Here is a 72,089-nt window from a genome sequence, read left to right on the forward strand (position 1 = left end):
AGTCATCAAAAGTATTTGGTACTAGTTAAGAAATAAAGTGGTGGATCAGTGGAACAGGTTAGGTACACAAGACAGAGTACTCAATGACTATAGTCATTTGCTGTTTGATAAACCCAAAGACCCCAGCTTCTGGGATAAGAACTCATTATTTGACAAAAACTGCTGGGAAAACTGTATAGCAAAAACTGGGCATATACCAACATCTTATATCCTATACCAAGATAAAGTCCAAATGGGTACACGATTTAGATATGAAGGCTGATACTATAAGCAAATTAGGAGAGCAAGGAATAGTTTACATGTCAGATTTATGGAGAATGGAGGAATTTATGACTAAGTAAGAGTTAGAGAACATTATGAAATGCAAAATGGCTAATTTCCATTACATTAAATTGAAGAGATTTTTGCACAAACAAAGCCAATGGCAACCAAGATTAGGAGGGAAGCAGAAAATTGGGAAAGAATTTTTACAACCAGTGTCTCTGATAAAGGCCTCATTTCTAAAATATATAGAGAACTGAGTCAAATTTTCAAGAATACAAGTCATTCTCCAATCGATAAATGGTCAAAGGATATGAACAGGCATTTTTCCAAGGAAGAAAGTAAAGCTATCTATGGGCATATGAAAAAATGCTCTAAATCACGATTGATTAGAGAAATGCAAATCAAAACAACTCTGAGGTACCACATCACACCTATCACATTGGCTAACATGACAAGACTGGAAAATGATAAGTGCTGGAGAAGATGTGGGAAAATTGAAACACTAATGAATTGGTGGAGTTGTGAACTGATCCAACCATTCTGGAGAGCAACTTGGAACTATGACCAAAGGGCTATAAAAATGTGCATACCCTTTGACCCAGCAATACCATTTCCAGGGCTGTATCCCAAAGAGATCATAAAATGGGGAAAGTACAGACACGTACAAAAATATTTATAGCAGCTCTTTTTGTGGTAGCCAAGAACTGGAAATTGAGGAGATGTCCATCAATTGGGGAACGGCTGAACAAGATGTGGTGTATGAATGTAATGGAATACTATTGTGCTATAAGAAATGATGAGCAGCAGACTTCAGAAAAACCTGGAAAGACTTATATGAACTGATGCTGAGTGAAGTGAGCAGAACCAGCAGAACATTGTACACAGTAACAGCCACACTGTGCAATGACTGACTTTGATAGACTAAGCTCTTCTCAATGATGCAAGGACCTAAAACAACTCTAAAAGTCTCATGATGGAAAATGTCAACCACAACCAGACAAAGAAATATGGAGTTTGAATGCAGATTGAAGCATACTATTTGTTCTGTTTTTTGTTTTGTTTTGTTTTGTTTTTTCTTTCTCATGGTTCCTCTCATACATTCTAATTCTTCCATACAACATGACTAATGTGAAAATATGTTTAATAAGAATGTATATGTAGAGCCTATGTCTCATTGCATGCCGTCTTGGGGAAGGAGGTAAAGAAAATTTAAAATTTATGGAAGTAAATGTTGGAAGCTAAAAATAAATAAATTTATTTGTAAAGAAAAAAAAATAAAGACATTGGATTTGAAAGCCTCTAAGTTCCTTCTAGCTCAAGTATTTTGTTTCTCAACTCTGACTAGTCTCTGAAATGGATCTGCTCAACTTCACCTCCTAAAATCACTAGCTTCCTTTAAAGTATGATGCAGTTGCCACTTTATATACATGAGGTTTTTCCTTTTCCCTCTCAGAGTTACTTTGTGTATACTTTAAGAGCCAGAGTTGGAGTCAGGAAGGCCTGATTTTAAATCCTACTCCAGACATTTACTTGCTGTGTGACCCTGGGCATGCCACTTAACTGCTCCCAGGTTAGATTTCCTCATCTGTAAAAAGGGGATAATCATAGCATCTACCTCCTCGGGTTGTTTTGAGGATCACATGACATAGTCTATGTAAAACACTTAGAAAACCTTGAAGCATCATATAAACACTAGCAATATTATTCTAGAATGTAAGTTCCTTGGTTTCAGGGACTATTGTATCACCAGTGCCTAGCTCAATGCCTGGCAGAGAGTGGGTGCTTAATAAATATTTGATGAGTTGAATCAAGTTGTTGAATCCCATATGAATGAAGAGAATGAAGACAATCATTCATTCTCCAAGGAGCCGCTTAGAATTAAACTCTGAAATTGGAGAATGGCTTTGATTACTCTGCAGGTCCCAGAAAACCATAAGGTAAGAAATGAGCATGAAAAGCAGCCCTTTGTCCATCCTCTAGGGAGAAAGAGGGCTGAACACAAATGTTCCTTCAGATATTAATGATTTAGGTTAAGAGGTGAAAAGAGTTATTTACCCAGTTGGGTACAAACAATTCTCTGGTTATTTTCCATTTTGTTGTTCCTCTTGTGAGCTGTCCCCTTTCTACTTGGAGCTGAATTTAATTCAGTGTCAAGCTTGTAAGGTAGAATGCTTCTGTATTGCTATGAATGGCTCAGAAATGCAATGGATAGGAGTACAAATTCTAATTCTAGACTTGGAACTGACTTGCCCTGCCATCCAAGATGTCCTCGTCTCCTTTCTTACTTCAATACTTCAGGGATTTATGCTGTGGGTGACATGGGAATCTCTTCCTTTGCTATTAGATTGTGACCCATGGGTAGCTTAGTAAAAGAGCTTCAAAAGTTGCTATGAATGAAAAATTCACCACCCTCTCATCAATGTAGTGATAAGCTTCCTAAAACTTAGTTAGACTAGTCCAGAAGTGGTGAACCTGAGGCCTTGAGGCCACATGTGGCCCTCTAAGCTCTTGGGTGTGGCCTTTTGACTGACTCCAAGTTTTACAGAACAAATTCTTTTATTAAGGGGATTTGTTCTATGAAGTTTGGATTCAGGGCTGCACTTGAGGACCTAGAAGGCCACAAGTGGCCTTGAATCTGCAGGTTCTCCCCCCCCCCCCGGACTAACAAGTCATGCAGCCTCTTACCAGATCCATAATCAAAGACTTTCTGGCTTAATAGTATCCGACAAAGCCCATGTTCTGCTGGCATAAGATTACATTTATAGCATAGTAGGAATATGATTAGAATTCTAGCAGAAGGATGCCAACTTTATGATTTTCAAAAATTAGAGCTAACAACAAAAGGGATTACTTTGAACCTGCTTCTGTCCCATAAGGAGGAACTTGGTTGATTAAGTAAAAAAGCTGTACCATGCCTTGATTAGAATACACCTGCAGTATCTTGTTCAGTTTTGGGAGTCACGTTTTGGGAAGGACCTTGACAAGCTGAAGCACATCCAATGTAGGGCAACAAATATCAGGAGGTAACTGTAGACAATTTTGTATGATGATTGGGTGGATTTAGGGATATTTAACCTGGAGAAGAGAAAGAGGGGAGACACAATAACTGTCTTCAAGTATTTGAAGGGCAGTCATATGGAGGAGGCCCCAGGGACTGACTTGGCCCCAGAGAACAAAAAGAAGAAAAATAGATGGAAGTGGCAGGGGAGTAGATTTCTGTCTCATGCAAAAACAAATCAGAAGCAAAAAAACCACCATTTTTAACAGTTAGAAATATCTAGATGTGAAAAGGGTTGTCTGGGAGAAAGACACCAAAGGTCTTCATTTTGCTCAAGTAAGTTTACTATCAGATGACCTCTATGCTCCGTTCCAGTTCTGAGATTCTGTGATTCTGTGTAGACATGGGTAACAACAGTCATCTAGAGTTAAGCACGGTGTCCCACAAAATTCTCCCCTAATGTTCAGTAATGACCTTTAACTGCAATCTGAAATGGAAAACTAATTCCCAAGGCTACCATCCTAAGGAGAAGAGAAAATAAAGAGGAAGAAGACACCTAAGTAATATGGACGAACCCTTGGAAATTCTCCTCTTATAACATTCCTACAGCAAAATTAACTATGAAGGACTATACCTAGCACATAAATCTAAGTGAGTGCTGATCTGCAAAGTTAGGTGTTGGTTGTGATGGTGCAGTCATTGCTCAACTAATGTTTGGACTCTTCTTGGGAAACTGTCTTACGTGCTATTATATAAGCCACTCAAAAAAAAACTGGTGTTCTTACCTTACAGTCACAGATCATAACATCATATAAGAAGAAGTCAATTAATAGAAAGTCAGGTCAGCCAAAACAGAAATCAATACATTTTGGATAATAGACTTAGAGCCATAAGGGACTATAGAGGTGATGTGGTCCAGGACCTTTATTTTAAAAATAAAGAAGCTGAGGCTTAGAGAATGATTATAATTCACATTCATACAATAGTTTAAGGTGTCAAATCACTTTTCTCAGAGCACTCACTGAGAAAGGTACTACAAGTATTATTATTCCTATTTTACAGATGAAGAAACTGAGGTCCTGAGAGCAGAAGGGATTTGCCCAAAGCTGCTCAACTAATAAGTGGTGGAGCCAGGATATGAAGTCTTCTTCAGGTCTTCTGACTCCAAATCCAGCAGCCTTTTCACTGTATCATGCTGCTGGGCTCATCTTCCAAGAACCCTCTAAAACCTGATTGTTTATCCAAAATATCATTAGGCTAAGGAAAGGAAAGGTTTCTTAAGTTTCTGCGCTTGAGGCTTCCGGTGATTTGTCCTGGTATCCTTTTTGTAACCTGGTAACCTTTGACCACTAACATTTTTGAAGAAGATGACAATGATTCATAATCTACATTTGCCCAGAGTTGCCTATTAGCCATGACTTTAGTTGCCTCTGCTTCCAGAAACAAAAGCAAGTGAGTACTGAAGATTTTCCTCTGATTTTCTAACAGCTCAATTCTAGCGTGAAGTGCTCAATTATCCCTTGCGAGTCTGCTGTGCACATTAGCGGCTTGTTTTATTTTCTCCTCACAGGTTTGGAGGTTGGTGTTATTTCCCAGAAGTTGGAACTTTATCTTGTCCATACCCTGCTATAAAGTAGTTTCCATCTCGTTAGTTTCTTCATTTTTTCCTTCATGAGCCTGTACAGTATTTTTAATGTCAGAAAAAAGAGTGTTAACAAGAAATTAGACTCATTAGAAATTCCAGATTCTCTGAGCAGTCACATTACAGTGTGAGTGTGATCCTTGGAAGGCAAATCAAACCCATTTTGCCTGGGATTCAAAAACCTAGGTTCAAACTCTAGCCGTACTATTTACTGTATCATAACCTCTATGAGCTCCATTTTCCTCATCTTTAAAATTACCAAATTAATATTTGGATAAGCTACCTATTTATCATCCTAGGGAATTTGGAAGGTGAAAATGAGATAATGCATGTTACTAGGGCTGTCCCTCAACATGTAGCATAGAGGTATCTTTGTGTGGCTCAAAGAGAGGCAGAACAGATATCCCTAGTCTCTTCTCCCCTCCCCACTTCTCCAAAGGAAACTTTAATTACTGCCAGGAGGGGAAATAGGAAGTTGGAGCCAGAGGCTGACCAGTCTGCTCTCCTCAGAGACAGGGGTACCAGGCTAGAATTCTATCTGCTACCTTTAAATTCCATTAATCTAAGGAATGTTAAGGTTCAAGTTAACTTCTGATCACTGTTCATTTAATAGAGAGAATGGGGGACCTCAAGCTTTATGTCCAAGGCTTGATTCTCTTCCCTTCAAATGCCAATTCTTGTTACAATGAATACAAATAGCAATTAGCAAAGAAACCCATTTATTCAACTTAATAGCCAACAGAAATCAGAGAAAAGTATACACAGGAGACTATATACCAGACAATATAAAATGAAGGAGCTCTTCAAATAAGAGTGAAACAGTCCCATATCTCACCCAAGGGAAAATTCTTCAAAGTCTCTAGCATAGCAAGCTGAGGTTAGAGACAAGATGGAGACTGCCAGTTCCTCACATGTCAGAGAATTTTCCTTTACCAAGCTGAAGTAGGGCTGATATCTTCCATCTTCTTTCTTGAAACTAGAAGCCCTCTAGAAGATCCCAAAACAACTGCAGAGCCCAAAGAGACTCTAAGAAAGTGCCAAGATTTAAAGACACGGAAGAGCTCTCTCCTCTCCCCAAATCTGCCCTGACTCTCATGCAGGCCCAGAACACTGATCTCTGTCAGTAATGGACTCAGGTTACATATATGAATGTGCTTTGATTAGAAGGCAATCCAAATTTAGGAAAGCATTATTTATTTGTATAGTAATAATAGCACAACTGAATCTTTTTCTCTTCTTCAGGGGTAGCAGTGAGATAAGGTGAAGAAGTCTACCCTTTCTAAAAGCTGCAGTTCTCTTTGCCTCATTACACAGTTTCAAAAATATTCCAGGTACCTGGTGCTCCACTTAAAAGATCAATAGATTACCCCCAAAAGACAGAGAAAATATATGCCAGGAGAATGCCAAAATGACAGGAGAACACACATATCTCATTGGAGGCTTATAATAACACTGTGATGATGAAAGTAGTATAAATATTATAATGCCTATTTTACAGATTGGGAAAATGAGGCTCATAGAGGTTATGACAGAGAAACTTGAGCTCCTAGTGAAAGGAGGAAAGCTTGACCTTACTGAAACTTGGTGGGATAAAATGCATGATTTGGATAAACCCTACATGAGTATGATACTCAGAAGAAATAGCATAGGTTAAATTGGCAGGGTGTAGTACTACATATTAAGAAAGCATATTCACGTGAGAAAATCTAGGAACTGTAGAGAGAAATCATGGTGGAAATATTTGGGTGAAGGTCAATGGACAGAAAAAGAGAAATAACTTTATTATAGATGAAAGAATACACCAAATCAGTAATAATTATAAAAATGCAAATCAGAACAACCCTGAGGTTTCACCTCACATACTTCAATCGGCCAAAATGACCAAAAAATTGCAGTAGTTAATGTTGGAGGGGTTGTGTGAATGGTAGGCACACTAATACATTGTTGGTGGAACTGTGAAATGGTACAGACCTTTTGAAAAGGAATTTGGAATTATACAAATAAAATCACGTAAATGTCTCTATATACTTTGCAATTCTTTTGAGAATTGTCTTTTTTCATATCCTTTGACCATTTATCTATTTTGTTGTTGTTCCGTCATTTTTCAGTTTGTGCCCCATTTGGGATTTTCTTGGCAAAGATACTCAAGTGGTTTGTCATTTCATTCTCCAATTCATTTTACAAATGAGGAAACTGAGACAAACAACATTAAGTGATATGCCCAAGGTTACACAGTTAGTAAGTGTCTGAGGCCAGATTTTAAGTCGGGAAGAGGAAGAAGAATCTTCCTGACTCCAAGCCCAGTACTCTATCCACTGTATCAACTAGCTACTCTAATTTTCCTGTCGAAGAATGGTTTTATATATATGCATATACATATGTATGTATGTGTATATATATACACACATATGTATGTATATATAATATACATTTATATGTATATATTATATATACATATATACAGAGAGAGGCGGGGAGAGGGGGGTTTAGAGAGAGTTTATATGTCTTATATGCCAAATCCTTATTAGAGAAATTTGATACAAAGATATTTTCCCCCATTCAATTATTTCCCTTTCTTATTTTAGGTACATTAATTTTGTCTGTGCAGAAGCTTTTGAGTTTCATGTAGTCAAGGTTATATTTTATCTTTTGTAATTGCCTCTACTACTTGTTTGGTTAAAAAATATTTCTCCTACCTGTAGCTGTGATGAGTTTCTCTTCTTCTTTTTTATAGTATGACTTTTAACATTAACTTGATATTCATACTAAAGACAGACTAGACAATAATACTGGTTTAATGGCCAGACTCAAAGAGTAGTCATTCACAGTTCAATGATAACTTGGCAGGAGATCTTCGATGTAGTCCATTTGCTCTCAATTGTTTAAAAATTTTATTAATGGATTTAATAAAGGAATAGATGTCATGCTTACCAAATCTGCAATTGACAGAAACCTGGGAAGAATAGCTAACAATGAATGGCAGAATCAGGATGCCAAAGGATGTTGACAACCTAGAGCAGGGGTTGACAAAACTATACCCTGAGACATGCACCTGCTGTTTCTGTATGGCCCTCAAGGTAAGAATAATTTTTCAACACTTTATTTACAAATGTAAAACCGATTCTTAACTCTATTCAAAATGAGGCATCAGGATTTGGCTACTGGGCCATAGTTTGCTGACCCTTGACCTAGAACATTGGGCTTTATCTAACAAGATAAAATTCGTTAGGGATAAATGTAAAGTCTTACAATTGGGTGCCAAAAACAATTTACTTCTCAAGCATGAAAGGGAGGTACATGTTTAGACAGTATTTCTCCCCCTCTAAACCCATTCCTCCTCCAGACTTGCTTGTTTTTACTGAGAGTACCATCACTTTTCTCATCACCCAGGTTGGCAGCCCTGAGTCACCCCTCTCCCTCATCCTTACATCTAATCAGCTGCCATGTTTTGTCAATTTTACCTCTATAACATCCCTCGTAATTCTATATCCTTCTCTTTATTCACACAGTTATTACTACATTAATTTAGGCCCTACTGCTTCAATAGTCTTCTAATTTATCTCCTTGTTTCCAATCTCAGACCCTCTCCAAGCCATTCAATTCAATTAAATAACATTTATTTTCCATCTACTGGGAGCATCTAGGTGGTGTTGCAATGGATAGAGTGCCAGGACTGTAATCAGGAAGAGCAAATCCAGCCACAGACACTTACTAGCTGCATAACCCTGGACAAATAATTTAACCCTGTTAGCCTCAGTTTCCTCATCTATAAAAATGTGCTAGAGAAGGAAATGGCAAATCATTCTAGTATCTTTGCCAAGAAAACTCCAAATGGGGTCATGAAGATTCAGACACGACTGAACAACAGAAAAAGCATCTACTATGTACATGGCACTGGAGATAGAAAGAACAAAAAAAAAACTATTTTCAAGATGCTTATTATCTACCAACCTTCACATAGCTGCCAAAATCATATATCTGACCTCATTTTATTCCTCAGTCTTCTCCTCTCCACCTTCCCTGGGGCCTGGACCAGAGAACGTTTCCTGAAGGACATTTCCTTTCATCTCTGGAACTTCTGCTTAGAGAATAGTCCCTGTCCTGGTTGGTGAGTATATCACAGAGCCCACTATTTTAGGCCAGGCCAACTACGACTGTACTTCATTTGATTCTCATACCATGCACCAAACCCCAATAGGCTAGTTTTCATTTTGAAAAGTTATGCAAAGCTCCAACTCAAATGAACTATCTAGGTTACCATGTGAGATTAAATTAAGGTTTTAAAATTTAAGGTATTTTGATTTTAAAATATTATTGGATCCATAGACTACTAGGAGATGTACAAGTAAACAAAATTAGCGAGAGGAAGTGATTAATGTCAACACAGAATTTTAAATGAACTCATAAAATTTTCTTGCATTCTATAATCACAGAATTTTAGAGCTGGAAGGGACATTAGATGTTGTTTAGTCTAACCTCATAATTTTTCAGATTAAAAAAGTCTCCTAAAGGTAGGGAATTATATAAAATTTGATAGCTAATTAAAATTAGAGTTAAGATTAGAACCCAGACAAGCAGTGTGGAGTGCACTGGATTTGTGGCTAAAGTCCCTGGGTTCAAATCTTAGCTCTTCTACCTATGAACTGTGGGAAGCTTAGCAAGGTCACTTCATTTCTCTGGGTCAAAGTTTTCTCCTCTAGAGAGTGAGATTGATGACTTTACATAGCCCTCCCTCACTTAAATCCAATTTGCTTGCCAGTCAAGACATCACCCTCTTGATGTCATTGGTCCCCCTTGAGAAAAAAGGACAAATGACAACCAAAAAAACAACAGTTTTCTCTTCCATAAAATAAAGGAGTTAGACTAAGTGATCTCTAAGGTCCCTTCAAAATCTAAATCCTTCAAACCCAGTTCTAACTCACGCTATTTCCACTAAACCATAGTGCTTCTCTATTGAAAAACTTCAATCTCATTCATGGTCGATGTATATCTGCATATATATTTACCTCACATGAGCTATTCTTATTTGTGAAATTGGTGTGTTAACAAGCTGGTCAGCCATGAGATAAGTAGAATTTACAGGCAAAGAGAGATCCTATTCGGTTGTAACAGAGCTCAATCCTTAAATGTTGTTAGTTTTATTCTAATACAAATATTTAAATTTCAGCATTTACCTGAGTGCTTATAAAATTAATTACCCTCTTTGAATAAAGTTTTATCATTAGTTAATACCCATTTGTTTATTATTGATTATTCCCAGATGGAAAGAAAAACCAGAAGGGAAATAAGTTCTGAAAATGAAATGTTTCCAAATCAATATAATTAATTGCATCTGGGCATTAGTCTATTTCCTTATGTTAAATATTTTTGAAAAATAAATATCAGATCCATTTGCATCTTTTGAGAACTTGCTTTGTTCTAATTAATTAAATATCATAAGTTCCAATGTAGTAACATCTTTCTCACCAACTAAATAAATGTTATTTAGATTGCTTATAAGCAAGTTTCATGAAAGTTCACTAAGGATATAAAAATTTGTCTTAATTTTGTAGGCTATTTCTTTCAAAGAGAGTATGAATAAGAACTGGATCCCATTTTTCCAACACATAAAAATGCCAAAATGATAGCAAAGCTACTAAGCTGAATGACTCAACCTTAGCTTACAACAATTTCCCTATTTTGACATTTAACTATTAATTAGCCATTTAAAAACTCCTCTACCACCTCTCTTCATCCTTGTACCTGCCACCTATTGAAGTCAAAGTCATCTTTCCAACCTTCTCAACTGCTGTGGTACTTGGTTCATGGTGTCCCCTCTCTTCCAGTGAACAAGAGTTACTAAAAAGATACTGGTTGCCTTTATAGAAAAGGGGAATTCTAACCTAGAATCCAGGTAGGATAAGTCTAAACCACAGTATAAGATAAGGCCAGAAAATTCCTGTAGAAGGTGAGACCTAATCTTAGCCACAACATCTTGGGCCAAACAGGAATTTCCCATTTAATCAGGAAGGGAGTGTTGTCTGACCAAATCACAAACCTTCAGTCCATTACCTGAGGCTGGGGATATGAGTAAACAAAATAAAACATCAAGCATAATAAAGAAATATCTTGGTCTGAGAGGAGTGCGAGGTGTAAATGCAGAAGAAGAGATTAACTCCACAAGAAATTCAAGGAGATCCTCAGAGAAGAGAATGCCCTAGCCAGAAGAACTACAAGAGTACCTAAAAGAAATAAAAGAAGAGACATAAAGTGTAATGACAAAGTTCATTCCCCAATTGATATATGGTCAAAAGTTATGAACAGGCAGTTTTGTAATGAAGAAACCAAAACTATATATAGTCATATAAAAATGCTTTAAATCACTATTGATTAGAGAAATGCAAATCAGAACAACTTTGAAATGTTCTCTCAGAACCCTAATGTCACCAAGGGTCAAAGAGAGAGTGAAAAAGGCAGGCAGAATTCTTGGGGTGCTTCTTTTCTATGGTCTTACAAGAAGAATGAAAGGAAAGGAAAAGGGGATGACAGAGTGAGTAGAGGAAATAAGGAGGAAGGGAAGAAATTCTGTATCTCACATAATAAGGGTATAAGAAATGAAGAGTCTGCAATATTAAGAAAGGTGTGGGGGGGAGATGGAATATTATGAAATTCGCATTCATTTAAACTGAACAAAGGAAGGATGAACATACAGAGAGTATAGAAATACAAAAAATTTAACAGCGAAAAAGGAGATAGAAATTTAAGAGAGAAAGCAGTAGAGATGGAGAAGTAGTCATAAGCAAAAACAAATTTCAGCATCTAAGGGTAGATTATGAAGTGGGGGGTGGGGCAGGGAGAGGGAATTAAAAAGAAAGAAAGAGTTAAAACCTGTGATCTGAAGTGGGCAAGGGAAAGAGAAGAGGGGCAAAAGAATAGAAACAAATTCTTTCAATCACATTACACAAGTGTTAGGAAAACTCCTCTTTGACTCATTCTTTGTAAAGAGGGAGGGGCAAAGAAAACAAAAGGTACAAGAGTACAAGACTGAGGGAAACATAAAATTAGTAATCTTAACTGCCAATATGAATGAGATGAAACTATCTGCAAAAGAGGACAGCAGAATGAATTAGACTACAAACTAATAATTTTATTTGATTAGCTAGAATAGACACTATTACATGTCAGATGTATTCAAAAAAGTACGAGTAATAAAGGATTTTAAGCAATACTAAGTAAAAATAGGTATGATAAAAAGAGACAAGCATGGAAACTGCATTATGCTTAAAGGCAACACAGAGAACAAATCAATATCAATACTTAATATAAATGTGCTAAATAGCATAGACTCTAAATGTTTAAATGAAAAGTTCACTGAATTGTAGAAAGATATAGTAAAATTATAATAGTGGGGAACCTAATGTATCACTTTTAGAGTTGAATATGACAAAATAAAACACAAATATAACAAAAAGATAAATAATAAATAAGTCAAGGACCTAATAGAACTTTAGAATAACTAGGACTGATAAATCTTTATCGATTAATGAATGGGAATAGAAAGGAATGTGCATATTTCCCAGATATATATGGCATATTTACAAAATCTGACTATGCATCATAGTATATAAATCACACAAATGCTGAAGAAAAGAAATATTAAAAATGTCTTTATTGACTACAGTGAATTAAAAATTATATTCAATAAAGGGTCATTAAAGAAAAGATTAAATAAATAAATAGTAAAGAACAAGTCATAAAAAAAATTAACAATTTTGTGAAATATAATGACAATAGGACAACACACAAAAATTTGGAGGAGTCAGCCAAAGTAGCCCTTAGAAGAAAATTTATGCCTCTAATACTTATATCAGCAAAAGAATAGATCAATGAAATGCATATATACAACTTAAAAAGCTAGAAAACTAACAAAATTTTAAAACTTCAATCTAACACCAAAGTAGAAATTCTGAAAAGCAGAGATTAACAAAACAAAGGGAAAACACTAGTGAACAAATAAATAAAACTAGGACTCGTTATTTTTAAAGCACAAAATTAGATGAGTCAGCACCCTGATTTGATTTTTTTAAGTGAAAGAAGAATACCAAACCATTAGAGTCAAAAAGGAAAAAAAATCAACAAATGAGGAAGAAAGGAAGAAAGTTATTGGAAATTAGTTTATCCAGTTATATACTGATGAGACAACAACTTAAATGAAATGGGTGTGTATTTACAAAAATGTACAATGCCCATGTTAATATAAGAAGATAAAATTTAAAAAATCCCAATTCAGAAAAAAATAAATTAAACAATCTATAAATGAACTCTCTCAAAAGGACCAGATAGATTTATAAGTAAATTTTATCAAACATTTAAAGAACAGTTAAATCTAATATTATGCATTGTTTCCAAAGATAGGAAAATATGGGATGTTTCTAACTTTCTTCTATAATACAAATATAGTGCTGATACTTAAACCAAGATAAGTCAAAACAAAGAAAACTATACCTCAGTATCTCTAATGAACATTGGCACAATAATTTTAAATGAAATATAAGCAAAATGACCCTAGAAAAATACAGTGTATCCCAAAAGTCTTAGAGTAGTTTAAAGATTAGGAATGCAAGGTTTGTTAAATATTAGGAAAATTATCAACATATAAGATGATATTAATATCAACAACAGGAAAATCATATTATTATATCTGTAGATGCAAAAACAACTTTTGACAAAATACAATATGTATTTTCCTATGAATACTAGAAAAGGGGAATAAATAGATTTTTAAAAATATGATTAAATAGTATCTATTTAAAACCAAGAGCCAGTATAAAACTGTGCATACCCTTTGACCCAGAAGTACTACTTCTAAGTCTAAACACCAAAGAGATCATAAAAATGTGGAAAGGACCCACATATACAAAAATATTTATAGCGATTCTTTTTGTGGTGGCCAAGAATTAGAAATTGAGGGGATGCCCATCAGTTGGGGAACGGCTGAACAATTTGTGGTATATGAATGCAATGGAATACTATTCTTCCATAAGAAATGAGGAGAAGGCAGATTTCAGATAAACCTGGAAAGACTTAAATGAACTGATGCTGAATGAAGTTAGCAGAACCAGGAGAATGTTGTACACAGTAACAGCCACATTGTGCAATGACTAACTTTGATAGACTAAGCTCTTTTCAGCAATGCAAGGATCTAAGAGAACTCCAAAAGACTCATGATGGAAAATGCTACCCACATTCACCAAAAGAACTATGGAGTCTGAATACAGATTAAAGCACACTATTTGCACTCTTTTTTTGTTTCTTCTTTTTTGTGGTTCCTCCCATTGGTACTACTCCTTTTTTACAACATAACAAATGTGAAAATACATTTTTAAAAAATAAAATAAAAAATAAAGCCAAGAGCCAGAATTATACATTATTGGGATAAAGTAGAAGCTTTTCCAACAAGATCAAGATTAAAGAATGTCCAACACCTCCTACTGTTTGATATGGTACTAGAAATGAAGAGCTATATTAGTGAGACAAAAAAAGGGAAATTGTCATTGCATAGGCAAAGGAAAAATAAAAATGTCACTTTTTGCAGATAATATGATGTGCTTAGAGAACTCTAGAGTGTTAAATAAAAAAACATTAAACAAAACAATTAAGAACTTCATCAAAGTTGTAGAAATAAAAGAAATCTAAATAAAATATAGCCTTTCTGTATATTACTAACAACATGCACCTGGAAGAGATACAAGGAGAAATTCCTCAGTCTTATTTTTTTTAAAAGCATTGAATGATGCTCAAATAGTGTCAATGTAAATGTCTTCATTGGAGGTGGGGAAAAGTTAAAAGAAAGTCATCCTAACCCAGATAGGGGTCAGGGTTGGATAGCTTCTTTAGAGAAGGGAAGAGCTATAGGACAAAGTGTTTTATGACATCTTCCTGAAGAACCCTTTTGGCACCCCCTATACAGATCTGGGGGTAGTTAGATAGTGCAGTGGATAGAGCACCAGCCCTGGAATCTGGAAGACTCATTCTCATGAGTTCAATCCAGCCTCAGACACTTACCAGCTGTGTGACCCTGGGCAAGTCACTTCACCCTGTTTGCCTCAGCTCTTATCTGTAAAATGAGCTGGAGTAGAAAGTGGCAAACCACTTCAGTATCTTTGCCAAGAAAACCCCAAATGCGGTCACAAAGAATCAGACACGACTGAAACGAATGAACGACAACAACAAAAAAACAGATCTGAGAGACTGGTAGAAGAAACTGACAAAAATATGTGAAGAACAACTTTCAAGTATGTGACCCAGGAGGTCTCTAAAAGAGATCATTCTAACCAAACATTTACAATAGGCTCCAGACAATTAGCTGGGAAGGAAGGAATTTAAAAGAACACCTTCCTAAATCAGAAGCAATCGAACAAGTGTTGTAGGGCTTCAGGGCACAGCAACAAAGCCATCTAGTTAGCTAGAGGGCCCATAATGGATGCAAGGAAAGATTATTGGTATCTAAGACGGAAGCAACTACTGGACAGAGTGAGGGCTGCAGAGTGGAGGTATGACTGACGGTGGCAGAGGCACGACTGAAGCAGTGACAGCTAGAAGGCAGGGTTGGTTGTGATCAACAGTGGTACAGGTGGAGCCTGGAACTGAGGAAGCAAGAAGCTGCCCAGTTATTCCAGCAGAAATCCTAGACTACCCTGGCTCCAGTTTCTCCAAAGTATGAGCCCTTCTTTCCCACTCCAGGGATTAGTTAATTTTTCTTTACTGGCATAGGATCCTGGGAAGGTGGCAGGGAGTAAGAGGAGGGGGAGGAAAGTGTTTTCCATTAGAATGAGGATTTGAGAACAATTTTATTGCAGAGTTTTTCTGTCATGATTTGTCAATATGGTTCAATTACATTATTTTTAAATTATTATTTAATTTCAATGATTTGCTTGGACTCTGAGAAAAGTCTGCACAGGACAAAGGCTTAAGCCAAGAAGCTATTTTTCTTCTCCCATACTCAACCTAAGTATGGGGGGCGGAGCAGTGGCATGGATTCAGAGAGAAGACAAGGACACAGTCCCATTACATATAATTACAGAGTAGCCTCCTTCAATGAAGCTCAATTGAACAGGGCTACAATCAAGCCCAAATGAGGTAACACTACAAGACTTTATGATATTCCTCCAAACTGTTTTAAGGACATAAGCTCAAGAATAAAAAAGAAATTGATTTTCAACATTTGTGTACTTTCAAATCAGCCCAACATACTCTCGAGTACTGATAATGTCACCATAAATGTGTTCAAGCACTCCCTTAAGCCTTAAGAATTTTGTGCACTGATTTATACAGAATTTTAAAACACAAGGGTTTGAGAAGTCCTTCCATTTCTTTCTACTTCTCAGAAGATTCAACCTTTCTATTTAAAAAAACAGCCTTCTTTCATCAAAGTAAGCTTCAAAGTCATCAAGATTCTATCTCTGACCCTACCACTTGACACTGTATAATAGCAAAGTTAAGTACCATGACTGATCTTCATCAGGAAATTCTGAGAATTGGCAGTGATTCAGGGTCTCGGCCAGAGAACGATTTAGAATCTTGGCATCCTACTCAGGATAGCCTCCAACTTCCTCCTGGTATCCCTGGCACAAGGGACTCAGATGACTCAAGCTCTTCCCCCTCACACACCCTCCCCAAACACACACACACACACACACACACACTAACCAATAGTTATCATTCCACCACTGGTCACTCATGAAATCTGCCCCAGGCCATAATTTGCACTGGACAAATTCCTCATTGCCTACATCTCCCCCTTGCATTCTTTTTCTGAATCATCATCATTTAGAAAAATCACTGCCAACAGTGTATGAATCCCTGTAACATATGCTTATCATGGCCTGGGAAATGACTAATTTCTCATACTCCTTGTTTGTTTCTTCAGAAATGAGCGAGCCCTTTCTTTTGACAGAAAAACTACTCATGCTTCATTTTATTTCCTTCTGTTTTTCTGTCAGGACAGTATGTTGTTGAATTGTTTGTTGTTGTTTTTTCCTTGCTAAGAAAATCTGCACATAGGATTTCAACTTCAAATTTCAGACTTTGGTTGAAATATTTGCCCCTTGAAAGATTGTCAAAAATTTTCTAAATAGTGTGAAATTTTGTACTTTTGTAATGCTGCTCAATGGACAAGCAGGGGATATATACAGGGTGTTCCCAAAGTCTTAGTACATTTTAAAGTTACTAAAGCTTTAAAATGCACTAAGACCTTTGGGACAAGTGTGTGCATACACTTATACGTTTGTATACACTTATATGCCTGTAACCAGAATGGCCTTTGTTTTCTTTGAGTGACTCAATTTATCTCAGTGAGCTTTACTAGGTGCTAAGCCCCAGGCCCAAACCCCATTAGGTGTTAATGTAATCCATGTGGATGTGAACCTCCCAGGGTCCTAAGGGGAGGGGCCAACTCAAGAACCAATCACCAGAGCCTGAGCTCTGGTGATTCAGATGATGTTTGATGTCTGAAGCCCTATAAGAAGGGAGGACAGAGCCATTTGTGTGGGGCTCTGGAGATGGTGTTGATGAGGAGACTCCGGGCAGCTGTAGCTAAGGAGCCCTCCAGCTTGTAAACCCAGATGTTGAAACTTTGTTGAATTCTGGTAACTATATGTTGGGACTTGAATCAGACAAAGTCTGTCGATGTTTGTAATTTGTTTGCATTTTGTTTTGAAGCTCAGGGTGCTGGGTTTTTTTCCCCTGAACTAACTGAATAATATTTGAATTAAAAGTAAGCTTGTCAACCCGTTCACCTTGCTTCCCTTGCTTAAGCAGATCGAAAGAACCTGTGCTGTTGGCAGCTTTCTGGGTGCTGGCTGTGGGTGAATCTTTTACCCCCACAGAAGCTGCTAGCTGGATTGTTAAAACAATGCCATACATATATATACATATATATATATATATATATATATATATATATATATATATATATATATATATACACGTGTGTGTGTGTATTCATATACAACAGATCACTGAGTTCAACTGTATTTATTCATTCGTATCAAAATGGTCCTTCAAATATTCATTTCCCCCATAGTTACAGACAAAGTAAGAGGAAAAAAAGTGATACATACATAAATATTACAGGTCATAGCCAAATTGGATATCGCCAAAAGACTAATACTGTCCCCATTGTGTCAACTAAGTCCAGAATAAAGAAAATTTATGATTAATATCACAGAATATTAAAGCTGGAAGGGATATTACTGATCATCTAGTTCAATCCCCTCATTGTATAAATGAGGAAACTAAGGCACAGAGAGGGCAGCTAGGTGGCACAGTGGATAGAGTGTCGGGCCTAGAATCAAGAAGACCTGAGTTCAAAGCCAGCCTCAGACACTTGTTAGCTGTGTGTTCCTGGGCAAGTCACTGTACCCTGTTTGCCTCAGTTTCCTCAACTGTAAAATGAATTGGAGAAGGAAATAACAAACCATTCTAGTATCTTTGCCAAGAAATCCCCAAATGGGGTCACAAAGAGTCTGACATGACTGAAAAGAATGAACAAGAAGGCACAGAGAGGAGAAGGAACTTGTAAAAGGTCACATTGAAAATTAGTATCAAAGGTAGGATAAGAAACACAGACTTTTGATACCTAATTCAATGGGAAAGATGAAGCAGGTCAAGTCAGTGGAGAATGAGTTTGTTACAGTAGCCAAGGGTTTACTTCAAGGAGAAGTGACAGAAACTAAGAGCTGAAAAAAATAGAGGGAAGAGTTGGGGCTCCAGGATAGGGCCATCTGGCCCAAGCCCAAGAACAGGATACTCAAATTTCAGAAATAAGCTTAGCACTTTCAGCTTACCTTTTGGTCTGTATATTTCCTCCAAGAATTTTCTTTCAAGAACCATAGGTGCTAACAAAAAGAATCCTTCAGCAGAAACACAGACCAAACACACTTGATATCAACAGAGAGGAGGACCATCTGTCAGAAGGCCAAAGGAATTTGAAATCATCAAAGGCTTAATTATAATAAACTGAGGCACCGATACACAACTACACCAAGACTATAACCTTAGAGCAGACCTAGGCACAACTATGCCAATGTACACCAATGAAAATTACGATGGAACATAGTGGGCCATTTTATGAATGACGTTTGGGGAGGGGCAAAGCAGCCATGGCATGGGAGTGTCATGGGCATAGGATATAGAGAGGATGTACCTTAGTGATTGAGAAGTCCTGAACTTATAAAAGAAGTTGAAAATTTTAATTATGTTGTCTGTTGCAGGCTTGCTCTCAACAGCTATTAACTAGAGTTATGTGGGTGAATAAAATATATCTTTTTTGTTCTTTCATGACTTGGGGAAAGCCACAGAGGTAGGGTCAGAGATCAACATACTCACAAATATCAAGTCGAAAACAGACAGGTGGGGGGCACAGTTCCCCTCCCAGTTCGATTTTTTTTTTATTAAAGGGGCCAACCCTTGACTCATTTCTTAAACAGGCCTAAGTACTGAATGAGCATTGCGTCACTCAAAGTGAGAAGTTGAAAAGACTTTAACTTAAAAGGGCCAAGGTCTCCCACTGCATCTTGGGCCATCTCCGGTTATCCTGATCTATATCTGGCCACTGGACCCAGATGACTCTGGAGGAGAAAGTGAGGCTGGTAACCTTGCACAGCCCTTCCTCACTCAAATCCAATTCATTTGCAAGTCATGACATCATCTTCCTGATGTCATGGTCCTCTTCAAGAACAAAGGAGAAATCACAATGCCTCTGGAGGCAAGTTTCTGATCATTTTCTGTCTTCTTACCAGACAATTTTCGTCCTTCCTGGTGCAGCAAGGCACAAATGGATGGAAAATGGGGAAGGAACAACATTCACATGGGAGCCTAGCAGAATGTAAAGTGTCAATAAAAGGAATCCTTTGGATAGAATGACATGGATCCCTGCCTATGCAGCTGGAAGTAAAACGTCAGCAGGGAGGAAAGGAAGATTGTGCCTAAGTGGTTGAACCACTCACTGTTTGATAGCTGGACATCATGAATTATAAAGAAACACTGCAGTTGTTCCAGTCATTTCAGCAAATGACATTTTCTACATAACAGATATTTACTAGGGTTCATTGCACCAATGAAATCACATGTCCAGTCCTTATCACTACTACAGTTTATAGTGTCAAGTTAATACTACAGGATTATTTTGATTCTAAATACTAAGAATTTTCTTTCTCTTATAATGAAGACCACAATATAATGTAGAATACTCACATACTATATGCACAATTTAAAAAAAACCCTTGGGAAAGAGTAATAAGTAAACAGGGACGGTCACAGACAACACTCAAGCACCATAATAAATAGCTGTTATTTAGCTAAAGCAGAGGGAATATCATGGATGTCAAAAGAATTGAAGAAACAGATTTCTCTGACAGTGTAGGCTATGCTAATTTTAAAATCCACAGTATCCACCAGACCTCCCACTGCTAATATTCACATTTTTCTTACCAAGAATAGATATAAATTGTTTTTTAAAAGTTTCTCAGATTAAATACACATGATTAAATTGAAAGTAATGTGATCCCATCTCAACAGTGAAAGGATTTATTTGTATGTTTGATGTGCTCCCCTGTATCTGACAGGATACTAACAGCACCCCGGCAGTAAATTGGCTGTGATGGCCCATTAATGGTACCACTCATGTCTTTGAATGTCATGTAAACAAAAAGAGCTGTACCTCTCCATTACTTTCAATACCCTTTTCAAATGAAAGAATATGGGCATGAAAGCTCAGCTTCCTTCCTTCCCATTAGTGCCAACAACTGCCCTCCTCTCCTTTCAGACTTACCTCTTCGGAATTCGAGCTGTAAGAAGTTTTTTGGGCACCCAACATTTTTACTGTTACAAAAAGCTGTGATTTGAGCACAAGTGCAACCTTAGAGCTGAGTTTAATGTAGTTAGTTGGGAGGTCACAGAGAATGGCTTAATATCCCTAAGTATTCTGTGAAAATCACAGCTTTGGGGCAATAATTAGGAGTTTTAAAGAGAGTCTCTTTATGTCTCTTCATAGACTTCATAGACTTCAAAGACTGTCTCTTCATGGGCCAGCTTTTACAGTGTGGGCTATTTTAAAGTTGGAGGAGAATATTCAAAAGGAGAGTCTATGAAAAGTAGAATGTGATCATAAAGAATAAATAGAATCTCCTTCCAATTCTAATACATGAGCAATTCTCATGCATTAAAGCAGGGAAAGCTGGAGAGCCCCAAACTTACTTCAATACCTCAACAATTTCAGGATTTCATTAAAGAAGGTGCTTTTTCCTTGATGCCGATCACTACCCTGTTATACCTTAGTAGACAGCCTTAATGAGATGCTGAGGCCAAGAAAATGACAGAATCATAGAAGGTGAGAGCTGGAAAACACTGCAGTGGCCATCTAGGTCAATCTATATACTAAAGGAATTCCCTCCACACTAAACTCAACATCAGGTTGTGGCCATCCCTCTGATGAGAAGCCTCTGAATTTAGCTACATTGGTCCTTGTGTTTGACAGAGAATTCTGAAGACTACATTTACATAGAGACGGACTGAACAAAATATCTCAGTTTCAGACAGGTAGTGATCCAGAATTCCTTTACTTGCCCCTATGTGTTGTATAAGGCCCAAGTGTTAATCCATGGGTGACACCTCTTTATAAGACCCAGTGGCCAAACTGGTTCCCAAAGAATTCCATTTCATATAAAAAGTACTTCTCCAATCTAGATTAGTAAAGATTCTACCCAGATCAAAGCCATGAGGCTGAAAGGTACCCATCCTGTGTCCCACCCCAAAGAAATATTATCTGGCCCTCCCTCTTTCGTGAGAAATCTAAGCTAATTCTCTTATCTTTTCTATCACTCTAATAAAATTCTTTTTGCTAGTACACTATAGCTCTTGTTGCCATGGTGTTTCCCATGGTCCCAGAATTAGGCCTTTTGCAGTTTACAGTCTTTGGATGACTACCAGGCTCATGGGGGGAAGGCTTTCCAGATTGAAAGGACCTACAATTGTTAGTGCTCTGCAGACACAACCTTCAAGAAGCTGGGGTCATTTCCACCCCACAATGAGGCATCAAAGGAGTAGTGTAGTAAAAGAGACACATCATCCTTGACAGATACAGAAAAAATATTGCCTTAATATAGAGTTGCCATGGCAGCCCCAAGGCCACAGGCTTGAAAAAACATAAAGAAAAAAGGCATAGGGTTTTCCTACCTCCTATCTGTTCCAGGCCAACCTTGAACATAACCATATGGACATTTCCAGGTAAACGGGTGGAGAACATTGGACACATGATGATAAACTTCCAAACTTGTCAAGTCAGATGATCAATCTATGATAATAAAGGAGAACCAAAACAATGGATAGCTTTTAGGAAATCAAGAAATTAAAAACTAACTCACAATTAGCATAAGCAATTAGACTAACATGGATAATGAATCAATAAGCATTTAATAAGCACTTACTGTGTACCATACTAAGTGCCAAGAATACAAAGACAAAAGTGAGATTGTTTCTGCCCTTAAGAACTTTATAAAAGAGAAGACAACATGTACGTACTTAAGAATGTACATGATACATACACAAAGGGTAAACTGAATTGATCTATAGGGCCATCCCAGGGAGCATGCCTCTGAAAGTCCTCTAGAAACTTCCAGAAATTCCAAGGAAATGTGTGATTCAGCATTTCATCACATCCAAGATGATAAACCTCTTGGCTGCCTCTGGACATGTTCTAACACAGCACCAAAAAGATCTGGCATTTGAGTAGGAGGTGGCAAACTTTGAGTTGGCCCTTGGTCCTTCCTCTGCCCATGACAGAAACAGGAGGGAGGGCTATATCAATTAAAGACGATAACAGCTTCCAGCTAGTCCTTTCTTATTTTGGATCTCCAGAAGGGTGGGATCACATAACTCCAAAACTTCCAATGAGCGGAATGAAAGGGATGGTTTATACCCAGTTCCCTGGATGCCTTTTCCATATTGTGTTTGTTCTTTTCTGATCTTAGGTGAATGAGTCTCTTATCTTGAGATGGATGTGCCCAGACTCAGAGGTGACCCTGTCAGCTTGAAAATTCTATAGGTCCTGGATCCACCAAGTAAAGCTGACTGGTATCAAGGGACGTTTCGTAATCAAAGAAGATGGTCACCAACAAAAGAAGACTGACCCCAAACTGGCCGTTTTGCCAGAAGAGTACTTAGAATTGTTTGGATGGTGCAGCACCAAGGTAAAATGTAGAATGCCTACTTAGCAACTCTGTAAACTACCTTATGTTCTGATGAAGTTTAAGCAGCAGTATGCCAGCTATAACCAGATTATAAAAAGCCAATTGTTAAATTTTCAATGTGAGCACTGAAATTGCCATTCAGTACAAATTTTGTTGATTGACTAGACTTAAAAAGTGTTAGCAATGCATATTAAACTTAAAAGTATGTGCATACTGCCATAACTGACATTTAAATAGTAGCTATATTAGTAAGTGCTTTAAGGTTTGCAAAGTGCTTTATGTCTATTATCTCATTTGAGCCACATGACACCCCTAGGTTTAAGTACCAGCCCCCTAGGAGATTGTAGCAATAGTTATAAGTTACTGAATACTGTTTTTAAGTTGTTCTGTTAATGTGTGCTGTTAGTCTTTTACATTTAGCATTCTTTTTTCTGTAGGAGATAAATACCTCTCCCATATCTGGTTCATATTGTACATTGAGTACCTTCCTATTCCGCCATTTTTGGAAGTCCTACTACTTTCCTTTGATGGATTTCATTCATCCCCTGACCCTCAACTGTACTGTACCCCAGGGCAATGTCCTGGGCACTCGTCTCTTTACATTCTCTTTCAATGACATCATCACCTCCCATGAGTTCAATTATAATTTATACAGACGACTCTCCGCTCCAGCCCTGGTCTCTTTCTTGAACCCCAGTCCTATCACACTAACTACATGTCCGGTAAGACATCTCAAATTTAATATTTACAAAACAGAACTTATTAACATCTCCCCCTCCTCAAAAGAAAATTTACCCCTATTTGTAACTTCCCTATTTTTATCAAAAATCTATAATCCTTCCATTTCCCTGGGTTCTCAACTTTGGTGTCACTAGTTTGTTGAATATAAGAAAAGTTGCAAAACATATAATCTTTTTCTTTGCTACTTTTTATACAGAAATATTCTCTCCTTTTAGGTATTCATTAAATGCAAAATGGAAAAAACAATTAAAAGAAACATTGCTAAATATAACATCCAAAATATGTATCATCAAAAAAGGAGGTGGAACAGTCATATAACAAGAGTAAGAGAGAACAAATGGACATTCCCACATGCTGAACTGATTCCCATGGACCATTAAAATACCTAAAAGAAGCCCTCTAGCAGGTTAGGTAGATGAAGGATTTGGGAAGGAACATAGACAAGAATCACACACAGGGGAAGAAGGTATGGAAGACTGTGATCTGCACTGATGGAGGGAGTACCCACTTGAATGAAATATCAGACAAAAGGAACAAAGCACTTGGGGGTCAAAATACAGAATCAGAAGTGGTCCTCTTGTCATCCAAAAAATCACTGTATTCCTACTGTAAGAAACTTGACACATATATGTACATTTCTTTCATTTACTTTATTAGCATTAGCAGATCCCTATCTACTTTCTCTTTTCCTTTCAGTAGTTTAATGGGGAACTTCACACACATTCATGTCACTCCAATTTTGTTACTTGACACATAAAAGGCTTTTACAGAAAGGCAAAGGATACATGACAATATTAGAACATTTCTGAATTACAGGTTATGTAAAAGTCAGGTTGCCATTTTAGAAACACAAACTTTAGAACCAAAGAGAATAGAAGAAACAGGAAGAGGAGAGAACTGTAAAAATAATTTTCTTTCCTCTATTTTTTGTAAGTGAATGCTTTTTTTAACCAAAATATACTGGAGTGCCACAAAACATTGTACCTGGAAGGACTGTCATGCCATGGATCCTTGGGATCATAGAATGATAGTGCTGGAAAGGACCTCAGAGGTCATCAAGCTCCACAGAGGTGAAATGACTTGGCCATAGTCATGGTAGCCACTTGAAGAGCAAACATTGAAACCCAGGTCCTCAGACTCCAAATCCAACGCTCTTTGTATAACATTAGGAATAAAACTCACTTAGATGCAAATGTGATGAGAGGTTGTATTTATCAGTTTTTCCCACATGAACATGTGAGGTTTTGTTTTCAAAGGTGAGAGCTTTACTTTATAACTTGACCCATCCAAAACAGAAATTTGCTATTAGACAGGTATGTATCACAATAACATTTAATGTTTCTGATATAATCCTACCAGAGACGGATTTTTTCCATCTTTTATCATCTTTGCCAATTTTATGGGTGTAAGGTGATATGTTAGAGTTGTTTTAAGTTTCATGTTTCTGATAAATAACAATTTTGAACACTTTTTCAGACAGTTGCTGTTAGTTTATGTTTATGCTTCAGAAAACTGACTTCATATACTTTGAGGATTTATCTATTGGGGAATGGCTCTTACTATCATGTTTTTTTTTTCAATTTCCTAAAGATTTTAGATGTTAGACTTTTAATGCAAAGAATCTTTTTGGTGAGGAGTTTTTATTTATTTGTCCTTTAATGTAGAATCTGAATTTCAGAGCTAAAAAAGCCCTAAGAGATCAGGACATTTTAGAGACATACAAACTAAGGCCCAGGGAGGAGGAGTCAGATACCCTAAAATATACAGGTAATAAATAGCAGAGACCTTCCTTCAAATCCAGGAATTTCCACTCTATCCTGCTATATTAGGACAAGAGAGTAGCCTGTATAGCACTCAATGGTCCACCATCCATGGACTTTAGGAGGGTACCACTTTGCGGAAGTTGCTAACTTTTAGTAATGAGTCCATTTATTTGAAATAAAAGGAAGAAGGAGAAGCTACAAAAACAGAACAGAGGAAATACTAGAATGCCAAGCTCTTTGTTCCAGGATTGAAGATTTTTTTAAACTTATCTTCTCAGATAGAAGCAGTGTGGTACTGTGGTTAGCATACTGAGCAAGACTCAGGTTCAAATCTCACTTCTGATACCTACTAGTTGTCTGACTAAGCAAGTTACTTAACCTCTATATCTATCAGGACTGATCTACTAAGGGATTTTCTATGTCTGGAGTTCCCAACTCAGAAAATTACAAATCCTATATCGGCATAGCTTATGTTTGTCCCAGACCATATCCAAATTGTATCTTCTCCTATCTGTTCCTTATCTCAAACATCAGTTGTATTAGTTTGAACAGATACAACTAGGTGAAGCAGTGGATAGAGCTCTGGACCTTGGAATCGGGAAGACCAGTGTTCAAATGTGACCTTAGATGCTTACTAGTTCTATAACTCTGAACAAGTTATTAACTTCTCTCTGTCTCAGATTCCTCATATGTAAAATGGAATAATAAAAGCACCTACCTGCCCAGGTTGTTGTAGGGCTCAAATTAAATAATATTTGTAAAAAATTCAGCACAGTGCCTGGTACAGAGTAGGCACCTAATAAATACTTGTTTCCTTCCTTTCTTCCTTCCTTTGAACATGGATCTTACCAGCCTGATTCAGAGAATAATCTCATAAGGCAGGAGCCATCTCTGGGAGTTGGAGAATACTATTACTCAGTCTTTTAATCATTTTGCGGCTCGTTTTTTATTTTCTTAAGCATTTATTTCCATATTTCTTTTCCTCTTCAACTGGTTAGTTCAGTTGGTTAAAATGATACCACCTAAAGTTTATCTAGAGCTTAAAGGCAAGTAGGTGGCACAGTAGATAGAGTATTTGGATCTGGAATCAGAAAGAACCGAGTTCATATGTGGGCTCAGATACTTTCTAGCTATGTGACCCTGGATAAGTCACTTAACCTCTCTTTGCCTGATTTTGCCCATGAACAAAATGAAGATAATAATGCTATCTATATCCCAGGTAATTATAAGAATCAAAATGAGATATTTGTAAAGCATTTTGCAAAATGTAAAGTACTTTATAAATACTAGCTCTTGCTTTTTACCTATAAAGTATGTTTGTATCCGTTGTTTCATTTGATACTCATAACAATCTTACATGATCTATTTGCATCAGTTTAGAGTCCTTACAGTGATATATCAGAGTGCTAGCCTTGTCAATACATTTTTCATATTTTTTTCATTTCTTTTTCTAGTGAGTATGATATCTTAAGGTTGCCTGGATGTGAATTGTTGTGATTATTGTCACCATCTTTCCATGTGGTCTTGCTACTCCCTCTATAGAACATTTCACTTCCCCATCACCATACTTTGCACAGGTTGTGCACGTTCCAGGCTGGAAGGCCTTCTTCCTCACAGCAGAGGTATCACCTTCTAGGGAAAGCCTTTCCTGATGCTTCCAGCATCCCCAATGCTACTCTGTACTTACTTTACATACATCTGATATTTACTTATATATATATATATATTGTTGTTTCTGCCAAGAGAATATAAGCTCCCTGAAAGCAGGGAATGCTTTGGTTCTGTCTCTGGATGCTCAGTATCTAGAACAGTGCTGGGCACAGAGTAGGTACTTCATAATGCTTACTGAATACCAAGAGCAGATGAATGCCATTGATCTGTCACTTTCTACCGACTGATCTATAGCTTAGAGCTTTAAGAGAGTTTCCTAAGGCTCAGAAAGCTTACGTAATTTGTCCCTGGTTATATACCTAGTAAGTGTTAGAGGTGGAAATGGAAACCAAGTCTTCCTCCTCAAAGTCCAGCACGAGGTCCACACTATATTATAATCAGCAGAGAAGTTATTAACCCATTTTTACTAATGAAGAAGTTGAAACTAATATAGAGCAAGCAACAAAGCAAAGGTCCACAGTGGTATGGGAAACTGCAGCTAAACCCAGGTCTTAACTCTCTATATTACGTGCTTCTAGAGTCTTTCAGAATCCAATCTATGCACTGACCACTGGTATTCTACAGGTTGATCTTTGTAATTATGAAAACATCCATACTGTTGTTTCTGTCATGAAAAAATAATGACTATGATTTTCAATACCAACCAAGCTACTTCATTAATGTCCCATTCAAAATAATCACAATATTTCCATTCAGTTTCATGAGGTGTTTTGACAGAAGGGAGAAGGGCAGTACAATTGGGAGCAGGTGCTCCTGACATATTAAGTACTTAAGAAACATCCACTGAAGTGGAATCCTTAGTACTGATGAAGTATGGTAGGTTATAACCTGGTATGGATGAAGAAGACACCATGCTACATATGTCTAGAGTCTCTCTTCTCTGGCTCCAAATTAGAGCCCAACTTCAGGCAGCTTGCTCAGAAACACTGGTCACTGAAAATTCATTTTCAATCCAGGAAAAACATCTCAAACAGCATATTAGAGAGGTGTAAACTAAGGCTCAGAGAGGAGGAATCAGTTGCCCTAAAACATAAAGGTAATAACTAGCAAAGGCCTTCCTTCAAATACAAGGCTCTCTCCACTCCATCCTGCTATATTAGGACAAGAGTAGCCTGTACAGCACCCATTGGCCTACCATCCATGGACTCTAGGAGGGGCCACTCTGTGGAAGCTGCTAACTTTTAGTAATGAGCCATCCTCCTGGTGCTAGATCAATAATTGTTATATTCATATATGAAGGCCAAAACATATAAGATTTCAATATATGGCTGTCACTTCTATGGAAATATGAAAGACTGGGAGAGATATTCACATCATAATCACCCATCTGTAGAAAATGAATATCCTATGGGCAAAAATCACACATCGTGAAAAGACAGAGTAACTCCTGCAAGGTTAACCTGACCTATTTGGAGTCACTCACTTTAGCAGGCAATTACATCCACACCCAGAGCCATGTGGCTCAGTCTTATCCATCCTTAGGGAAATGCCTCATGCAGCCTATGGATAAAGGACACTGGTCTGTATGTAAAGGTCAGTTTTCTCATTGGTGACTGGTTAATCACAAAGGGAATTGCTACTGAAAAATGGTTAAAACTGCATAGCTGAATTTCATTTCATCTAGGAAAAATGTTTGTTCTCAAAGTTAGTTAATAGTAAGTGTGGTGAATAATTTAAGTAATAATTAAGGTGAATAATTTAAGTAAAAAGCAATGTTACTACTCACCTGCTCTAGGAAATGCCTCCAGTTAGCTCAATGAAAATTCCTATAACTGGAAGAGAATGGAAGTTATCAGGAATGGGGCAGCAGAAGTGACAAAAACAAAACAGACACACAAGAAGTCAGATGAAATTGCTAGAACCACACAAAAACAACAGGCCAGCTGGGAGGCCCAACATTCCTTGGGATAAATCAGGAAAATGGAAAAGTTACAGTGACTCTTTTGGATCAGCCTCAGGGTAGCAGCTGCCACATTACTCATGCCAGGTCATGGAGGCAGAATGGTATCATTGTACCATAAGTGAAAGAGTCCTACATTTGGAGGCAATAGAACAAGGTTCAAGCTGTGGCTGTGGTACCTGTGTGGCCTTAGGTAAATTCTTTCCCCTCTACGGTGTTGGGTTTCCTCTTCTGTAAAATGACCAGATTAGACTAGATCGTAGAATTGCAGAATGTAAAGGGACCTCAGAGGCCACCGATCTAGTCCAGCTCACACTTGAACAAGAATCTCTTCTCCAATATCACTTATAAGTGGGCATCCAGCGTCTGCTTGAAGCCCTCCAGAGTAGAGGGACCAACACCTCCCAAAGGCAGCCCATTCTATTCAGGGACAGTTTTAGTCATTAAGAAGGCTTCTGCTTTATTTCAAATCTAAATCTGTCTCTTTGCAATTATTAAGCATTGTTCCTAGGCCTTCCCTTTAGAGCCAAATAGACTCATCAATCAGGCAAGCAATCTGATTCCTATTCCATATGACAGCTTTTTAAATGTTTGAATACACCTATCATTCCACCCCCCTAAGTCTTCTCTTCTCCAAACTAAACATCCTCAGTTCCTTCATTCAATCCTGCTCAAATATTGGCTCAAGGCTCTTGACTACTCTCATTGTCCCTATATACACACTCTCCACCTTATAAAAAAACACTGACACATGTATAGTCTTTTCAAGTTGGCAAAGCATTTTACATACATATTAAGAATAATGCAGCTAATATCTCCATTTTACAGAAGAGGAAACTGAGTCCCATAAAGGTCTATTAACATGTCAGAGGCAAGATTAGGATCCAGGTTTTCCTGACTTAAAGTTCAGGACTTTATCTACCACATCATTCTTTCCACTATAGTGCCCTTTCTAAAATATAGCACCCAAATTGCAAGGGACTTACTAAAGGTGAACTGTTTTGTTGACATTCCTACATGGAAAGATGATGTGTATGATTCATGAGACCTCAGTATTAGGGTAGCTGAAGGGAATATGCATACATATATGTTTATGTATATATATGGGTGAATGTGTATGTATGTATATATCTATGTGTGTGTGTATATATATATATTATATATATATATATATATTTATATATGTATATACAGAGAGAGAGAGAGAGAGAGAGAGGACACAGGGTGAGTTGAAGATGAAGGGAAGATATCTAAAAGAAATAAAATCAAATTAAGGGATGAGAGAGGAACATACTGAGAGAGGGAGATAAGGAGAGATAGAATGGGATGGATTATCTCCCATAAAGGTGGCAAGAGGAAGCAGTTCTGTGGGAGGAGGGGAGAGGGCAGGTGAGGGGGGAATGAGTGAACATTGCTCTCATCAGATTTGGCCTAAGGAGGGAATACCATACATACCCAATTGGGAATCTTACCCCACAGGAAAGAAGAGGGAAAAAGATAAAAAAAATGGGGGGGATGATGGAGGGGAGGGCAGATGGGGGTGGAGGTAGTCAAAAACAAACACTTTCGAAAGGGGACAGGTCAAGGGAGAAAATTCAATAAAGGGGGATGGGTTGGGAAGGAGCAAAATATAGTTAGTCTTTCACAACACGAGTATTGTGGAAGGGTTATACATAATGACACACATGTGGCCTATGTTGAATTGCTTGACTTCTTAGGGAGGGTGGGTGGGAAGGGAAGAGGGGAGAGAATTTGGAACTCAAAGTTTTAAAAACAGAGGTTCAAAAACAAACAAAAATGTTTTTGCATGCAACAAGAAAATAAGATACACAGGCAATGGGGTGTAAAAATTTATCTTGCCCTACAAGAAAGGAAGGGAAAAGGGGATGGGAGGGGAGTGGGGTGACAGAGGGGAGCGCTGACTGGGGAACAGGGCAACCAGAATATATGCCATCTTGGAGTGGGGGGGAGGGTAGAAATGGGGAGAAAATTTGTAATCCAAACTCTTGTGAAAATCAATGCTGAAAACTAAATATGTTAAATAAATTAAAAAAAAATAAAATATAGCACCCAGAAATGAATACAGTACTCCAGGTGTGGGCAAAGCAGGGCAGAGTACAGCAGTACTATCACTTCCCTAGTGCTATGCTCCAAGCCTCTCTAAATGTAGGTTAAGGTGGTGGTGGTGGTGGTGGTGGTGGTGGTTGTGGTGGTGGTTAGCATATCACATCGCTTACTCATATTAAGCTTGTAACTCACTAAAACCCTCAGATTGTTTTTAGAGCTATTGTCTAGCCATACCACCTCCATCTCATAAATGTGCAGCTGATTTTTGAAAGCAAAGAGTAAGGCTAGAAATTTGAAAAGAATAAATATAAATGTATTAGGTTCAGCCTGGTGTTCCAGCCTGTCAAAACCTTTTTTGGATTGTGACTTTATCTGGTGTGTTAGCTGTCCCTCCCAGGTTTTTGTCATCTGCAATTTTGATAAGCATATCATTTATGTCTTTATCCAAATAACTGATAAAAGTTTTTAAAGAGCCAAGCACAGAATCCTGGAGCACTCTACTGGAGACCTTCTTCCAAGCTAACACTGAAACATTAATAAGTACATTTTTAGCATGGTTATTCAATCAGTTCTGAATTCCTCTAACTGTATTATATTGTCTAGCCTCCATCTCTCCATCTTTTTGCCAGAATAACATGAGGAACTTTAATAAACGTTTTACAAAATTAAAGGAAACAGTATGTCCAACATTCCCCTTACTAAACAGTTTAGCAAAGGAGAAACAGTAAGATTTTTTTTAATGAAATCGTTTTAACTACTTTCACCTCTGTCCATGAATTTTTCTTGTATGGCTTCTAGAACTATGATTCTAGATACTGACCTTGTACACAGTCCTACAACCAAAACAGCATTATAATTATAATTAAAATTACAGAGAGTGCTAGGTAGTTGCCAATGTGCATGTATAAGGGACAGAGTAAGGATTAGTGAGTCTATCAGTGTGGCAACTCCCTTTACCAATGTAGATCACAACCTATCTATAACTTGGGAGAGCTACATTTGTGTGTGTGTTTATTAACTTTATGTTTGTACTGTATACATTATATATGTTTATATCTGTTAACTTGTTTATACGTACTTGTTTATCTTGCACGTGTACTTGTTGATTTGCTGACAGGACTCACGATGGAAAGAGCTATCTACATGCAGAGAAAGAACTATGAAGCCTGAATTCAGACTGAGGCAAACTATTTGCTCTCCTTTTTTTTCTCTTTTTTTGGTTTGGTTTTTTCTTTCTCCTGATTCATTCCATTGGTCATAATTCTTCTTTACAACTTGACTATTGTGTAAATAAGTTTAATGCGAAGCTATATGTAGAAGACATATCGGATTCCATGCCATCTTGAGGGGAGGGGGAAGGGGAAGGAGGAGAAGAAAATCTGGAACTCAAAAACATGCAGAACTGAGTGTTGTAAACTAAAAATAAAAAAAATCTTAATTAATAAAATAAAATAAACCAAAAAATGTATTTTTACTTATTTTGTTAAATTTTTCACAATTACATGCAAAATTTTTAACATTCTTTTTTTATTAAGTTTTGAGTTCCAAATTCTCTTCCTCCCTCCCTCCCCTCCCCACCCCTTGAGAAGGCAATCAATATGATATCAATCATATATATGAAGTCATGAAAAGCATATTTCCATAGTATGTTGCTGGACTTTAGAGGTCAGTGTATTTGAATGAACATGTACATATATGTTGAAGTCTCCAGGTATGAGGACAAGGGTTGGATAAGAAAGGAAGACTCAGATATTGAACTTGAAGCAGCAAAGATAACATTGTTAAATCGTTTCGTTCATATCCAAAACTCTCTGCGACCCAATTTGGGGTTTTCTTGGCAAAGATACTGGAGGGCTTTGCAATTTCCTTCTCTAGCTCATTTTACAGATGAGGAAACTGAGATGAACAGGGTCAAGTGACTTGCCCAGAATCACACAGCTAGTAAGTGTCTGAGGCTGAACTTGAATTCAGGCCTTCCTGACTCCAGGCCCAGAATTCTATCCATTTTGCCACCTAGCCACTACAATCAAGACCTGGAATGGGTGATAAAGATGGATGAAGTAAACATCAAAGGAGGGGAGGTTGCTGAGTGATGGTGGCAAAGAAACGGTCTGGAAAGCAGTAGTGAAGGGAAAGGAGTATCTGTCCCCTCCAGGTCCACTGTGTCAAGGTGGAAATGGATGAGAAAACAAGCACCAAGGCCTGAGGTATTGTATTAATCAGAGATGCTGTGTCTTCTGGGGAAAGCTAGATAACCTGTGAGTATAAGAAGTTGCAAAATGTGAGCTGAACTGTAGTGAAAAGTTTATGAACAATAGAATAGAGGTTCTGAGTAGGCACAACGAAGCAGGAGGGCAGAGGAGGTCATAGGATATGAAGACGGGGGTAAGAGTACGAGGAGAAATAGCCATGGAAAGGATTTTTGCCCCAAGTAGATGGTGGCTTTCAATCATAGGTATAAGCAGAAAAAGAGGTAGGAGGTTATCAGCCTTTGGATGAGGGAAGATTGGGGTCCCTACCCTTCAGGATCCTGTGATAACTGAGCCTGACATCAGGTCAAGGGCAGTAGCATCGACTTCGACAGGTGGTCACTCCAAACACTGGGAATCTGGGAGCAGAAGTGGTAGGGGGAGTCAGGAGGGAGTTCTATTCAGATATCTTAGGCAGCTAATACCTGATATTTGGGTCCTCTGGCCCTATAGCCTCAGTCCAAGAAAGCAAAGGATGTAGTACATGAAGAAGATATCCCAAAGAAGAAGCAAGTACTCGGCTCCTAGTTCCTAAAGCATGATTATTAGCAGTAACAAAATCTACCAAACATGATACCGTCCTTAAGGAACGTCCTTTAAAAGGTTAGTCATTCATGATTGATCTCCATTTCTCAAATCAGTATGATTTAGTGAACAGAGAGTACTGAACTTGGAATCAAGGAGACGTGGGTTCACTTCTCCCTCAGACACTAGCTCTGTGACAATGGGCAAATCACTTAGTCTCTCTGAGCTTCAGGCAACTCTAAGCATTATCTACTAAATTTCACTAGTGGAATCACAGCTTCTTGAGGTAAATGCTCTCTCATTTCACTGAAACCTACCCCCGAAAATACATTAATGATATTCCTGAGGCTTCTAGCATTGTATGTATTTGTCTTCATATAACAAAAAAGCAAAGAGCCATATACAGTGTGGATCAGATACTTCATCTTAGTGAGTTACCAGCATTTGGAAGAGATAACTTTCCATATATTTTGATAAAAGTTTAAATTTATTCAAGACTATGGATACACTAGTTTTATTTTACAGCAGTAGAATTGTTCTGTTTTAACAAAATTTCAACCATATGACCCACAAGATTTATGATTCATTTAGACCTTCCCCATATTCTGAATGACCCATGTTGATAAGTTTCATTTCTAAATGTCTGGCATATTGCCCAAATAGAGGCCAGAAATCACAACCACCCCCACCACTCCCAATGCTTTGTATTTTCTTTTGGAGAAGAAATGTAATACATTGATTTGGAAATTTTGCTCAAATTCAATTAGAGCAATCATTGAAGGTAAAAGAATTAAGAAAGGTCACTTTGTGTATTGATTATAGCGAGTCTAATTTGGTCAGATTCAAATACTAAGGCCTTACTTAATAACACCATCCCAAATGAATGGCTACATTTAATCAATTCTGATAAGAAAAAACCACAAGAGTGTTCTTGGTAAATTAATTTTTAATGAAGAAATCTTGTCACCTCTTATGACTATCAAAGAAAACTTCAAGCCTGGAAAAACTAACAGTTGCAAATCAAAAAGATATTAAGATATCAATCACTTCGATATAATTTTTTTCTTAATTCAGGATGATCATGGATCAAACCAAAGGCACTATGTTACAATAGCACTATTAAATAAACCCCTACCTATTTGTCATAATAGAAGGGAAAGAATTTTTTTGCAAACATTAAATTCTTACCTTGTTTTTAATTACAATACTACATATTTCTCTAAAGCAATTATACAAGAGAGAACTAAGAGTAACATAATTCCAGAAGCCACTCTGCAAATGAGACCATTATTGGATTGCTCATGAGTATTTTGACCTATGCAGCATACAAATGTTACTGGCTAAGCTGCAGGAAAATGTATTGGTCTTTCTGCATCTGGAATATCTGGAGTTGTATTTAATTAAGTCTCACATGGCATGAGGATCAGGTCTTGTGGAGAGAGACAGCAAGACCAGGTACTACCAGGACTAGACTTGGGGATGAAAGTATTTGAACCAGTCTGAGCTAACACACTTAAAAGGGAAGAAGCAGAGTGGCAGATTAAATATAAAGTTAATTATTGATCATTTAAGGTCTTTAAAACATTCAATCTAATTTTACAACTTGTGTGCTTTTCTATTCTTTTCCAAGGATCTCAGAAATGATGGCCGTTTTATATGGTAGTGAAGTCACTTTTTCCTAAACAAATTTCATGTTTGGAGCTACCTCCTCATGAAAATATGACCTGTAATTATTTATGCTCTTTCGCTGGACGTACTTCACATACCCTCACGGAGTTTAGACGGTATTTCTAAATCACATATGGCCTCCTTTTGTAGGCTTATCTGTGCTTGACCTAACTTTATTGACTTTTATCTCTATTCGCTCAATTTCGCGACATACTGGGTGGGCAGGGAACCCAGGCAATTTAGCTCAGAAATCTTAGGAGGGCGCTTCCAGCGCCAGGGGCTTACATCCCTGTGCCCATTCCACGCCGAGCCGCACCCCAGTGAGAATGAGCACCATCTTTTCGAAGCAGATCGCCTGAGAACGAGAGACTAATGGGAGAAGCTGTCAAGTCAACCAAGGCGTTTACTGAGCGCCCGCTGTGACTATGGCAGGGTAGCAGATCCCGTTGGGCACTCGCGGGGCCGGTGAAGAAACAAAAGGAAGCGAGCCCGGCCTTCCAAGGCCCGACAGCACCCCAAAGCCACTGCTTTTTAGTCAATTACTACCTTAATTACTACTTTAGTCAATTACTACCCGGTACACTACAGGCCCTTTAAAAAAAAATGCTTATTGACTGACGGAAGTGCGCGGGGGAGGGGGGGAGGGAGGGGCGACCGGAAGTCGATGAAAGCAAGGCGTAACCTAGCAACGTCTATGACGCTAACAAACAGCACCCGTTGCCCCCAGAGTCTTAGAGGTCCAACGGTCAAGGGGCCGAAAGCGGGCTGGGGTGGGGGGTGGGGGGGTCCCGGGAGCCCAAACGGGCCCTTCAAAATGCCTAAAATGGTGAACAAACCCAAATGGCGTAGAGGGGAATTCAGAAGGATGCGGACAGAGTTGCTCAAGGCAGCCTTCGTGGAGACATGTCTTCAAATGGCCGAAAAAAAAAGGCAAGATTGGGAGATGAGACGGACCATCGTCCTGTGGAAGAAGCCCCTCCTCACTCTGCGCTACCTTTTACTGGAAAGTCTCATCACCATGAAGGGGTGGTTTGTCAAGCTGTGGTGGTGGCGAAGCTTGGTGGCCTTAGCTTTACTTCTGTTCATCATGCTTGGCGCTGCCTATCACATCGAAGGAGCTCACCAAGAGTATGTGCACTATGTGGAGAAAAAGCTGCTGTGGTGTGGCTACTGGCTTGGCTTAGGGATTCTCTCCTCTCTTGGCTTCGGAACAGGTCTCCATACTTTTCTGCTCTATCTGGCCCCTCACATCGCCTCCGTTACCCTGGCTGCTTATGAGTGTGGCAGTGTTAACTTCCCAGAGCCACCCTATCCTGATAGGATTATTTGCCCAGATGGACAAAGCATTGAAGGATCTGTCTCTTTGTGGACCATTCTCTCAAAGGTTAGGCTTGAAGCCTGCATGTGGGGTGTTGGCACAGCTATCGGAGAACTTCCCCCTTATTTCATGGCCAGGGCAGCCCGACTGTCAGAACCTGAAGCTGATGATGAAGACTTTGAGAAGTTTGTAAAAATGCTGGAAGAAGATGAATCTCCTCAAAATGTTGCTTCCTGGACTAAGCAAGCTGTACAGAATATAATCAAGAAGGCTGGGTTTTTTGGAATACTGGCCTGTGCTTCAGTTCCAAATCCTCTATTCGATCTGGCAGGGATAGCATGTGGACACTTCCTGGTTCCTTTTTGGACCTTCTTTGGTGCAATCCTCATCGGAAAAGCCTTAGTGAAGGTGCACATCCAGAAACTCTTTGTTGTTATGACCTTCAGCAAACACATCGTGGAACAGATGGTCACTTTCATTGGTTCCATCCCCAGATTAGGGCCTTTTCTGCAGAAACCATTCCAAGAGTACTTAGAGGCACAGAGGCTGAACCTTCACAACAAAACTCAAATAAAAAGTTTGCCAGAGGCAAAAAGCTGGATGTCCTGGATTTTTGAGAAGCTGCTTATCGTGATGGTGTTCTACTTTGTGTTGTCTATTATTAATTCCATGGCACAAAGGTATGCCAAACGAATCCAAGAGCAAATGAACTCAGAGGAAAAACTGAATTAAGGCAAAGTTTAACATGTGCATTCACATCAACACAATTAATGGAATCAACTTGAATTAGACTGTTCTATAAAGAAAAGAAGAAAATCCTTTTTTCCACACTAATGAATTTTTCCTTATGGGGGATAAACAAAAACATTGGTTTTGAAGGCCATTATTCCATCCTTTTCATTGAGAGAACTGTATGTAAAAGGTATGCATTCTATTTCATTCTGAGTTGGGTTTTCTTACAGTTGGTATATGGATTTAAAGTTCCTTTCCAGGTGAATGCACAGTTGTCAAATCAATTCAGCCACCTCTGTCCAAAAACACAATCTTTCAATAAATTTTGTCTTGGCATTAGTGGACATTTTGTTTTCTAATCCATAAAATATGCATATAATAACTGAAATATAGTATTGTTGGGCTTACAAATCATTCTAATACTATACCCTTTGATAGATAAATCTAATTACAATCATCCTCATACTATAATTTTTCATAGATAAATCTAACATGTCTATCATGAAATATAATGCTCTATCCTTCCTCACCCACCAAAGATAACATTCATTGCATTGGAGAGGAACTGGCCTTTTACCCTGACACAGCATAAGCAAAATCTGGTTGATGCCTCACTGTTTAAGTCTATGCCGTTTTGTTGTTCTGTATATTTAAGATGAAATCTAAAAAACTTTCTAAACTCATGTTTGAATATTTTTTAATAAGTTTGAGTGGAGGAGGCAAGAAATCAGGTACTTAACACAGTTCATTTTTATTAGCAAAGAATAATAAGACTGTTAGAGCAAGAAGTGGTCTTGGAGATCATTTATTCAACACCCTTATCTAACTGAGCCCAGAGAGGAAAAGGACTTGCCCAAAGCCACACCAGTAGTAAATGCCAGAACCAGATCCAGAACCCAGGTCTCTTGATTCCCAGAATTTTCTTTCCACTACCTCTCCACAAAGTATTTAGTAACACCTCATTCTGAATTAATACCCTTGTATGGTAGAAACATCAGATGGAGTTTTTCAGATTTGCATACTATATAGAATTATGTATATTGTTAATATGCTCATAGGATGTTGAAGTATAAGGAAGCTTACTGATCAACTAGTCCTACCTCATTTCATCTAATTATTTTAACTTTTATATTATTTAATTTCTCTATTGGTTTCTCTTCAGATTTAAATAATCAGACCTTGCAATCAAAAAGAAACATTCTAAATTTCATATTCTTTAGGGAGGGGTAATGAATAGAATAAAAAATGCCCTTGCCCCAGAAGTAATTTTTCCCATCCTAAGTAAACAAATATTAAAATTTCCATAGTAAGAATCAGTGACATTTTCAGCTATTCTAAACATTTTTTAGTTGATAGAAGCTTCTGAGTTGATTGGCAACATGAAGTCTAAGCCTTATTAGGATATTTTATTTATTTTGAAATAAATTTATTTTGAATTGGATTTATTTTGAAATAAATAAATGAATATCTCACCAACAGAAAGCTCTCCATCATTTAAGATCAGAGATACCAGAGTCACAGAATTTTAGAGCTAGAAGGGGTTGCAGAGGCTATTTAACCCAACCCAAATCTGACCAAGAATCTCCTCTATGTCACAGGACTGGATGAACGCCTAAAGTTTCTTCCAGCTTGAAATTCTATAATCCTATGATTGGTCATGTATAGCCCAGAGTTAATGAATACACTTGCTATTAATTTCCCCGGTGGGTGATGTTGTACAGTTTTCAAAGACTATCCCATTGCTACAAACTAGGTTCCAGGGTGGTCTTTATTGTATTTATTTTCTTCCTGCCACCTCCTTTCAGCTCTTCACAGAACCATTCTTTGGCATTCTGATATCATCCATTTTCCTTCCATTACTGCTTCTCCAAATTAAATGTCCAAAGTCTATGGCTTCATTATCAGAAGATGCCCTGTGCTCCAGGTCCTTTGTAACTGCTACAGCTTCTGCACTTAATAAGCTAGTTGTAAATTACCCTTGCAAAGAACAGGTGATCATTTCATATGTGAGAGGGCTACTTACATGATATCTTCCTGAAACTGCTACTGGAAACAATACAGCTTTCCTAAACAGCCATGTACATTGATGGATAGCTGTCACTTCTGTAACATTTTAGGACTCATGATGTGCCTTCCTCAACAACCCTATGACATTGACAAGAAGAGACTGACTGACTAATCAGGTCTTTTGTAGATAGAACTCCTGTTCAAGTACAGGATTGACTAGATCTAGAATCCAAAGGTCCTTTCTAATTCTTAAATTCTGCCATTTCACGACTCCTGGTTGCCTGTTCAGTACTCGTCTCATAACCCATGACACCATCCTTGAGGATATAAGTATCTTGGGACCTAGGGACACAGTGGGGGGGGGGGGAGGGGGAGAGAGAGGGAGAGAGAGAGAATAGATGAGAAAACATTTATTAAGTGCTTATGATATGCCAGGACCTGTGCTAAGAGCTGGAGATAAAAATACAAGCAAGCAAGATAATCCCAGCCCTTAAAGAGCATAGTCTAATGGAAAGACAACACACAAAGGGGGAATGAAAAGGATGAGAGGGAGAAGTACTCTTGGGTGCCATCATCTGGAGAGGGCTAGGAAGTGAGATAAAGGTCTGGATCTAGGCAAGACAGGGTAAAAGCCCACCTAGCTGCAAGGGCAGAATACTTTGTATATTTTCTATCGATCGCTTACCACATTGGAGGGGCTTAGTAAAAAAATAAATTTAAAACATCATAACAAGCAACAAAAGGCAGATAAGAACACCTCACTCTTTTTTCCTGGCCTGCATCTGTCAAAAAATAATATAGAAAGCTCTGTCCAACCGAAGTCATTTCTACTGTGGTCTCTTTCTTTACAAGCAGAAGGATTTAGATTTATAACCTATAAACAGTATCAGAAGGGACAGAACAACAAAATGAAAAAGGATTACTTGAGTCCAGCTGTAAACTAACAAATATAATGATCAATGAGATGTTGACCTTAAAATACTCTTAGGAATGAATCTCAAAGGCAAATGCAGCATTTTTAGGAATTGGACTGGATTATTAGACCTACCTAATGGCTTCTGTGCATTTGTTAATTACTTTCAAGTATTTCAAATTTATTACTCCTACACAACAGACAGTTGGTACATGGTTCTTGAAGGGAAATGAACCATATTCATAGCATCACAAAATCTCTGAGTTGGAAGGCACCTTAGAAGCCATTTACTTCAACCCATACCCCCATCACATCCCTGACAGGTAGTTAGTAAGCTTTTGCTTGAACCCATCCAATGAGGAGGAGCCCATCACCTCCAAGGCAACCTGTTCTATTTTGGATTAGTTCTAAGCCCAAACCTGCCTTCTGCTCCTAGTAACTCCCATAAGGTCAAGTGGAAGAAATCTAATTATGTGTCCATGTGACAGCCCTTTATACACTTCAAAATAAAAGTTAAAAAAACTCACTCCTTTAGGACCTGTTATGTTCAAGGCACTGTGCTAGGCACTAAGGTATGAAAAGACACAAATGAAAACCACTCATGTAAACACAGGCAGGGAAAGAGTGCTGTATCTGGAGTCAGAGGAATTATATCCAAGTCTTGGTTTTGCTACTACTTCACTGCATAGCACTAGGCAAGTTACTTAACCCCTCTGGGCCTCAGTTTCTTCATCTGTAAAATAAAAGACTTAGGCTAAAAAATTTCTAAAGTCCCTTTCAGTTCTAAATCTATGATCCTTTAAAGAGCTTACATCCTATGAGGAAACAATACTCAAAAATAGCTGTCATATTCCTTCAAGTCTTATCTTTTCCAGGATGAACTTATCCAGTTCCTCCAACCAATCCTTATGTTGCTTGCAGATGAGGCCCTTCATTATCCCTGGTCACTTTCCAGATGTCAATATCCTTCCTAAAATGTGGCATCTGGAACTGACCATAGTACTGCAGATGTAGTCTGACCAGGGCAGAGGACAATGGGACTGTCACAGCCTCATCCTAGACACTCTGCCTCTCTTAATATAGCCTAAGATCACATTCACTTTTTTGCTGCAACATCACCCTATTAATAACTCCACTTTAGCTTGTAGTCCACTAAAGTCACCAAATTAAACTATCATCCAGTCACACCTCCCCCATCTTTTACTTATAGCCATGATGTGGACCATTAGAAGGTGAGCCAAAATGCCCAAAGTACTTCTGTAATTATTATGAGTTTGGTCTAAGGCAGTTAATTTATTCTAATAAAAATGTATAAATTGCGATGAAATAGGGGAGGTCGAGTTGTTTTATTATGTACTGATCATGAAGGGATTACTATTATGTACAGAATCACAAATCACCACAATAATTAAGCTCCTTGAGGGCAGGGACTATTTCATTTTCCTTTGGATCTTGGGCACCTAGCACAGTGCCTGGGAAACAAGCCCATAAGAGGTGCTTATTAAATATTTGTTGACTGGTTGTTTTATTAGTAATAGGATTATTAATAAGAAGAATGCAGGTAAATTTAATCTTACACTCCCTCATACTGGTGTTTAAATTTTCATATGTGTACATATATCTCATCCTCCAAAGAGATTGCAAGCTTATCGAGGGCAGGGATCATGTCATATTTAATTTTTCTCTTTAACACCCAACATAGGGCAATGATAACAAGTAAAAATGACAACAATAATTTACTTTTATAAAGGCCTTACAATTTACATACATTATTTCATTTGAAACTCATGACAACCTTACTGGGTTGTGGACACTCAACAGAACCAAAGTATCACAAAAGTCACCTGTTCCCGCACCTCCCAGAAGCAGTAGTCAACATTCCCAACAAGGAGATTCAGCTTCTACTTGATCCCACCAAGGACTGGAAATTTACTGCCTCCAGAAGGAGTCCATTCCATTGTTGGATGGCTTAAACTTTTTGGAAATAGTTCCCTCTATTAAGCCTGCATGAATTAAAATACTAAATAAAATCTTATTGCTAAAGACACTTAACTAAGACAAATATAGTTTTTTAATAAATAAACTACAGTTCTTCCCAATCCATTTCTGCGATGCAAGGGAAAAATAAAGCAGAATTATTATCAAAAATGGAGGCTTTCTAGAAATCGGGGTTGTTGAAAACAAGAATTTGCTAGACACTGCAGTGCAGTATAGACTGGATGTGTTTTCTTAAATTCAAACTGACATTTAAGGATATGAGAGTTAATCAAAGGTGAAAGTGGTGACAAGGTGAGATGCTCCCAGCCTTTGTGATGAGTATAAAGTTGGCGACCAATCTATAATTAAAAGTCAAGTCAGCGGACAAAACCTGTTTACTTAAACAATAGAGCAGGTAATGCTGTCTCAGAAGTAAGTTGTTTGTGACTCGGGGACCAAAATCCATTTATAAAATTGATAAGACTAAGATAGCAAAGGCAAAATGTACATAGAACTCCAAAAAGATAGCACTTTATTTATAGCTCAATCATGATAGAAACAAACCTAATGCCAAAGAAATGAGCTGATTTGTAGCCATGTCAGCCATATTAGCTATAAATATTATAAGTGTGTGTATATGTAAAAGCAGCTTTTTTCCTATTCTGTTTTGTGGAGAAAACACTGATCACTGAAACATAACTTCTCTTTGTGTGTGATTTAGCAATTATTCATTCCTATATATTCAGCTCCTGAATTGTTTTTTAAATCGAGGGTTCCACATTCCTTCCCCCTTGAACTCAATAATCTTCAAGAAATTTAGCTTAATCGAATTGTTTAGAAGCAGATCGTTTTTACAGCTGAAAGGGAAGTTAATTAGAGCATATAAAACGACAAAGGGGTTGGAGAGGGGAAGTATGGACTGGGTCATCATATTATAAATATTAGAAATCAGAGACTCATAGACTCAGTGAAGGCCAGAGCTTGAAGACACCTTAGAGAAGATCAAGTTCAACCACATTCTACAGATGAGAAAACCGAGGCCCAGAGAGGATATCCTTTGCCCAAAGTCACACAGCTAGCAACTGACAGAACCAATACTGAAATGCAGACCTTCACAACTCCAAGGCTCTTTCCACTATAGCAATGGTTCATCCCTATAGTTAGTGCTCTAATGAAATTAAATGGTTCATCTAAATCCTAGCAACCATCTTTGGTGGTTTCTTCCAGCTGCCTGGCTCTATGCAACTCTGTTCTACGACTTTCTCTAAATCGTCCAAAAAGTTCAGTCCATACCTTAGAGGTCTTCCACTGCTTCTTTTAATATGTTAGGGATATACTACTACTGTTGCTGTTCAGTCATTTCAATTGTGTCTGACTCTTTGTGACTCCGTTTGGGGTTTTCTTGGCAAAGATACTGAAGTGGTTTGCCATTTCCTTCTCCAGCTCATTCTACAGATGAGGAAACTGAGGCAAACAGGGTGAAGTGACTTGCCCAGGGTCATACATCTAGTAATTGTCTGAGGCCACATTTGAACTCAGGTCTTCCTGACTCCAGGCCTAGCACTATGTCCACTGTGCCATCGAGCTGCCAGGGGTTCGGGGAGCAGGGAAGAGAGGATGTGCAATTGCTTCCTAGCAAGTGACAAATATAAACAATTCAAAGAAACATGAGAAGACTTGTATGAACCAATACAGAGAACAGAACCAGGAAAGCAATATTTGCAATTACTACAATGATATAAATGAAATTGATGCTCACAAGCAGTAAAACTCAGACTATATAATTGCAATAACTCCTCGTAGTCCTAGAGAATAAATGTTGAAACACACCTCCTCTTTGTAGCCAGGTGGGAGGTGAGGAGCACTATAGAAGTAGAATGTCCCATAAGTGGACAGTCATTCTGTCAATCAGTTTTGTGGAACTGCTTTTATTTGCCATAAGAGCTTTCAGTGGGGATGGGATATTGTTAAATATGATTATGGTATGAAAAACAAAAGGCATCAACAAAACTTTTTAAAATGTGTTGGAGATCCCCATATAGAACTGGGGCTATCCATCTTTCATTCTTGCCACTTGATCAGCTCACCTCCATTTTGAGCCAGACAACTCCTCAAATGCAAGAAAATGCAAGAAAAGGATTAATACTATCTACGTGTGAAGCTTTGGTGCAATCTGCAAGTCTTTGGCCATTCATTCTTCTTGAACCATTTTCCCATATTTCTTCCCATCCTCACTTCACCTCACCACCTTTTACACTGAAATCACCAAGTATTAGAGTGATTTATTGATATATTGATTTACTATGGAGGGTATGACTAAGTTCTTTACAAATTATCTCTACCACTTCATCTTCAACCACTAGTGCTGGCACATAAGCTACAACTTTTTCCATGACGGTCTTTTTGCGGATATTTATCATTTAACTTCAACTTCCTTATTTCTTCTGATTTCATTTACAACAGCAAGAATGCTAGGAGTGATAAGATTCAGCTCCTCCATCAATATGTTCACCAATTGGTCATTGGACAGAGATCTCACAATTAGAGTACCAATAGCCAAATTAAAGATTGTTAATCATTTTAAAACTCTGTTATTCTTTGTACCCTCTGCCTCCTTTCATACCACTATACCACCATCACTGAAGAACTAGAGCAGTGTTGCATAGAACCAAGGGATATTTCTTTTTGTTTTTCTTTATTTCCTGGGCTGTAGTGTCCAAAAAAAATTTAACACCAAGTGGACAGCCTACTAGTGATATTGGTCCTCACAAAACAGATACAGTCTGAAATCAAAAGCCCACTTTACCAAAGAACAGAATTCTATGCAATAATTTCCAAAGTCTGAGTCCAACGTTTTCTTTCATCTTTCAAAAGTACTCATGTAAAAAATACCATAAAAACCTCATATAGAAATACATCAAAAATGTCAAAGGAAGATCACCACCATGCAGATCACATTTTGTTAAGAGAAGGTTTTCCATTCAATTACAGTCTTCTTTTCCAAAGTTTTAGTATATCAGAAAGTTTATTTGGAAATGTTTGGTATGAGTTAGAATTTCATCATAGTTGAGACACCATATGGACACAGTATAGTCTGACTCATAATCAGAGACAAAAGGCAACAGATGCCAGAGTTCCATAAGTCCTTAGATCATAAAACAAATGGCTTGTGAAGCCCAAGGCCTCAGCATGATGATAAGTTCTCCATAGTGGTTTAGATAAGTAATTCAGAATAGCATCTGACATATCTGTATATCATACAGAGAATACAGATATATCATCTGTATATCATACAGAGAATACCTTCACCAAGAAACATAATCAACAGGCCCCTACAAAAGCTTCCAGTGATTATAGGAAAAAGGAAATGAGATTCATCTAGGGTGTTACTTCATCTAGAGTTATTTGGCAAATGACAAACATAGAGAGGTTTAAAAGGAGCTGTAACTAGGATGGATTTACCAGGGGGTTTTCCTCTAAGGTGCCGATGTTAAAATTACCATGGCAAGGTATTCACAGATTTTTGCTGTTGTTCTGATCCTGTCCCATATTAGTGGTCAGTTCCTTTTCTGCATGACTTGTTTCATGTCGAATTTGTCTGTCGTTAGAAGGAAAATGTGCCTACATCTATATTTGGGGTATAAGTTGCAAAGTGGTAAAATCGGACTTGATTTCAGGAAAAATCTAACAGCTATATTTACCAATAGATGGAATGAGCTGCCCTAGGAGATTATGGGCTCCCCCTCATTGAGGGTCTTCAAACAGCTGAAGTTGGATGATTACTCATTAGGTATGTTGTAGTGGGATATGGATTGGAATATTGGATTATAGGCCTGCTGAGATTCTTTCCAACTCTAAATTCTGTGATTCTGTGATTGTTCCCAAGGAGATAACAAACAATTTAAAATGTAGAGTTGTAAGGCTTCTTAAAAGGTCAGCAGAATCTCCAGCCCAATAAGGAAATTCTCTTTATAGCATCTCTGACAGTCATCCAACATCTGCTGAAGTACTTCAAGTGGCAGAGAACTACCTTATGAAGGATCAACCCCCAACCCATGTATGGTTTCCATAACATGTGGGATGGAAGAAAACAAGCGGATTCTTTCTTCTGTTTATCATGATTGCTTTAGTTCACTTTGGATATAAGAGAATGATCATGAAATTATTTTTCAACAAGATTCATTGTTCAAGTATTAATGCAGAAGCATTGATATCCTACAATTAAGAAATAGATGACTGGCTCCAAATAGAAACCATATTTTATGAGAAAACTGCATCCACAAAATAATATCAAAATAGAAGTCAAATCCCAGCTGGGTCACTGAGTATAGAAAAGCAGTAAAGTGGATGGAAAGAGAATGAGTAAATCCAAAACCATGAATTTACATATGTATTAAATCCAGCTAAACTTGGACGAGTTACATAGCTATAATTACCAGGATAATTATGCCTCAGAAGTGACTAGTTCTCCATTGATTACCTCTACTCTCTCTATTTTGTAATCTTACCATATTCTATTTTAAAAGTTTTCCATTGGTTATAATGCTTTGGTTTGTTATTTTCTTTTAAATATCAGTGAAAACGCTTTGCATTCTCCATTTTTTTCATTTAACAAAATAAATACATCATAAATGGCAGCAAGGTTTTCCCAATAAAGAGCTCTCTTGGATGGTAATGCCCATTATTACCTGTTATGGGAAATGGGTAATGCCCATTATTACCTGCACAGAGGAACTAAGGGTGGGCGGGGGGGGGTGCAGCCTGAAGACTACAGGTGGATATAAGAAATCAAGCCAGGAAGTTACACTTTGGATGGTCTTAAATCTTAATTTCATTTCCTCTCATGTCATGTCCCATTTTCAATTATGAAGAAATAAATATTTAAACCAAATCTGATCCTTGAAAAGCCAATTGTTTAAAATAATCTCTTCTCAAGGATATACCTGATTTTTAATGTCATCTCTTCAGTGCTCCTGTTTGAGAGTAATAAGTGGTGACAGCCATAGCTGGTTTATAGTATTTCACTAAGATAACAGAGTTAAGCCCTGGATCTCCCTAATTTACTGTGAATTCTATTTATAGGATACATATAGGCATCTTGCTTTAAGAAAAACAGGAATATAAAAGGCCAAACTTAAAAAACCAATAAATTATCTTTGGCTTGCAATGTTCTCATTACAAGAAGATTCTTGCCTTACAAAAGGATTTCCCATAGAATTATTTTTTGTGAGGAACTCCCCATGTGCATTTACAAATAGATTCACAGGTTATTCACTATTAGACAGAGGGGTTTAGAGGCTAAGAAAATTTACCAGTCTTAAGAACTACTGTCCATTAAAGATCACTCAGAAATGAGGAGAAAGCATCTTTGAAATGATCATGTTTGTCAAGAAGAAAATGAGAACTGGATTTGCACAATTTAGATTTAGAACTTTTTGGAACTGTATCTATTTCCATAAAGTAATAAAAAGCATCACTCAAGTTGTAAACTTCACAGATTCTGATTATGAATAAGTATCATGGTTCTAAGCAATGCCCAGAAACAGAAGGATGGATGGATGGCCCATAGGGAAAGAACAGGAATGGGCATTTGAAAAATAATAACAGCTGAAATTAATACAGGGTCTTGGGGTTTATAAAGCCGTTCATACATGTTATCTCATTTATGATCAGTGTTATTTATTCAATACCACAGAGTTTGGAGAAATGAAGCCTGCTGATGGGAACGGGATTAAGGAGATGGCCTAGAAGGTATCATTTAGATGATCTTATGTGGCAATTTAATTTCCTCCTATTTTAAAACAATTCAGGTGGTAGCATTAGGAATGAGAGTACTTGATTAAAAATCGCTGGCTCTTCCTACTACCTGGGTGACTTTGGGTCAGTCTCTTTCCCTCTCTGAGCCTGTCTATAACATCTCCTCTGTAAAATGAGAGGGTAAGACTGGATGATCTCTAAGGGCCATTCCAACTCTACATCAGTGATGCTACGATGGATTTGCCACTTGCAGTGGCACTTACAGTCTAGCTATTTCCAGCACCTTAATGATGAAGTAGGATTTACTTTTCAGCAATCAAACCACCCGTTCAATGCTTTTCAAATAGACATGGCCTCCCTGAGTCATTTGTTATTCTAAAACATTGCTAGTTACTAAAACACAGCTTTATAACTTTATGAGCTATGCAAACTTTTCTCTTCTCTAATGTATGCCAAATAGGGATAGGCCGAAAAAACTGAGGATGTTTAGCCTAGAAAAGAGGAGTCTTGTTGGGACGAATAGCATGGTAGCTATCCTTAAGTATTTGAAGGGTTGTCATGTGGAAGAGAGCTTCACAGAACAACCTTATTCTGTTTAACCCCAAAAGGCAGAACTAGAACAAAGGGTGAAAGTTTCAAGAAGAGAAATCTGGGCTGGGACTTCCCAGTTCTCAGAGAGGTTTAGTGACTATTCAGGGCCACACAGCTAGTATGTGTGGAGGCAAGATTGGGACTCAGGTTTTCCTGAGGCCAATTCCATTCATTACACTCTGTTGCCTCCTCTGCTATATACAGTGTGTCCAGGAAAGGGGTTCCAGAATGAAGCTTAACAGGTCTTCTTGCTACAGAGATAGTATATATCTATATTACTTCTTTTCAGAAGAGCAATTTTCTCCCTACCAATAAATCCATGGGGGAGAAATATGACTCGTCACTAAAATGCATTGCCACAGCAGATTCTCGATTACTGTGGTGTCTTTATGTTTATGACAGCACTGCACAGAAAATGTGGTTTGTAAAATAAGCAGGAGCTTTGCAGGTACTCCATCATGTTAAATATATTCTTCATAATGTGTGTGATAACGTCCCTCCTTTGAAGCCCATTGATAGAATTGTTCTTCACTGACCCTGGAGCCCATGAAAATGGACCAAAGACAGCTAGCTACCCAGTTGACAAAGAGGCTCATGTGACCCCTCCACACCCCCACTTCTCACTCTTTTCTTTGCCATGGGTCTATAGGGACAGCCCAAGTGCTATTTCCTAAAGAATCATACCTTCTCCCCATCAGAATATCAGCTTGGATATACAGCAATGCCCTGTAGGAATGTACACACAGACCATGACTTGGTTTTGCCAAAGAAATGACAATGCTTCAATTTCTGTGAAAATATTGCATTCAACAAAATTAAAAGAGCTGTTTTACCTTAAAGCCACTTTGAGCATGTCCTGAAATTTTAGTATGTTAACACTCCCTTAATGTCAACATATGCAATCTACCTCCAGATGGAATTCAAAAGTGACTCTCCTTGGACTCTCCTGAAAATTTGCAGTTGTCAACCCTCTTTGGAATACTGGAATGGCTAATTGAGATGCCCTAGGGATGCACTTCTAGGAGAGTTAGCTAAGAGGCACTATCTAGTTGAGGCTACATGGGCTGATGTCCTACAACAATCTCCATTTTTGCCTGATATTAAAGGTACCTTCTGTGAGAGAAGCCTGACTTTTCAATGGTGGGTAGAATCAGGCCCTTCAATTCTTTCATTCATTCATTGGCCCATCACTCCCTAGGGTCTAGGGCCTTCCCTCTGCTAATTATTTCTAATTTGTCCTATATACAGCTTGTTTGTACATAGTTGTTTGCATGTTGTCTCCCCATTAGATTCTGAGCTCCTTGAGGGCAGGTATTGTCTTTTACCTTTCTTCGTATTTCCAGTGCTTAACACAGTGCCCAGCACATAGTAGTTACCTAATTAATGTTTATTGACCTAGAGAAAGTTGCTAATTAAAATAATGTTGCTTCTACCTCTAGTCTATGGTTTCTCCAAAGGAAGGTATATAGTTCTGGTTTTTTTAAGGTACCCAGTGTGCAAACATGAATAGGATATGGAAGTTTATTACCACAAAGAAAAGGGAATGTTAAACAGTAAAGATCATAGAAGGATTAGAACAGAATCCGCCAACTCACCACTAATAGTACAGTCATTGGGAAGTACGATCATTCAAGCCTTGTTTGGACAAACAGTTTTGCAAGGCTACTAATTAACTAATTTACATTTCACCTCTATGGTGTGAGCAAACGCTAAGTGATTCAAGCATGATCATCCTTTCTGGTGACTTCTTGCTCTCTAATGCCAGCTCATTTGCTGGTGCCAGCTCACGTCTGCAGCTGCTGCCACTGTAAGCACAATTAACCATTCTAGTGAACACTATAGCCATTGTCTTACTGACCTCATAGAAGCTTTTGACATACACAAAGCCCGTGCTAGAGGAAAGGAAACACAAAAGGTGAGGTAAGGCAGCCATGGGCATCTTGTACTAGTTTGGCTAGTTGAGTCCATGCTCCATTTGGCAGTGGGGGGTGAGGCAGTGGGGGGTGAGGCAGTGGGTGTGAGACTGGCATCAGAGAGAGCCCTGGCTCCACTATTACTCTAGTGTAGGGAAGGACCCTTCCTTCATTTGCCATGGGGGCAGGGGGAGAGTCATATTTTATCCTCTCAAGAGCTTCCTCCAAAAAAGCAGTAGCCAGAAACGGCCTCTCCTCCCAGGTGTGGAATTCTGTGTCATCAGCTTTTCTCTCTCAGTAACCAGTCAGGGTCAACTCAATCCAGCAATGAGTTACACATAGCTGGAAGCAAGCAATCATATCTGTGCATTCTACAAGGGGCAGTAGGCAGGGAACTGCTAGACAATGTTCCACTTAGAAGCAGAATATTAAGTGCTGAGTTCTTTTAGTATTTGGTAATACATATATCTTCTGGGTTTCAAAAAAACCCAAAACCACTCATTAATATCTTCTATAAACATTTAATAATACTAAACACCCAAAGAGACACCGAATATAGTAATGGAAAGGGCTAGGCTTCGAAGTTAGAGAGATCTGGCCCAGATCTCACCTTTAACATTAGTTAGGGCAAGTCACTTTAACATCTGTGTGACCCAGGCAACTCTCTAGGTCTCTGGGTCTTATCACTAAGCCCCACACTTGTGATTTAGTGGAAGGAATTCCCGTAGCTTGCCTTGTAAAGGCAAGGCGACTCCCCATATCTGGAATGCACTTCCACCTCACCTCACCCTCACAGAACCCCTAGCTCCCCTCAAAACACAGCTCAGATGGGCCACCTGAAGGCCACCTGGTTCCCCAAGAAGACTTTTCTCATCCTCCCAGCTATTTGCCCAATTTCTTCCCTTGAAATTACTTTGCATACTCTGTATACACTTTGTATTCACTTACTTGTGGACACACTGCATTCTCCCCCAGTAGAATGTAAGCCTCTCAAGGGCAAGGATAGTCTCATTTTTGTCTTTGTTACCCAGAATCCAACACAGCAGGGCTTGGCACACAGTAGATGTTTAATCAATGTCTAACTGGATTCCCCATACTGATGAGATCTATCAAGTATGGAACCTTCCAAAGCTAACCTTATACTACTAGAAATACTCCATAGTAGAGTCAACTAAATATGGCAACACTCCATTCATTTCCTGGGATCTCAGTGATGAATAAACCTCTGCAAAAGATATTTTCCACAGTAGTAGATTTTCTGGCTGGATTGTTATTTTGACTTTCAAAATCGTTTCATCCCTTCACATGTTCATATTAAAATACGAAAACTGCATTTTATATATAATATACTTATTATTTAATCAACCATGTGATCTTAATAGATCTATATTCTATCATTTTTGAGAAGGAAGCTGTTCAGAGCTATAGCTGAAAGATCTTGCTCCAATTCCACTTAAAATTTTTCTAGAGTAAAAACAAATGTATGATATTCAATTAATCTGAAGAATTTTTTTTGTTTAGAATATTTTCATAGCGCATCCTATAAAGGAAATAAATTATGCCATTTCCAGTTGGTTTGCATAGTCTACAATCAGCTTTCAAATAGTGAGAAGGATTAGGGGGTAGCAATGAAATGATGAACACAAAGACGCAGCTCCATAAATCTACCTCTCTATTCCTATCAGTGAAGCTCTTGAAAGTACTATGTTTTAAAACTTGGGATCATTCAGAGGGCATCTAGGAAGTTTTGCTCTGCATAGTTTTCTATAATGAATAAAAGTTTATAAGATTATAGTTTTAGAGCTAGAAGGAACCTTTAAAATCATATGTGTATACATCAGGCTTTGGTCTCCCTTTCTCAACTCCCACTGGCCTAGTAGGTTAGGTACACGTAAATAGTTAGCTATCTCTCCTCTCAAAGTTCTGGGGAAACCATGAAAGGCTGGGGTGTTTCTGCTACTATAGCTCACGAGCTCCTATCCAGTATGTTCTCCATTGATTATTAGTTGGTATCAATTAACCAACCCAAATTAATTAGCTTTTAGAGCTGTGGACTTTCTAAGGTGGTATAATAAGGAGATTTGGCATAGAACATCTCTCCATATCAGGGGTACACTGTTCCAGAAGTATGTCAGGCTAAAAATTTAAGGGCTTGTGTAGTAAAGGAGTAAAATCTCACCTCCCGAATATTGATAACCCTTTTCTCTCCTTCACAGGGAATTCATGAAGTTCTTAGGCATAACCTAACTTCCACTGAGCTCCTTGTAGATTCCAAGAGCTGTGTTTGCTCAGGGTGTCTAGTTTGTCTTCAATGTGTCTCTCAGCTGCTGATAGAATATCCCAATATTGCCATTAGACAATGCTGTTCCAGGGACACTTCTAGGATTACAGATTGAAATTCCCAAATTTACCAGCCTTTCACAGGGGACCATGTCGCAGGAGGTCAGAATGCTACAGGCCTGACCCAAAACAATTGTTTGGAATACTGTGAGTACTGGGGCTGGTTGCCTTGCTATGGCCATTCCCCAGAAATGAAACTTATGCTCTAGATGTGATCTGATCACAACAGAGGAAAGCAGGATTACCACACTTCCCTGCCCTGAAAATACTCCTCTTTAACATAGCCCAAGATTTAATTGGCTTTTTTAACTCCTACAACATGGTTTTGACTCCTGTTAAACTCTCAGCCCCAGTTTATTTTCACATGAAGGGCTGCCGTACCCCTCCCATATCATACTTGTTAAGTTGAGAATCAAGGAATTATGTATGCTCACAAATATTAGACAGTAAAGTTGAAATCACACTCAAATTCTAAACACAAAGACAAGAAGTGTCATCACTGGGACACAGAGGTGATAGAAGAGAGTGAATAAAAGGGCCCTTGCTCACTCAATAATTTTGTTAGCTGTGAAGAATAATATCTACCAAATACCTATTTATTTTATGCCTTATGCTCAAAGAATATTATGCAAAGAGATATGCATTTGACTAGAAAAGCCTTTCATCTTTCAAAAATTTTCTGCCTCTAGAGCAAAGGGAAAAGTCTATGTCGCTTGAAGAGATATTCCCAAGTATGATACCATCATCACATTGGTACACACAAAGAGCCAATAACAGGTCACAAAAATGGTCTCGTCTCCATAGATATTAGTGTAAAATGAGAGCCAACCTGAGAAAATCTAGAGAAAGCCAAATCTCATTTGAAATGAACTTTTGGATATGAATCTCCAAAGTGGCATTAGTAAAAGAACTAAATAAAGTTATTTTTAAGATCGTCATTGGTTTTCATGTCTGCCTCTTTAACAAGATACACACCTAAATGTCTGGATCCTGCTCCTCTGAGGAGTTAGTGATCAGTGGTACAGAAATGCCAGCAGGCCAAGATACTATAATATTGCAAGTGGAGCATGTAGACATGTCAGTATATCTCCCCTGGTCTCATAATGCCACTCTTCATGAGTTAGTTTCCTTTCTCTCTGTTTCTATACAAGTTGTTTTTATTATTCAGTCTACGGTAACTGCTGACATGATAGCAAACCACAGAACTCAGGTCTTTATTAAAGCAGACATTAAGTTCTTTGAGAGAGGGGGGACTGTTCCTTTCTCTAGGTGCACGGTGCAAGCACTGTGGTCCACATCTTACATATGAGGCTCAGAGAGGCCGAGGTCACACTGCTTATAAGTCACAGGGCCAAGACTTAAACTAAGATCTTCCAACTTTAAGTCCGGTACTCTTCCTTTTATGCCATACTACTTGATTTACCACTAATTCATGACATAGCACCCTAACACATCCCAGCTATCCGGCATTCTGTCTAGGCAAGCCAGCCTGGGTGAAGCAGCAAGGCACCCTGAGTGAGAAACAGGAAGCAGTTAAACTACTGTCACTGTCACTACCTCAACCATCACTTCTTCTCTGACCCTGAGGGTGATGGCCCAGGCCTTTAAACCAAAAGCCTTGGGAACAGCAGTCCCTCCCCCTCCCCTGACCATTAGTCCTGTTTCCAGGCCCCACAGCTATCAACAAGGGAAGCAATCACTGTGGAGAAGGGGCCTACCTTCATTACCACCACTAACATACATTGTTCACCAACTGCCATGCGAGGCAGGCAAGCCCAAGAATCCAATGAGTAATAGCAATACCTAGTTAATCGGTCCTGATTCTAGCCCAGCCCCTATAGCCAGCATCACAGGAAGAAATTCTTATAGAGAAAAGAAAAGCCATTCCAACTTGGAGCTGAAGCATTCCCTAAGAGTTATCTCCCTCATTAGAATGTGAGCTTTTTGAGATCAGGGACTCTCTGACTTTTCTTATTTATATTCCCAACATTTAGTACAGTGCTTTGTACATAATAAGTACTTAATAAACACTATTCATTCATTTATCATCAATCAGAGAGGTGAGGAGGTACTTGCTTCATTGGCTCCATCTGGGGGCTTATCATCATTCCAGTCTTTGGAATGGGCACAAAATGGTATGTGATTTCACATGTGGCCAAAACAGTTCTGGTGAAATGTTTCTTTGTACTGGTAATAGAGAAAATAACCATCATTTCCACACCAAAGGGATGAAACCTTGGCCTTGTTGAGGATCTTCACAATCTTCAACAGCACAGACAATGACTCAGAGGCCAGGGCACTCTGGGAGTCAAATCCAAGTGTTCCCTGAGCTCATCTCTAGGTCCTGTTCCAGCACTCAGTACAATGTTTAGCACATAGTAGGTGCTTAATAAATGTTTATTTGTTGACTGCTCCTCCTCTTCTCTCAATTTGTCCTTTAAAATTCAACAAAACTTTCCTTTAAATGCCTGATTTTCAGGTCAGAAGGTTGTTAAGGATTGATAGGAAAAGTCAAACTATCTACTTTTCAAATCCTTGTCCCCAGAAAGGCAATTCTCCCTTGGATTCTATTAAGTTGCTCTGGTTGGATATTTATCGGGCCACACAACCATTTCCTTGGGTGGTTCTCATCCTTTAGTTTTGTTGTACAAAGGTATTACCTTTTTGTGTCATTATTATCCCCATTATGATGATCTACAGTCATATGCCTCTCAATGTGTAATAAATTGTGGTTAAAAGGAAAATTCATGATTCACCATCAGTGCCTTCTTTTATAGGGTGATAATTCTCCCAAATAGTTTCTGGCCGGACAGACAATTAGATGGTGTACACATGGCTTTTATTAGCATTGGAACTACCACATACCTGCTCTAATGAATATGATGCATTGGCCCTGAAAGCATTCAGCACAGTCATTTCTAAAGGTTGCTAATGCTATAAGGAGAATAGATTTCCCTGCCCCAGACCGCATTGGTTGACAAGGAGAACATCAACATTATGAGTTTCTCTCACTGATGTGAGATAGGCACCATGTAATAAGATTTGACCTGCCACATGATCTGATTCAATCCAATGTATCAAAAACCTACTATGTGCTAGACACTGGAGATAGAAAGACCAAAGTGAAACAGTAGCTGCTTTGAAAAAGTTTGCATTGAGGGGGGAGGAACAAAATGTATACTCATAAGTAAATACAAAATATATACTAATTGAATGCAAAGTAATTTGAGGGGGGCACTAACAATATGGGGGGAGGGGTCAGACAAGGCCTCTTGTGGAAAGCACCACTTGTGCTGAGCCTTGACTGGAGCCGGGGACACCAAGAGGCAGAGGTGAAGGACAGCCTTTCATACATGAGACACAGCCTAGGCAAAGACACACAGGTAGGAAATGGAATGTATGAGGAAGAGCAAATACCTCAATCTGGCTAGAACATAGAAAGTTTAAGGGAGAATAATTTGCAATCAGTTTGGGAAAATATGATCACTGACTTAGAGCTGGAAGAGACTTTAGAAGTCATCTTGTCCACCCTTGTAATTTTACAGAAACAAAGAGGAAACAAGCCCAGGGATGTCAAGTGAGCTTTGCAAGGTCACTGGATCACAGGACCATGGATCCAAAGTTGGAAGGCTTCCCAAGGGCCACATACTCCAACCCCCTCATTTTGATAGATGAGAGAACTGAAGCCCAGAGAGGTGAGGCGATGCCCAAAGTAACACAGGCAGAAGTTGCAGAGGTAGTAATGCACAAGTGTCAATTAGCTCTTTTAATTTCATCTTTATACTCAGGCAGTCAAAATAAGAGTTGAATCATTCTAAAGTTGAAGTTGTATTCGTGAGTGGCTGTGATTCTACATTCAGCCTTCTTTCCAGGGTACCATTCTGCCTCCTCCTGATCTTTCTCAAGACAAAAAAGTACAAGTCAACAGGCAGAGTGGAACATGCAAATTAGCCCTCATGGTCCCAAAGTGGAAAGAAGAAAGAAGGACAAGAGCCCCTGGCTAAGTAAGAACTGAAGCCTTTCTAGGCAGAAACCACTCAGTTTGATTGTACTCAATGACTTTTTTCCTTTTCACCTTCATGCTAACCTAGATACACTACTGCATCTCTAACAGTTTCAAATGCAGTTAAATGGGATTTTAGCTGATTTCAGCTTTCACTGTCTCTTAGGAAGCTCATGTGCCATAACATCTATCCTGGAGAGTTGTACTCATGGAAAAGGTGAGTAGCAAAAATAAAACCATAATCATAAAATTCACAATGAAATCTAAGAATAAAATAATCCTTTTCTTCAGACCAATCTTAGGCAATGACTCTTTTATAGGCATTTGTTGTGCCTCTGCTAATATCAAATGGATGAAAATATAAGATAGGTCTCAAAATCCATAACTGTAATGTAACAAGTTTCCAATTAAATGATGACAATCTTCTAGGAGTTTTGCACAGTAGTGTATTGTTCTTTTTTGAACGTGGATTTTCCTTTCCCTAGCTAGACTCACCTGAAAATGTTCAAGGTCAGTGGCTAGTGTAATGCATGTGGGGGAATGGGTATTATATAATTAGGAGAGCAGCCTAGAGTAGCCTATTGTTTAACAAACAAAAGTGGGACATTCAGCAGCCCACATAATTATGGGTCCCTCTTCACAAAGGGACCTTGGTTTGAGCCCCATCGCTTCCTGTCAGATCAGAATTATGGTCTGTGAAATTGAAAGTAAGTTCATGAATTTCAATGTCCTGACCACGTGGCGCTGGTCCTCTCTAGAGCTGCATGCCCTGAGGAAGAACGAAGTGCTCTGTGGGGGTTGATGTTGGCAATCAGTCAAGGAAATCAAGGCTGAAATTCAAAATGTGTCCACACTCACACATTGAGTTGATTTTGTTTTGTAATGGTTCAATTAAGTTGAAAAGCTGGGGGGCTTTTTGTTTGTTTGTTTGTTTAAATAACCAGTCCCCTCTGGCTGAGTAAATTCTCAACTGGCAGTTTTCCACTTGGTTTGCCCGTAGATGCAACCTGGACCGAGAATCTGTGGCATGAACTGGGACTTCATCAGTGTAGCGAACTCCCTCCACCATCAGTAATCTCTAACTTAGTAGATAAATTCAAGGGAGTTTGCTGGGGGTACCTAGAGGCTGACAGCAACTTGCTCCTGGTCACACAGCTAGTAAGTGTTGGAGCCAAGATTTGAACCCAGGTTCTCCTAACTCGAAGAGCAGTGCTCTATTCACTTTGATGTGTTTGTGTTGGTGATTGTCAAATCTATTTATTCTCCGCTGATGTCTGGTCTTGAATCTCTAATTTTTGATTTGACACCTTTAACCAGTTGTCTTGTAGACTTCTTAAACTTAACACATTCAAAGCCAGACTCATTATCTTTGCCCTCAAAACCTTCCCCATCCCAAACTTCCCTGTTACTGTTGAGGGCACTGCCATCCACTTAGCCAGGATCACAATCTAGATGCCATCCTCGACTCCTCATTCTCCCACATGCCCCAATCTGTTGCCAAGGCTTGTCGATTGTTTTTATTGAAGCAATATCTTTTGAAGAAAAAAAAACACACCTCTTCTCTCCTCTGATACTGCCCCTTTCCTAGTTCAGACCCTCATCACCCCACATAGCATGCTGGTTTGTCTGCCTGCCACAAGCAGTATGTCTGAGTTAGTATCTCGGACAGACTGTCTGGGCTTATTATCTACAATAAGCCAAGCAGTCTAGATCTGAGAAGAAAAAAGGAGAAGTCACCATTAATATTTCTACTCCTATTAATAATCAGCAAGCACATCAAGTGCATCTTAGCCTGAAGTACCCTCAACACAAGAGCCTCTAGCTTGTTCCTAAGGAAATTTGAATAGATCAGCACATTAAAAACCCTGGAATGTGTATGCAGTATCTATTACCCTGAAGCAGTGCATAATTTTGTAAACCCAGAGAACAAAACTCATATCCATATGATAGTCATGCCCCTGCAGATAGTCCCCAGGAGATGCGGTACACTCAGAGCAAGTTTGAAAACTTGCTCTAAAGATTTCCTCCTCAGGCTGTAGTATGGGCCAAGCTATCTACCTTACAGTTGAGGTTCAGAACTCCCCTATGCCCAGTAAGGTAGAGGGGATGTAATTTTTCAGTCTTACCAAAAGCACACAAATGCATTGTCCCATCTCTGCTTTGTTATTACATAGCACTTCACATTATTATCTCCACTTTGCAGATAAGAAAACAGTCATTTAACTCAAGATATAAAATGCTATCTACCTCCAGAGAGAGAACTGATAGACTCTGAGTGCACACTGAAGCATTTTTCCTCTCTGTTTTCCTTGCTTTTTTTTCACAACATGACTAAGGTGGAAATACGTTTTGCATGACTTCATATGTATGATGGGTATTGTATGTCTTGTCTTCTCACTGGGTGGGGAAGGGGTTAGAGGGAGGGAGAGAATTTTGAACTCAAAATAATTTTTTAAATGTTAAAAAAGGAAAGTTGCCATTTAAAGAGGGAAAGTGATTTACCCAAAGTCATGTAGACTGGAATCCAGATCTTTCAACTCCAAGTCCACAGCTCTTTGTTTACTACCTCACTGCCTACCCATAGTTCTCTTCCCTACTTGCTACTCATGAGATTTGAAATCCCTATTCAGACCACTTTTTTGGACTAAGCACCATATTAGCCCATTAGGACCCACTGGAGCACCGGCAGCAGTTAGTTAGTCTCTCAGCTTATCTAGGTACTACCTTAAAGAGCAGATAGCAAGGGGACAGAGACTGTTCTGTGCATTTGGCTGTTCCCCTGATGGTAGCATAGTGTCTTTTACAAATGAGGTGCTTGAAGTGAGAGAGGAATATATTGAGAGAGGGAGAAAGGGAGAGATAGAATGTGGTTGAAATGAGTAGGAACAGAAGAAAGGAGCAAGAGGAATAGATGGCATGAGGACAGGTCCAAGTGTGAAGAACAACAATGAGGGCCTGAATAATCAGTATAAGCATAGGGCACAAAAATTATCAGCCATTCACACTTTTTAAAAAATTCCTATAATGCTTTACAATTTATAAAGTATTGTCACATCTATGGTTTTATTTGAGTCGCAACATAACCACAAAAAGTTGGCAGTGGAAGTATTATTACCCCTATTTTACAGATGAGACAACTGAGGCACACAGAGCATTGCTTCCTGTATTGATTTATTCCTGATTGATTAATTATAGTTAGCTATTAGGGAACAAGTTGTATATTCTTGAAAACATTTTCAATGGTGGCAAATCTTTCTTCTCTTATGGTAAATATGATTTTGGAAATGGACTAAAATCATTTGGAGCCAAGTCATAGCCCTTATAATTATTTTCTGTTTTGTTACTCATTTGCCTGTGTTTCCCCCCCACCCACCCAGAATACAAGCCCCTTGAGGGCAATGATTGTTTCATTTCTTTTTCTGTATACCCATTTTCCAGTGCCCATGGGATTAAACATGTTTGTTGAACTGAATATAATTGGAGGAGGGTATGGTAACATTTTGGTCAAAAACAAGTTGCGACTCCAAAGGGATGAGACAGACTTTCTCATATGTTTCTTTAGCTGGCTCTGAAGGGAATTCTCAAAAGGAAGTATAGAAATGTTGGCAGCCAAACTATGCATGGCCCCTAGAGGCAACAACACAAGCCTAGATATAGAAGCTCTGGTATGCTAGTTATAATAACAGCTTCCATATTTAATATTCACACCTCTCAAATCCTTGCCATATCTCACTTGAGAAAATGAATATTAACCTTATTTTATTCCATAGGGCAAATAGAAGGCTCAATGAACTAGGTGTGTCCTGGCAAATGTTTAACAGCTGGCTGGCGGGGGGGGGGGAGGTATACACATGGCATACTTTTAAATTTCATATGCATTATTAACATTTTCTTCATCCCTTTCTTTTCTATTTTTTAAATCTCTTCTCTAGGGCTAAACTTGATTATTACAATTACATAATTTTATTTTTTATGTTGAATTCCATACTTTATTATTTAATATTTTTTAGTTTTCAGCATTGATTTCCAAAAGATTTTGAGTTACAAATTTTCTCCCCATTTCTACCCTCCCCCAACTCCAAGATAGCATATATTCTGATTGCCCCATTTCCCAGTCAGTCCTCCCTTCTGTCACCCCACTCCCCCTCCCCCCATCCCTTTTCCCCTTACTTTCTTGTAGGGCAAGATAGATTTCTATGCCCCATTGCCTGTATATCTTGTTTCCCAGCTGCATGCAAAAACAACTTTTTTTGAGCATCTGCTTTTAAAATTTTGAGTTCCAAATTCTCTTCCCTCTTCCCTCCCCACCCTCTCTCCCTAAGAAGGCAAGCAATTCAACATAGGCCACATGTGTATCATTATGCAAAACAATCCCATAAACAGTCATGTTGTGAAAGCCTAACCATATTTCCCTCCATCCTATCCTCTCCCCCTTTATTCAGTTTTCTCCCTTGACCCTGTCCCTTTTCAAATATGTTTGCTTTTGATTACTTCTTCCCCCATCTGCCCTTCCTTCTATCATCCTCCTTTCTCATCCCCTTCCCCCTACTTTCATGTGGGGTAAGATACCCAATTCAGTGTGCATGTTATTCCCTCCTCAAGTCAAATCCAATGAAAGCAAGATTCACTCATTCCCTCTCACCTGCCCCCTCTTCCCTTAAAATGAACTGCTTTTTCTTGACACTTTTATGTGAGTTAATTTACCCCATTCTATCTCCCTCTCTCAATATATTCCTCTCTCATCCCTTAATTTTATTTTATTTTTTTAGATATCATCCCTTCACATTCAACTCATACTGTGCCCTCTGTCTATGTGTATGTGTATATATACATACATATATATATATATATATGTATGTATGTATGTATGTATGTATGTATATTCCCTTCAACTACCCTAACATTGAGAAAGGTCTCATGAGTTACACACATCATCTTTCCATGTAGGAATGTAAGCAAAACAGTTCCACTTTAGTAAGTCCCTTGTGATTTCTCTTTCTTGTTTACCTTTTCATGCTTCTCTTGATTCTTGGGTTTGAAAATCAAATTTTCTATTCAGATCTGGTCTTTTCACTGAGAAAGCTTGAAAGTCCTCTATTTTATTGAAAATCCATATTTTGCCTTGGAGCATGATACTCAGTTTTGTTGGGTAGGTGATTCTTGGTTTTAATCCTAACTCCTTTGACCTCTGGAATATCAAATTCCAATCCTTTCAATCCCTTAATGTAGAAGCTGCTAGATCTTGTGTTATCCTGATTATGTTTCCACAATACTCAAATTGTTTCTTTCTGGCTGCTTGCAGTATTTTCTCCTTGACCTGGAAACTCTGGAATTTGGCAACAATATTCCTAGGAGTTTTCTTTTGGGGATCTTTTTCAAGAGGTGATTGGTGATCTTTCAATTTCTATTTTACCCTCTGGCTCTAGAATATCAGGGCAATTTTCCTTGCTAATTTCTTGAAAGATGAGATCTAGGCTCTTTTTTTGATCATGGCTTTCAGGTAGTCCAATAATTTTTAAATTATCTCTCCTGGATCTATTTTCCATGTCAGTGGTTTTTCCAATGAGATATTTCACGTTGTGTTCCATTTTTTCATTCCTTTGGTTCTGTTTCATAATATCTTGATTTCTCATAAATTCACTAGCTTCCACTTGCTCCAATCTAATTTTTAAGGTGGTATTTTATTCAGTGGTCTTTTGGACCTCCTTTTCCATTTGGCTAATTCTGCCTTTCAAAGCATTCTTCTCCTCATTTGGCTTTTTGGAGTTCTTTTGCCATTTGAGTTAGTCTATTTTTAAGGTGTTATTTTCTTCAGTATTTTTGGGTCTCCTTTAGCAAGTCATTGACCTGTTTTTCATGATTTTCTTTTTTTTCTTTTTTTCTTTTTTTCTTTTTTATTTTTCATGATTTTCTTGCATCATTCTCATTTCTCTTACCAATTTTTCTTCTACTTCTCTTACTTGCTTTTCCAAATCCTTTTTGAGCTGTTCCATGACGTGAGACCAATTCATAGTTTTCTCGGAGGCTTTTGATGTAGGCTCTTTGACTTTGTTGACTTCTTCTGGCTGTATGTTTTGATCTACTTTGTCACCAAAGAAAGATTCCAAAGTCTGAGTCCGAATCTGAGAGCATTTTCACTTCCTGTTCATGTTCCCAGCCAACTACTTGACCCTTGAGCTTTTTGTCAGGATATGATTGCTTGTAGAGTAGAGAGTACTTTGTCCCAAGTTTTAGGGGCTGTGCTGCTGTTTTCAGAGCTACTTCTACACAGCAAACTCTGCCACACTCCTCCTCCCCCAAGAAGCGCCAACCCAGACCACAACCCAGATCCAAGCAGGCTCTGTGCTCCCTCTCTGATCTGCCACTTGATTCCTCCTACCAGGTGGGCCTGGGGCCAGAAGCAACTGCAGCTGTAGCTCTGGAAGGAGACCCAGAGCTGCACCACTTCTGCGACTCAGGGGCTAGGGCCAACCACACACACCACTCACTCTGGTCCAGCAGTTTTTCCACTAACCTTCTCCATTGTCCTTGGTGTTTGTAGGTTGAGAAGTCTGGTAACTTCCACAGCTCAATGATTCAGGGCCCTACCACCTGTTCCGCCTGGCTTCGGGTCTGGTTGGTCTTGGTGCAGCCCATGCTGGGCTGTGTTCCACTCTGCTCCCAGCTCCATGCAATAGACCCTTCCCAGCAACCATCCAGGCTTTCCTGAGCTGGAGCCCTGATTCCCTCTGCTATTTCTTGGGTTCTGCAGATCTAGAATTTGTTCAGAGCCATTTTTACAGGTATTTGGAGGGACCTGGGGGAGAGCTTAAGTAAGTCCCTGCTTTCCAGCTGCCATCTTGGCTCCACCCCACCTCTCCATCCTTTTCTTAAGTCTAACAAATCAAGCCTTAATTTGTCTTGTTTGCCTATTTCTGAAATGTAACTGCTTGCACTGCAAATTTAACAACAGGCTCTCTAGAGTTTGTATGAGCTGGCTGCAGAGAAGTCATCTTTGGCCACCCCATTCTCTCTGAGTATAAATTTCCTCATCTGTGAGAGTATTTCTAAGCTCTTCTGCAAATGTGTTATTTGGAGATTTCAGTATTATACTAAAAGGAAAACTAGAATAAGAAAGAAAAGTGATTAGCACAAAGACAAAATGCAGCTGGATGTGAATATTTCACATCAATACTTCCTCAAATAGAGGCAGTGTAGTGTATGTAGTGCAGGAAGAGATGGCAGCCTTGGAGTCAGTGAGACCCGCTCTCAAGTTCAGCCTCCAATCCATACTATCCATGTGACCATGGACAAATCATCTAACCTCTAAGTGCTCATGACAAGTCTCTAAGACTCTAAGATAGAGAGAAGGAGCTGATCTGCATCTGCAGAGGGAGTTTCTACATTCGAAATTCCCTACACAGTAAAATCTGAGATCCAGACCAAACGTCATCAAATGCTGAGTTTATTTTTGGTTGATAACATTTTAGAAGTAATCCAACCACACTTCAAGTTTCAAAAATAGTTTTCAAGGAGAAGAAGGATGAAGGTTTTTCCAGCCCTGGATGCAAAAGTCTCATTTCACCTAGTTACCTCCATGACATAGCATAGTAGAAATGCTCCCTGTGGGATCTATGTCACTTTTTACCCTGAGCAAACAGCATCAGACCGAACCAAATTAACATATCATTGAGAAATGTTGAACAAAATAAATAAAATAAATAAAACATAGATAACATAATATTTTAAATCTAAGTCAATATGTGGCTCACAAGGATCCTTCTGTATGGACTAGTGGTGCTCTGATGAAGATTCCCTCAAAGTTTTCTTCCAGATCACAGTCATAATACTGGGAACATTTCTCCAAAGAGGTCCAACCAGCTCAGCATTAAAAAGAGAAAAGTCTGAAAGAAAGATGACCAAAGTGGACAAAAGGGGAAATTAAGAGAGAGAAAAAAATTAGCCAATGGCTTGATAGGAGAGATAAGGAAATGGGAAGAGAATAAAGATTTATATAGTGCCTACTATGTGCCAAGCACTATGCTAAAACCTTTACAAATAGTATCTCATTTGATCCTCACAATATGCTACTATTATCCCCACTTTACAGTTGAGAAAACTGAGGCAAAAAGAAGTTAAGTGACTTGCCCTGCACAAAACTAGGAAGTATCTGAGGTTGGATTTGAACACAGGTGTTCCTGACAGCAGGCCCAGGGCTCTATCCACTGGACCACCTAGTTGCTCCAGGTTATCAGGATAACTGTTCTTGATTTTTAAAAAATACACACATAATATATACAAATATATTATATATGTATACACACATAGGAATCATATTAGCCATGGATTTCAGGGCGTTTTTAATTTACCATGACTTTCCAATGATGATAGGGTTTTTAAACCAAAATTAAGATGGTAACTGGTTTTTGCTGCCATTTCACATTTTAATTTAGGAGAGTGAATCAAAAGTATACCCATCATGACCTTTATTAACTTGTCATTATCTCTTCCTCCACATTGTCTAATTATCTTTTTTCTAATATCATTTTTGTTCAAGTCCATTGAGTTTCATAATAATATATTCAGAAACAAAGTTGCTGTTTTACCAGAATCATTTTATAAATTAAGTTAAATACAGGCGAAATTTATGGATTAATTCACCTTCAGACTCTAATTTTGTTTTCTGAAATGACTCAATCAAGAATGCATTTTTGTCATAATTTACTAGTAGTGACACAGGTATAGATTAATTATAGATAGAGTTATAGAATAATCAGCAAAACTTGGGGATATGGCCTGGGAGAGAACCAAGGGATTTTCACAGGGGTAGGGAATCTGCAGCCTTGAGGCCACATGTGGCCTTCTAGGTCCTTGGGTACAGCCCTTTGACTGGGTCCAAGTTTTATAGAACAAATCCTTTTATTCAGGGGATTTTTTCTGTGAAGTTTGGATTCAGTCAAAAGGCTGCACTTGAGGACGTAGAGGGCCACACAAGTTCCACCCCTGGCATTAAGGGATTTTAAGTCAGAGTACAGACAAAAAAAAGGGTTTAATAAAGGAAAATAGAGGGAGAGGAGGTAAGTCAATAGATTATGATGAGATAAGTGAGAAAAAGAGGTGAGGCGACCCTTGTAGATGACTTCTTTACTACTTTGCATTAAACAACAAGCTCTTTTTAAGCAAGAGAGCTGGCCTTGGTACCATGAAGACCTGTTCCACCTCTAGCAAGTACTGGTCATGACTCTAAGCAAGTCACTTTATTTCTCACTGTACTCTAAACAGCTCTCTAAGACCACTGAGGCACAGAGAATGCCAACATGCAGTGGAAGAGAGAGTTTCTTCCTCTGTGAGTTCCATATCACAATGAAATCACAGGTCTGGTCTCTATCTTTAGGTGCAAGGCATTGTACACTGAGGATACCTAGGCATAAACAAAACAGCTTCTGCCCTCAAGGAGATGAAATTTTACTAGGAGAAATCATACACATAGAAAATTAAATAGAAAATATGTACAAGACATACGCAGAGTAATTTGAACAGGTGGGAGGGGTGGGGGAAGTTAACTGCAGGGCTCAGGAAAAGCCTTGGAAGGGTCTAGGATTTCTTTGTAAAAGTTACAGTCATTGGCCCATTTTTCTTACTTTTATTAACTGATAAATAAAAAATATATAAACCTCTATAATAAAAGTGGGGACCATGAAGTCTTTGAATGCCTGTGGTGGTGGGGAGGGGTCAACAGAACTCAGAAGGAGAAGCCTGGAAGCCAAGGCTAAACTTGGTCAACTTTATCATTGTCAACAGGGCCTGCTAAGATGAGATACAAGATACAAAACAGGCATATGATTGATGTCTCCTCCATTCCCAAGGGCCAGTTGAATTTGGGGCTGAACCCAATGGAGTAGATTTACTTTTGAGAGAAAGCGAACCCAAAGAGCCAGTAGTCTGCACAAGGGATAACTTGGAACCAGTATAGACCTCTCCAGGGCTACCAAGTCAAAACATCTAAAATTTGTCTGGAATGGAGTCTGTTCTCAGGTGGAGACTTGATTCATTGTTGGCCCTTGTCATTTGAAAAGTTGATAATATTGTCTTTGGAGACATGAGAAAGGAGGCCTATCCAGGCATGGGGGTCAGCCTGTGCAAAGGCACAGGGACAAGAGATAGAATACAGTGAATGGGGAACAATAAATGGGTTGATTTGACAGGAATATTGAGTGTGTGAGGAGAAGTAATGTGAAATGATTCTGGAAAGATGGGATTGAGCCAGATTGAGAAGGGCTTTAAATTACAAGTTGAGGAGTTTGTATTTTATCATAGAGGCAAAGGAAAGCCAATGAAAATTCTCTAATAGGAGATTCCAATGGGCAAACCTGTACTTTTGCAATATCAGTTTGGCAGCTATGTGGCTAAGAAATTGGAGTAGGAAGAGGCTGCAGGCAGAGATACCTATTAGCAGGCTATTGCAGTAGTCTAGGCAAGGTGTGACATGACCTTGACCTAAGATCTTGGCTGCAAAGTGAATAAGAGTACAATACAAAAGTTGGAGAGGTGGAATGGATGAAATTTGACAATTAACTGGATATTGATAGTGAGGGGCACAGTCATGTGATCAATTTATGTGATCCAATTAGTTATTTATTAGACTTGGTAGACTGAAAAATATTCTGAGCTCCTAAAAAACTCATTGGTGACCACCTCCTCGTTATTTCTCAACTTTCCAGAACACTTGCTGTGAGCTAATGTGCTGTTAATACGGAAGAAGAGAGAGAAAACCCTTTTAATAACAGCTCCTAGTTTCTTTTTGGATTATCTCCTGCGAAAGGCTGATTTACTGTGTGTTTCTTCCATCTGGCAGGAAGCTAATCTAAATATGAATCAATCTATGCAAAAAATAACTCCAGAAAATTTTAGACATTCATGACTTCTCAAAGGTCTCCCCCCCCTCCAACAATAGCATTTTTTGTCATTCTCTGCAGTTGGGTAAAGTTTCGCAATTGAAATAAATTCAGGCTATTTAAGGAATTGTGCAGCCTGGTACATAATGCCTTTTTTCCTGCTACTGATCCAAAGTAACTCATATTCTCCACATTAGCACATACATTAGTAATTTTGTTATCTGAAATGGTTTTAGTTATTTAAAAACTTGCATTAATGTCATATTCATAACTTGATAAAAGATGACAAAAATTCATTTTCAAAGATCTGATTTTTATTTTGTTGAAGCATGTTTTTTATATTGTCTTTTATTCTAGTGCTACCAGAACCAACTACCTTTATCAACTCATATGTGTGTGTATGTATGTATGTGTATATGTGCTTGGGTTTTCAGCAAGGAACTCCAGGCTATAGTGGATATACCACTGTTACTCACTGGTAAAAAATTCAGAAAAGTGAGTCATTCACTCTGCCCAAGGCAGTAGAAAGAATGCTGTATTTGGAGTTAGAGGACCTGGATTATATTCTGTAATAGCAATTTAGATTTGAAGATTTTTCCCACCATTAATAGGCCATGTGACTGCTTACATCACAGGAAGCTTAAATCACATGTGGTGGGAGGAGCTTACTGAGAGGAAAAGGAATTTGTGTCACAGGAAATGCAGAGACAGCTGTTATGGCTATTAATGACCATCATATTAGTTAGAGCTGAGGTAAAGACAGTTGGCCTGTGATAGCTGTACTGCCAGTTTTTGGGAAGGCCACAGCAGGGGATGGGAGAGGTTTGGGGATGGCGAGGCTGCATGTTGTGATATTGTGTTTTAAGTTCCTTGCTATTATGATAAAGTGGGCTGACTGGTTGTGGGAGCAGATTGCCTGGTTATGGGATATGGTTCTCTAGTGTCTGAATAAATGTTTTACTTCTTCTACTTTCCATATGGAGAGTCTTTCATACTTTGCAATACCGAACTACATAGGCATATTCACAATTATCGTTGATTTTGTGTTTATTGCCTTGCTGTTACACATTCCAATCTCATTGTTTACTCCCTGCGTGACTTTAGGCAAGTCATTCAACACCTCTGAGCCTCACTTTCCTTATCTGTAAAATGAAGGGATCAGATTAGGCTACTTGTTGTTGAGTCATTTCAGCCGTATCCAACTCTCCTTCATCCCCTTTGAAGTTTTCTTGGCAGAGATACTGAAGTAGTTTGCCCATTTCTTCCTCTAGCTCATTTTACAGATGAGAAACTGAAGCAAACAGGGTTAAACAACTTGCCCAGGGTCACAAATCTAGCAAGTGTCTGAGGCCAGATTTGAACCCATGAAGATGAGTCTTCCTGATTCCAAGTCCAGTGCCCCATCCACTGTGCCACTTAGCTGCCCTGACTAGGGCACCGCTAGCTCTAAATCTATGATTCTTTGTCATAGGAAAAAATGAGCTTCAAAGGCCTGAAATGCCCTAAAAGCATACTCCATAGCAGCTTACTACAGCTGTGGATCCCAAGCAGGAAGTGAAGCCATTTATGGATCATCATACTGATAAAAATAACCAAATTCCTATCAGGTCTTGGTTTTGTTTTGTGCTGCCAAGTTATTCATAATTCAACACTTTGGTTTAAATGCATTTAGAGTATAGTAGAAATCTGCCTCATGCATCCATAGAGATATTGCCATAGAAAACATATTTTTTTCTTGAAGTGTCTTTCATTGTACAATTTAAATTAAATCCTAAGGCTTCACTGGCACAAACTAGGTGCCTAAGCAGCATCTACTACTAAGAAAAAGTCCCTGAAAGACCAATGTAATATGGGAATATCACTGGATATCCCATGGTACAGTAGAATGTGTCCTGAGTTCAGAGTCTGGGGACCTAGATTCAAATCCTCACTTCGATATATACAACTTTTGGGAAACTTGGGGAAATCACTTAATCTTCCTGAGTTTCCGTTTCCTCATTTGTAAAATGTAAAGGTAGGAATAGATGCCCTCAAAGGTCACTGCTAGCTCTACATAGGAGTCTATTTTTTTTTAAATTGGATACATTTTGCTTTAATAAGTAAGTGCATTTATATAGCATTTTAAACTTTGTATTACACTTTACATCTATTACTTGCTGAGCCTTGCAACCCTGTGAGGTCAGTATTACTCAGATTATTACCGTCATTTCACACATGGAGAAACACATAAAGATGCCTACGGAAGTTGAATGACTTTCAGCTAGTGTTAGAGACAGTCAGTCAAGCAATAAATGTTTATTAAATGCCTTCTATGTGTCAGGCACTGGGCTAAACCTGTGGGATACAAAAAGAGGCAAAAGACAGTTGCTTCATTCAAGAAACTCACAATTTAAAGGGAAATACAGCAAGCAAGTAAACACGTACAAATAAGCTATATACAGGAAAATAGGAAACAATTTAAAGAGGGAAGGCACTAGAATTAAGAGGGCTCATAGGGTTTGACACTTCCTGTAGGCAGAGGTTTGGCTACAAAACTCTTGAGGTTGTTTAAGTCATTTTGTGGCCCCAGGGATCTCTTTTTATTTGAGTGTGACACTACAACTGTAGAAGATGGGATTTTAGATGGAACTTGAAGGAAGCCAGGAATGACAAAGAGTGGGAGGGAGAGTATGGGGGAGGGGCAACAAGAGAAAATGCCTAGAGCCAAGAGATGGAGGCCACACATGCTCAAAGAAACCTCCCACATGATACAGTCCCTGAAAACAGTTAAGCAAACTACTTAATAAAGAGATGGCTATTGACAGTACACATTTCTTTCTACTTCTGAGGCTTACTAGATGTTAACAGGAAGTAAGGTCATATGCTTTCACTTTAATAATTTGGCACCAACACTGGCCACTGGATTTTACCTTATTTGTCCCTTTTTGGTACTGGCATCATTTGCACTATGATTTGGAGAATTAATCATATCCTGTTCACTTTGTTCTGCTTTATTTACTCTATATCAGTTAAAACTCCTTTCTACTCCCATTCAGTAACTGCCAGAGATCTATTAAACCTAACTTTTCTAAATTTCTATTAAGAGCTTCAATTTCTTAGTTGTTCATCTTTTTTTACTAGATTTCACTTCGTCTAGAAGGGAATATATAAAGGTCCTTCCCATGGTACAGACTTTGCCATGTTTCTCTCAATTCTTCACATCCATCATTTCTTACATCACAATAATATTCCATTATGTTCATATACCACCTTTTTTCAGCCATTTGCTAATATTGGGCATATAGTTTATGACCAGATTTTTGCTATTATAATTTCATTGGTTTTATTTCAAAACAAAGTAAATATTTTAAAATAGGTCTCCAGAATCAAAGACGAATATATCTAAAAGCATGATCTATGAAAGCAAAAGTCTAAACAGTAAATACACTATTTTTTAAAGTTCTCATTAAAACAATGATAATTCATGTATCATCATTTTGTCTGCATTACTTTAAGAATATCTAAGCATTTTGCTTCAGTCATTCACTACTGAAGCACAATCTACTCACAACATCATATTTTAATCAGATTCCCATTTTTCAAAGAGTCTTCATATGTCCAAAACCAAATAACTTATTCACTTTGGAACTAGGATTATTTTTTTACATAAGCAGGGATAAAGATTCAAGATAAATTATATATAGCCCTATCATCTAAGTCTATATCATCTGCCTACAAGTGCTTTTAAATGCCAAAGGATCACATACATCATAGACATAAAACTAAAAGGGACCTTAGGGGCCAGCTAGTTCAAGCCACTAGTTTCTTAGATGAGAAAAGTAAGAACAGAAAAATTAAGCAACTCAGTATCCACACAGTTAGCAGCAGCAGAGCTTCCTAACTTCCATGTCAGTGTGCTTTTCACAATACCATGCTGACACAATGTTTGAACTTGAGCCATAAGAGAAGG

At 38.4% G+C, this 72,089-nt stretch overlaps 1 protein-coding gene across 1 annotated transcript; it reads left to right on the plus strand.

Moving 5' to 3' along the window:
- The first annotated feature begins 36,446 nt into the window (after positions 1-36,446).
- LOC118832929 (vacuole membrane protein 1-like) lies at positions 36,447-38,102 on the plus strand. Its single transcript, XM_036740323.1, has one exon. The coding sequence runs from the start codon at positions 36,530-36,532 to the stop codon at positions 37,763-37,765; it is 1,236 nt and encodes a 411-aa protein (XP_036596218.1). The 5' UTR covers positions 36,447-36,529; the 3' UTR covers positions 37,766-38,102.
- The last annotated feature ends 33,987 nt before the right edge of the window (positions 38,103-72,089 follow it).

The sequence above is a fragment of the Trichosurus vulpecula genome, chromosome X, assembly GCF_011100635.1.
Source record: "Trichosurus vulpecula isolate mTriVul1 chromosome X, mTriVul1.pri, whole genome shotgun sequence".
NCBI lineage: Eukaryota > Metazoa > Chordata > Mammalia > Diprotodontia > Phalangeridae > Trichosurus > Trichosurus vulpecula.

Bases quoted from the DNA above. Each gene is read 5' to 3' on its own strand.
- LOC118832929 (XM_036740323.1), top strand. From the start codon at position 36,530: ATGCCTAAAATGGTGAACAAACCCAAATGGCGTAGAGGGGAATTCAGA.